Source organism: Salvelinus namaycush, unplaced genomic scaffold (assembly GCF_016432855.1).
Source record: "Salvelinus namaycush isolate Seneca unplaced genomic scaffold, SaNama_1.0 Scaffold2, whole genome shotgun sequence".
In the NCBI taxonomy this organism is placed as follows: Eukaryota; Metazoa; Chordata; class Actinopteri; order Salmoniformes; family Salmonidae; genus Salvelinus; species Salvelinus namaycush.
In genome coordinates this window covers 692,853-764,941 of record NW_024058785.1, presented here as the reverse complement: position 1 = coordinate 764,941, position 72,089 = coordinate 692,853, and the positions used below count along the sequence as shown (strand labels likewise).

Sequence of the window (72,089 nt, the reverse complement as noted above, 5' to 3'; positions counted from 1 at the left end):
GGCTCGGGTGTGTCCCAGGATAAATGCACCTCTTCCCCAGTCATTGAGGAGACTCTCTCCATGCAGACACAGACAGATTGTGGTTGTTTGGGCTCGGGTGTGTCCCAGGATAAATGCACCTCTTCCCCAGTCATTGAGGAGACTCTCCATGCAGACACAGACAGATTTAGGTTGTTTGGGCTCGGGTGTGTCCCAGGATAAATGCACCTCTTCTCCAGTCATTGAGGAGACTCTCTCCATGCAGACACAGACAGATTTTGGTTGTTTGGGCTCGGGTGTGTCCCAGGATAAATGCACCTCTTCCCCAGTCATTGAGGAGACTCTCTCCATGCAGACACAGACAGATTTTGGTTGTTTGGGCTCGGGTGTGTCCCAGGATAAATGCACCTCTTCCCCAGTCATTGAGGAGACTCTCTCCATGCAGACACAGACAGATTTAGGTTGTTTGGGCTCGGGTGTGTCCCAGGATAAATGCACCTCTTCCCCAGTCATTGAGGACTCTCTCCATGCAGACACAGACAGATTTTGGTTGTTTGGGCTCGGGTGTGTCCCAGGATAAATGCACCTCTTCCCCAGTCATTGAGGAGACTCTCTCCATGCAGACACAGACAGATTGTGGTTGTTTGGGCTCGGGTGTGTCCCAGGATAAATGCACCTCTTCCCCAGTCATTGAGTAGACTCTCTCCATGCAGACACAGACAGATTTAGGTTATTTGGGCTCGGGTGTGTCCCAGGATAAATGCACCTCTTCCCCAGTCATTGAGGAGACTCTCTCCATGCAGACACAGACAGATTTAGGTTGTTTGGGCTCGGGTGTGTCCCAGGATAAATGCACCTCTTCCCCAGTCATTGAGGAGACTCTCTCCATGCAGACACAGACAGATTTAGGTTGTTTGGGCTCGGGTGTGTCCCAGGATAAATGCACCTCTTCCCCAGTCATTGAGGAGACTCTCTCCATGCAGACACAGACAGATTTTGGTTGTTTGGGCTCGGGTGTGTCCCAGGATAAATGCACCTCTTCCCCAGTCATTGAGGAGACTCTCTCCATGCAGACACAGACAGATTGTGGTTGTTTGGGCTCGGGTGTGTCCCAGGATAAATGCACCTCTTCCCCAGTCATTGAGTAGACTCTCTCCATGCAGACACAGACAGATTTAGGTTGTTTGGGCTCGGGTGTGTCCCAGGATAAATGCACCTCTTCCCCAGTCATTGAGGAGACTCTCTCCATGCAGACACAGACAGATTTAGGTTGTTTGGGCTCGGGTGTGTCCCAGGATAAATGCACCTCTTCCCCAGTCATTGAGGAGACTCTCTCCATGCAGACACAGACAGATTTAGGTTGTTTGGGCTCGGGTGTGTCCCAGGATAAATGCACCTCTTCCCCAGTCATTGAGGAGACTCTCTCCATGCAGACACAGACAGATTTTGGTTGTTTGGCCTCGGGTGTGTCCCAGGATAAATGCACCTCTTCCCCAGTCATTGAGGAGACTCTCTCCATGCAGACACAGACAGATTTTGGTTGTTTGCGTTGGCACCTTTCAACACCCCTCATTATCACATGTAAACACGCGACCAATCACTTACACTACTAACTAAACACACACCAGTATTAAATGTATTTACTTTACTTCAGTTAATAAATATATTTTGTTATTCTTTATCTCCACGTTGTCTCACTTTTTGTCACGGTCTTCGAGCCGGTTCGTGACACAATGGTCAGCAAGCTGGAGCCCAACTAATAGAGACCAGTTAGAACCCAACTAACAAAACCCAACTAAAACAGGACTGCAGATCAAAAGAGACATACAGAATCATGGCAGGGAAAATCCCCATCATTCAAAATAGATAGATTGCATGATGGTGAAACAAAGCTTCCTGAAGCATTGACGCTTTCCAGCCAATTGTCTCAAAAATAGGTTCATTAGTCAAGGCTTTGAGCAACACAGAATTTAGAACAGATAAATTATTATAGATGACATCCCACACCGTAGCAGCATAGCCTTTATGTCATTATTATAGATGACGTCCCACACCGTAGCAGCATAGCCTTTATGTCATTATTATAGATGACGTCCCACACCGTAGCAGCATAGCCTTTATGTCATTATTATAGATGACATCCCACACCGTAGCAGCATAGCCTTTATGTCATTATTATAGATGACGTCCCACACCGTAGCAGCATAGCCTTTATGTCATTATTATAGATGACGTCCCACACCGTAGCAGCATAGCCTTTATGTCATTATTATAGATGACGTCCCACACCGTAGCAGCATAGCCTTTATGTCATTATTATAGATGACGTCCCACACCGTAGCAGCATAGCCTTTATGTCATTATTATAGATGACGTCCCACACCGTAGCAGCATAGCCTTTATGTCATTATTATAGATGACGTCCCACACCGTAGCACGTAGCAGCATAGCCTTTATGTCATTATTATGGATGACATCCCACACCGTAGCAGCATAGCCTTTATGTCATTATTATAGATGACGTCCCACACCGTAGCACGTAGCAGCATAGCCTTTATGTCATTATTATGGATGACATCCCACACCGTAGCAGCATAGCCTTTATGTCATTATTATAGATGACATCCCACACCGTAGCAGCATAGCCTTTATGTCATTATTATAGATGACATCCCACACCGTAGCATGTAGCAGCATAGCCTTTATGTCATTATTATAGATGACATCCCACACCGTAGCAGCATAGCCTTTATGTCATTATTATAGATGACATCCCACACCGTAGCAGCATAGCCTTTATGTCATTATTATAGATGACGTCCCACACCGTAGCAGCATAGCCTTTATGTCATTATTATAGATGACATCCCACACCGTAGCAGCATAGTCTTTATGTCATTATTATAGATGACATCCCACACCGTAGCACGTAGCAGCATAGCCTTTATGTCATTATTATAGATGACGCCCCACACCGTAGCAGCATAGCCTTTATGTCATTATTATAGATGACATCCCACACCGTAGCACGTAGCAGCATAGCCTTTAAGTCATTATTATAGATGACATCCCACACCGTAGCAGCATAGCCTTTATGTCATTATTATAGATGACATCCCACACCGTAGCAGCATAGCCTTTATGTCATTATTATAGATGACGTCCCACACCGTAGCAGCATAGCCTTTATGTCATTATTATATGACGTCCCACACCGTAGCACGTAGCAGCATAGCCTTTATGTCATTATTATAGATGACATCCCACACCGTAGCAGCATAGCCTTTATGTCATTATTATAGATGACGTCCCACACCGTAGCAGCATAGCCTTTATGTCATTATTATAGATGACATCACACACCGTAGCAGCATAGCCTTTATGTCATTATTATAGATGACATCCCACACTGTAGCAGCATAGCCTTTATGTCATTATTATGGATGACATCCCACACCGTAGCAGCATAGCCTTTATGTCATTATTATAGAAGACATCCCACACCGTAGCAGCATAGCCTTTATGTCATTATTATAGATGACATCCCACATCGTAGCAGCATAGCCTTTATGTCATTATTATAGATGACGTCCCACACCGTAGCAGCATAGCCTTTATGTCATTATTATAGATGACATCCCACACCGTAGCAGCATAGCCTTTATGTCGTTATTATAGATGACATCCCACACCGTAGCAGCATAGCCTTTATGTCATTATTATAGATGACATCCCACACCGTAGCAGCATAGCCTTTATGTCATTATTATGGATGACATCCCACACCGTAGCAGCATAGCCTTTATGTCATTATTATAGATGACGTCCCACACCGTAGCACGTAGCAGCATAGCCTTTATGTCATTATTATGGATGACATCCCACACCGTAGCAGCATAGCCTTTATGTCATTATTATAGATGACATCCCACACCGTAGCAGCATAGCCTTTATGTCATTATTATAGATGACGTCCCACACCGTAGCAGCGAAGGAGCATAGCCTTTATGTCATTATTATAGATGACATCCCACACGGTAGCAGCATAGCCTTTATGTCATTATTATAGAAGACATCCCACACCGTAGCAGCATAGCCTTTATGTCATTATTATAGATGACATCCCACATCGTAGCAGCATAGCCTTTATGTCATTATTATAGATGACGTCCCACACCGTAGCAGCATAGCCTTTATGTCATTATTATAGATGACATCCCACACCGTAGCAGCATAGCCTTTATGTCATTATTATAGATGACATCCCACACCGTAGCAGCATAGCCTTTATGTCATTATTATAGATGACATCCCACACTGTAGCAGCATAGCCTTTATGTCATTATTATAGATGACGTCCCACACCGTAGCAGCATAGCCTTTATGTCATTATTATAGATGACATCCCACACCGTAGCAGCATAGCCTTTATGTCATTATTATAGATGACATCCCACACCGTAGCAGCATAGCCTTTATGTCATTATTATAGATGACGTCCCACACCGTAGCAGCATAGCCTTTATGTCATTATTATAGATGACGTCCCACACCGTAGCAGCATAGCCTTTATGTCATTATTATAGATGACATCCCACACCGTAGCAGCATAGCCTTTATGTCATTATTATAGATGACATCCCACACCGTAGCAGCATAGCCTTTATGTCATTATTATAGATGACGTCCCACACCGTAGCAGCATAGCCTTTATGTCATTATTATAGATGACGTCCCACACCGTAGCAGCATAGCCTTTATGTCATTATAATAGATGACGTCCCACACCGTAGCAGCATAGCCTTTATGTCATTATTATAGATGACGTCCCACACCGTAGCAGCATAGCCTTTATGTCATTATTATAGATGACATCCCACACCTTAGCAGCATAGCCATTATGTCATTATTATAGATGACATCCCACACCGTAGCAGCATAGCCTTTATGTCATTATTATAGATGACGTCCCACACCGTAGCAGCATAGCCTTTATGTCATTATTATATGACGTCCCACACCGTAGCACGTAGCAGCATAGCCTTTTTGTCATTATTATAGATGACATGCCACACCGTAGCAGCATAGCCTTTATGTCATTATTATAGATGACGTCCCACACCGTAGCAGCATAGCCTTTATGTCATTATTATAGATGACATCCCACACCGTAGCAGCATAGTCTTTATGTCATTATTATAGATGACATCCCACACCGTAGCACGTAGCAGCATAGCCTTTATGTCATTATTATAGATGACGCCCCACACCGTAGCAGCATAGCCTTTATGTCATTATTATAGATGACATCCCACACCGTAGCACGTAGCAGCATAGCCTTTAAGTCATTATTATAGATGACATCCCACACCGTAGCAGCATAGCCTTTATGTCATTATTATAGATGACATCCCACACCGTAGCAGCATAGCCTGTATGTCATTATTATAGATGACATCCCACACCGTAGCAGCATAGCCTGTATGTCATTATTATAGATGACGTCCCACACCGTAGCAGCATAGCCTTTATGTCATTATTATAGATGACATCCCACACCGTAGCAGCATAGCCTTTATGTCATTATTATAGATTACGTCCCACACCTTAGCAGCATAGCCTTTATGTCATTATTATAGATGACGTCCCACACCGTAGCAGCATAGCCTTTATGTCATTATTATAGATGACATCACACACCGTAGCAGCATAGCCTTTATGTCATTATTATGGATGACATCCCACACCGTAGCAGCATAGCCTTTATGTCATTATTATAGAAGACATCCCACACCGTAGCAGCATAGCCTTTATGTCATTATTATAGATGACATCCCACATCGTAGCAGCATAGCCTTTATGTCATTATTATAGATGACATCCCACATCGTAGCAGCATAGCCTTTATGTCATTATTATAGATGACGTCCCACACCGTAGCAGCATAGCCTTTATGTCATTATTATAGATGACATCCCACACCGTAGCAGCATAGCCTTTATGTCATTATTATAGATGACATCCCACACCGTAGCACGTAGCAGCATAGCCTTTATGTCATTATTATAGATGACATCCCACACCGTAGCAGCATAGCCTTTATGTCATTATTATAGATGACATCCCACACACCGTAGCAGCATAGCCTTTATGTCATTATTATAGATGACATCCCACACCGTAGCAGCATAGCCTTTATGTCATTATTATAGATGACATCCCACACCGTAGCAGCATAGCCTTTATGTCATTATTATAGATGACATCCCACACCGTAGCAGCATAGCCTTTATGTCATTATTATAGATGACGTCCCACACCGTAGCAGCATAGCCTTTATGTCATTATTATAGATGACGTCCCACACCGTAGCAGCATAGCCTTTATGTCATTATTATAGATGACGTCCCACACCGTAGCAGCATAGCCTTTATGTCATTATTATAGATGACATCCCACACCTTAGCAGCATAGCCATTATGTCATTATTATAGATGACATCCCACACCGTAGCAGCATAGCCTTTATGTCATTATTATAGATGACGTCCCACACCGTAGCAGCATAGCCTTTATGTCATTATTATATGACGTCCCACACCGTAGCACGTAGCAGCATAGCCTTTTTGTCATTATTATAGATGACATGCCACACCGTAGCAGCATAGCCTTTATGTCATTATTATAGATGACGTCCCACACCGTAGCAGCATAGCCTTTATGTCATTATTATAGATGACATCCCACACCGTAGCACGTAGCAGCATAGCCTTTATGTCATTATTATAGATGACATGCCACACCGTAGCAGCATAGCCTTTATGTCATTATTATAGATGACATCCCACACCGTAGCACGTAGCAGCATAGCCTTTATGTCATTATTATAGATGACATCCCACACCGTAGCAGCATAGCCTTTATGTCAATATTATAGATGACATCCCACACCGTAGCAGCATAGTCTTTATGTCATTATTATAGATGATATCCCACACCGTAGCAGCATAGCCTTTACGTCATTATTATAGATGACATCCCACACCGTAGCAGCATAGTCTTTATGTCATTATTATAGATGACATCCCACACCGTAGCACGTAGCAGCATAGCCTTTATGTCATTATTATAGATGACGCCCCACACCGTAGCAGCATAGCCTTTACGTCATTATTATAGATGACATCCCACACCGTAGCACGTAGCAGCATAACCTTTATGTCATTATTATAGATGACGTCCCACACCGTAGCAGCATAGCCTTTATGTCATTATTATAGATGACGTCCCACACCGTAGCAGCATAGCCTTTATGTCATTATTATAGATGACGCCCCACACCGTAGCAGCATAGCCTTTATGTCATTATTATAGATGACATCCCACACCGTAGCAGCATAGCCTTTATGTCATTATTATAGATGACGCCCCACACCGTAGCAGCATAGCCTTTTTGTCATTATTATAGATGACGTCCCACACTGTAGCAGCATAGCCTTTATGTCATTATTATAGATGACGTCCCACACCGTAGCAGCATAGCCTTTATGTCATTATTATAGATGACATGCCACACCGTAGCAGCATAGCCTTTATGTCATTATTATAGATGACGTCCCACACCGTAGCAGCATAGCCTTTATGTCATTATTATAGATGACATCCCACACCTTAGCAGCATAGCCATTATGTCATTATTATAGATGACATCCCACACCGTAGCAGCATAGCCTTTATGTCATTATTATAGATGACGTCCCACACCGTAGCAGCATAGCCTTTATGTCATTATTATATGACGTCCCACACCGTAGCACGTAGCAGCATAGCCTTTTTGTCATTATTATAGATGACATGCCACACCGTAGCAGCATAGCCTTTATGTCATTATTATAGATGACATCCCACACCGTAGCAGCATAGCCTTTATGTCAATATTATAGATGACATCCCACACCGTAGCAGCATAGCCTTTATGTCATTATTATAGATGATGTCCCACACCGTAGCAGCGTAGCCTTCATGTCTTCTACTAAACCACTGGCCTTGATCGAGAGCATCAAGTCCATGCTGCATTGTGGGTAAATTGACTGGCTGACTTATTTATAAATAATAATGAGTAGTTATTTATGATGTATGGTGATTTGTAGATCAGTCAGTTGGCAGTCGCCTGCAGTGTTGAACCAGCCCAATACCAAACCAATCAGGTGGTTGTTCGATGAAATGAATCTCCAGACGCCATTGATGACTTGCTGCTGATAAAGTGATACAGGCATCAGCACACTGCTTTGAATGATTGTTTAGTGATTTGGACGCATGGCTCGTTGCTCCGGTATCAAAAGTAACATATCGAAAAGTTGACACAACATAAAGGAGCAAGCAGGTTGATTTCCTCTGTCATTTTGAGCCCACGGCAAGAAGGCACCAGAGCCCACCGTACTAACGGGTTCCCACTAGATAACACAACCACACAGTTAATGAAAAGCATGAGGTGAAGCTTGAGCTAGATATCAACCTATCGAGCTAGTGTGACCTTCCTGGTCTCTCAAGTCAGTGAGTCAACACAGGAAGGAGCAATGGATGGATAGTTCATTTATTTCCAAAGCTGCAATGATGGGACACACACAGTATGGATGAATGATCAGTAGTGACGGGATATAAATAGCACTCCCACAGCAATTCTACATTAATCTGCCCTATAATATACTAACAAAAAAACAATTGAAATGTCTATCAAAGTTATTGTGATCGTATAGTGGATTTAACAATTCCAACTAATTCCTAATTTACTATAGTAAATGAATCAATTGTTTCCATGTGTCTCATATTCACTACATCAGAATAAACTGTCATCCATTTTACTATCAAAATATATCAAATTAACCTGGAAAATGACTAAATGTCCCCTTCTGATGGCGAAGAAGTATAATACACCTAAACTAACAAAACCGGGCTGATAAACTGGCTGGTGTTCATGAGTTTATAAAACATATACTTTATACATTTGTCAAAAATGACCTGCATTGATGAGACACACAGTGTGGATGAATGATCAGTAGTCGACAGGGTAAAAATAGCACTCCTAAAGAAGATGCATTTTCCAGTTAGATACCAACTTGAAAGAGGGAACTTTCGCATAAAACCCACATGGAAAACTGAGATTTGGCAAATAACATATAAAGAGAGGCTTACTTGACACCAAACCAACAACAGTAGTTACTAAAACATAAATTGCTAATGTATGATTTAAAAGGTGGATTTTATGATGTAATGTCAACTTTATATATTTCTATCCCGGGACTATTCAATTTTGAACTCACCCACAGCAATTCTCCATAAATCTGCTGTGGATTACCCAGAATCCCGAAATAAATTAATACATATGTGATAATTCAAAAACATAACTGGTTGTGCTTATAGGGAACCAGATCGTGAACACAACTAAGTTACTAAGTCTTTAACCACACTGTATTGTTACACTGGTGAGTAAAAACTCATGCTTCCTACACTAACTTTTTGTCTGAACATTATAATATATATTTTACGTCACACTAGCGTCATTGTCTTAAAGTCGCACATCTCCATCGCAGTCAGAGGTTCAGACTGAGCGTTACCCACTCCAGTCAGCAGATGGCGGTGTGCGATTTTAAGGCAATGCTGTTAGTGTGACGTATAATCTAGTGGACGGAACGCAATGCTGTTAGTGTGACGTATAATCTAGTGGACGGAACGCTTCTTTCAGCAGCAGCAACAGTTATTCAGCCACCTCGGTAGCTAGCTAGACAAAATAGCCGAACCAATAAAGCTCTTTAGACGCTTTAGTGTATATTAGCCACTGTGTTTTAAACCCTCGTCTGTCGTCTAGTTAGTAAGTTATATTATTTCATTTCATATTTACGGTGTTGTTGTTATTATTCAGCTGGCGGGCTGGTTAAGTTAGCATTAGCCTAGCTAGCTAACATCTCCGACCATGAGTTCACTAAATTACTCTCTTCCTGGTGAAGAAGAGACGGTCTGCTGGACGGAGAAAGAAGCTCTCATCAAAGAGGAGGAGGAAGAGAAGGATGTTACAATACAAAAACAAGTAGAGGGTGAGGTTGTTACCCTGAAAGAAGAAGAGAAAGACGTTTCAGTGAAAGAAGAGGAAGACGTTACAGTGAAAGAAGAGGCGTTCAGAGTGAAAGAGGAGGAGGGTGTTACAGTAAAAGATGAGGAGGATTCAGTTTTTGAAGTGAAAGCGCAGGATGGGGAGAATACGGTCTCATCGGAAGAAGAGGAGGAAGAAACTGGATATCTGGACCCGATTTCCCAAACGCAATTTAAGGCATCCAGTGGTTCTAAAGATGAACTTAGCCATAAGATGGTTTTGAGAAACCGGGCCGTGATTACCACTGGTAAGTACTGTCTTAAATACAGAGGTACAAACTCTGCAGTTGTTGAACTGATGTTTAGTGTTAAAGGGGAAATCTGCAATTGCTACATCCATATTGTGATTTTTAAATTATTTATTTATAGCCATTGATTCTTGGAGAATATAACACATGCCTCATGAGCTTAGTTAAACTGTTGTACCCCATCAGAACCCCAAATAAGCTTTTTTTACTCCAATGTTTAGAAACAATGTATATCAACAGCCTCAACATGGTTAACTATAATGTTGATATCATGGATGGTCAGTCCTTTAATCCATAGGTCTGTCTATGAATTTGAGAGTAGTTAAATGTCTCCAGGCCCATCATCATCTTATTACCAAAACAGTGGTGGAATGTCTGCTTTGTTATTGTTTCAACTTCAGATTGGTTGATTGATGTGTGGCTTTTTTAAAGGGACAACCTAGTATTTAAACAGCAACAAAATGGCTGCCAAGAGACTTGGTTTGGTAAACAGCTGAGGGATGGGGCTGGAGAAATGTAACCACTCTCAAATTCATAGAGAAAGCTATTGTAGCAACCCTAACTCAACACCTAGCGAACTCGTCAAGAAGTTCAGACATCTTGGTGTAACAGTTATAAGGTGTTGGCTTGACAGTCGCTGGACCCAGGTTTGAGTCCAGCTCAGGGCAACCCCCTGAATTCACTACACTATGAATACAAGGACTGGCCATGCATGATGTCATAATGATAGTTTAACCAGATTTCTAGGCTATATATTATATTCTAGAATTCATCCATGATGTCATAGTGATAGTTTAACCAGGTTTCTAGGCTATATAGTATATTCTAGAATTGCCAGTGAAGATTTCCTGTGAAGGCAAATTATTAGAGCTGTTGATAAGTCATTGTATAATATTCAGCCAATTTTTTGTCATGCCTTTACATTAAAGGCAAGACATACCTAGAAGCAATTACATTCATGAATTGGTTTGAAACCTTTGTTTTAAACCCTTCTCAAAGTTGGTGCCTTGATGGATTTGTAAAAAATGGTTTATCATGAAACACTGTTTTTTAAATTTATTTAAATGTAACCCTTATTTCAGTTAAGTCAGTTAAGAACAAATTCTTATTTACAATGACTGCCTACACCGGACGATGCTGGGCCAATTGTGCGCCGCCCTATGGGACTCCCAATCACGGCCGGTTGTGATACAGTGTGGATTTGATCCAGGGTGTCTGTAGTGGAGCCTCAAGCACTGAGATGCAGTGTCCGCTGCGCCACTCGGGAGCCCCAAAATCATGTTCTAGTGCTGTCCCCAACTAAAATACATCTTGGTCAACCAAGAGTCATCTGTTCTTTCTACCAATCGCCCCATGTGTTTTTATAAAATCAAATATACGTACTGAACTTGTCTGATGCTTTAAGCATTCTGTTGGATCAAATAATTAAGACACACAAATGACGCGAAGTCATAACCAGAGGGAGCCGCTCGTCAACATAACCTGACCAGAGGGAGCCGGTCGTCAACACAACCCGACCAGAGGGAGCCGGTCGTCAACACAACCCGACCAGAGGGAGCCGGTCGTCAACACAACCTGACCAGAGGGAGCCGGTCGTCAACACAACCTGACCAGAGGGAGCCGGTCGTCAACACAACCTGACCAGAGGGAGCCGGTCGTCAACACAACCTGACCAGAGGGAGCCGGTCGTCAACACAACCTGACCAGAGGGAGCCGCTCGTCAACACAACCTGACTAGAGGGAGCCGGTCGTCAACATAACCCGACCAGAGGGAGCCGCTCGTCAACATAACCCGACCAGAGGGAGCCGCTCGTCAACATAACCCGACCAGAGGGAGCCGGTCGTCACCATAACCCGACCAGAGGGAGCCGCTCGTCAACATAACCCGACCAGAGGGAGCCGCTCGTCAACATAACCCGACCAGAGGGAGCCGGTCGTCAACATAACCTGACCAGAGGGAGCCGGTCGTCAACATAACCCGACCAGAGGGAGCCGGTCGTCAACATAACCCGACCAGAGGGAGCCGGTCGTCACTATAACCCGACCAGAGGGAGCCGGTCGTCAACACAACCCGACCAGAGGGAGCCGGTCGTCAACATAACCCGACCATAGGGAGCCGCTCGTCAACATAACCTGACCAGAGGGAGCCGGTCGTCAACACAACCCGACCAGAGGGAGCCCCCCTCCGCTGCTGGACTTCGTAAATTCTGCCGTTCTGCTCCTGAAGTTTTCAGTAATAGACTAATAGTCTACAGATAGATCGACTAATAGACTAGTAATAGACTACACCATCAGTCTGCAACCTTTTCCAGTTGGAGTGCCAATTTATCTGACCATTTCTGCGAATCTGTGTGCTAGTTATGATTTTCATATGCACATTTTCGTGGAACAGTTTCATTTAAATTATAATAGTATCTCAAAATTATTGTCTGTGATGAATCTACATTCTATCTAAATCTAAATGAAAATTATACAAATCTAAAAGTAACTTTTATTGCCATTGCCAACTATGTAAAAAAAATAGCCTACATAAAGCCAACAAATGAAAACATGGCATTCTGCAGGTAGAAAATATCCTGATAAAAATAAATATCCTAGAAATCACATTGGCTGCACATGGCCTGTCTACAACAAACTTGAAACATTGTATCAACTATCAACTGGGTCAGGAAACTCGGATAGCAAGCTTGCAACATTGTATAAAATATTCTAGGCCCTCAGTTTCCTGCTCCAGTGAGTTCTGGACAGTAATCAGTTATTTTATGACATTTCCACTGGATCAGAGCATTACATTTTTCCCTTTTCTGCTGATTGGTTATCGAAAGGGTGAGACCTGGATAAATTTTACGAAAATACTTTGAGGAACTATTGTCATTTACAATTGATTTTGATTAGACTTTGGTTACTTGCTGTTTGTAGGTGAAGAAAAAGTTACTTTGAGAAGCTCCACAACTCATTAGTGGTGCAGCGTTAACCTTTTCTCAATAGGGGGTGCTATTTGCACTTTGTAAAAAATTCGTTCCCAAATTAACCTGTTTGGGCTGCAGCCCGACACCGGTACACTTATGACAACATCCAGCTCAAGTGCAGGGCGCGAAATTCAAAATATATATTTTTTTAAATATTTAACTTTCACACATTAACAAGTCCAATGCAGCATATGAAAGGTACACATCTTGTGAATCAAGCCAACATGTCCGATTTTTAAAATGTTTTACAGGGAAGACACAATATGTAAATCTATTAGCTAACCACGTTAGCAAAAGACACCACTATTCTTACTCCATCAGTAGCTATCACAAATTCGACCAAATAAAGATATAAATAGCCACTAACCAAGAAACAACTTCATCAGATGACAGTCTGATAACATATTTATTGTATAGCATATGTTTTGTTCGAAAAATGTGCATATTTCAGGTATAAATCATAGTTTACATTTCAGCTACAATCAGAAATTGCACCGAAAGCAGCCATAATATTTACAGACACCAACGTCAAATACCTAATTACTCATCATAAAACATTTCTGAAAAATACATAGTGTACAGCAATTGAAAGACAGGCATCTTGTGATTCCAGACAATATTTCCGATTTATTAAATGTTTTACAGCGAAAACAAAATGTAGCGCTATATTAGCGTAGCCACAATAGCCAGAAACACTTGGGCGCCGACGACCAGTTCACATGCACGACAGATATTAGAAATAGCATCATAAAATGTTTCTTACTTTTGGTGATCTTCCATCAGAATGTTGAACAAGGTGTCCTTTGTCCAGAATAGTCGTTGTTTGGATTCAGAATGGCAACTTTCTCTCTCCATTTAGCAAGCGCGCTAGCCGGGTTGCACGGATCTCTCCATGTAAATAAACGGAAAAGAACGGAACACGGCAAAACTCCCGAATTCTTTTTACATCATCTGATGAAACTATATTGAAAAAACATACTTTACGATGATATGGTGACATGTATCAAATAAAATCAAAGCCGGAAATAATAGTCGCCTATAACGTCAGCAAAACAAAAGGCAATCCCACTGTCCAAATGGCGCAATTCAGAGTACCGGAAATGGGGTACACGTCATTCCAAGAGGATTTATTCCATCCCAGATCGAGATAATCACCTCATTTCTCTCTCACAGCCTTCTTGACACCCAGAGGAAGGTGTATGAAGTGTATGTAGACTCTTACATGTCATGCCCATGTATAGGCAGGAGGAGGAAGAGAGCATCGATTTCAGACTTTGAACTTCCGTCTCAGGAAAAGTGCTGCAGAATGAGTTCTGTTTCACTCAGAGAAATAATTCAAACGGTTTTAGAAACTAGAGAGTGTTTTCTATCCAATAGTAATAATAATATGCATATTGTACGAGCAAGAATTGAGTACGAGGCCGTTTGAAATGGACACATATTATCAGGCTACTCAATACTGCCCCTTGCAGCCATAACAGGTTAAACTGCCTCGTACTCAACTCAAAAGTACTCAAAACAGGTCAGAATACCAGCCTCCCAGTCTGCTCCAGCACAGTGTGCTCCAGCCCAGGTCAGAATACCAGTCTCCCAGTTGGTCTCTGTAATTATTCTGGCTGCTTCGGCGCTATTTCAGATTGCAGCTGCAATGTAGAACTGTGATTTATACCTGAAATATGCACATTTTTCTAACAAAACATATGCTATACAATAAATATGTTATCAGACTGTCATCTGATGAATTTGTTTCTTGGTTAGTGGCTATTTATATCTTTATTTGGTCGAAATTGTGATAGCTACCTATGCAGGAAAAAAATGGTGGGGAAAAAAAGTTGTGTCTTTTGCTATCGTGGATAGCTAATAGATTTACATATTGTGTCTTCCCTGTAAAACATTTTAAAAATCAGAAATGATGGCTGGATTCACAAGATGTGTATCTTTCATCTGGTGTCTTGGACTTGTGATTTAATGATATTTAGATGCTAGTATTTACTTGTGACGCAATGCTAGGCTATGCTAGTCAGCTTTTTTACTGATGGGGGTGCTCCCGGATCCGGGATGGTGTGCAACTAGAAGTTAAACTATCATTATGACATCATGGATGGCAAGTCCTTGTATTCATAGTGTAGTGAATTCAGGGGGTTGCCCTGAGCTGAACTCAAACCTGGGTCCAGCGACTGTCAAGCCAACACCTTATAACTGTTATGCCAAGATGTCTGAACTTCTTGACGAGGTCGCTAGGTGTTGGATTACGGTTGATACAACAGCTTTCTCTATGAATTTGAGAGTGGTTACATTTCTCCAGACCCCATCCCAGCCCCCATCCCTCAGCTGTTTACCAAACCAAGTCTCTGGGCAGCCATTTTGTTGCTGTTTAAATGCTAGGTTGTCCCTTTAAAAAGCCACACAAGAATCAATCAACCAATAACAAAGCTGTAATTCCACCACTGTTTTGCTAATAAGATGATGGATGCGGGTGGAGAAATGTAACTACTTTCAAATTCATAGACAGGCCTATGGATGCAAGGACTGACCATCCATGATATCAACATTATAGTGGTAACCATCTTGATGCTATAAAGTGTTGATTTACATTGTTTCTAAACATTGGAGTAAAAAAAGCTTATTTGGGGTTCTGATGGGGTACAACAGTTGAACTAAGCTCATGAGTCATGTGTTATATTCTTCAAGAATCAATGGCTATAAATAAATAATTTAAAAGTCACAATATGGATGTAGTAATTGCAGATTTCCCCTTTAACACCATACATCCTTCCAGTTCCCTGCTGCCAGTGACAGGAGCGAATTTCAAAAATCGCTGAAGCTGGAGACTTATTTCCCTCACCAACTTTAAACATCAGCTATCTGAGCAGCTAACCGATCGCTGCAGCTGTACATAGTCCATCTGTAAATAGTCCACCCAATCTACCTACCTCGTCCCCAAACTGTTTTTATTTACTTTTCTGCTCTTTTGCACACCAGTATCTCTACTTGCACATCATCATCTGCTCATTTATCCCTCCAGTGTTAATCTGCTAAATTGTAATTCTTCGCTACTATGGCCTATTTATTGCCAGTGTAACGGATGTGAAATGGCTAGCTAGTTAGCGGGTACGCGCTACTAGCGTTTCAATCAGTTACGTCACTTGCTCTGAAACCTAGAAGTAGTGTTGCCCCTTGCTCTGCAAGGGCCGCGGCCTTTGTGGAGCGATGGGTAACGATGCTTCGTGGGCGACCGTTGTTGATGTGTGCAGAGGATCCCTGGTTCGCGCCCGTGTCGGGGCGAGGGGACGGTCTAAAGTTATACTGTTACACCTACCTCCTCATGCCTTTTGCACACACTATATATAGACTTTCTTTTTTCTACTGTCATTGACTTGCTTATTGTGTTATTGGCTTGTTTATTGTATGTTATTCCATGTGTAACTCTGTGTTGTTGTCTGTCACACTGCTTTGCTTTATCACGGCCATGTCGCAGTTGTAAATGTGAACTTGTTCTCAACTGGCCTACCTGGTTAAACTATCATTATGACATCATGGTCACCTGGTTAAACTATCATTATGACATCATGGCCACCTGGTAAAACTATCATTATGACATCATGGTCACCTGGTTAAACTATCATTATGACATCATGGCCACCTGGTAAAACTATCATTATGACATCATGGTCACCTGGTTAAACTACCATTATGACATCATGGTCACCTGGTTAAACTATCATTATGACATCATGGTCACCTGGTTAAACTATCAGACTTTCAAAATATGCAACTAGAAGTTAAGACAATGAGAAATACTATCAGACATCCCCAAATGGGCACATTTATAGGCCTACATTTGTGTGCAGGCCAGGTAGACTAGTCCTACTACTATATGTGTAATCAGGTGTGCGTCCTTACTCAACATTGACAGGAGTGTTTCAAACAAAAGACAATGAATAAATTGACAAAACTGACACATCTTGTAGGGTCAGGTCTGGGTGGTCTGCCAGGGGACGTTTCATTTAGTATCCGTTTGAGTCGGCTGGGGAATGATTTCATTTCCCCATTGTATGTTGTACGGAAGTTGACCGACTGAAAGGGAGTGTAACTTTGATTATAATTACTCTTCCCTTAAGGAGGGAATCGAGGTTCAACACCTGTTTGGCCCTGCCCTTTCCTGGGTTGGTGAAGAGCGGCATTACATTTTAAGGAATAAATCCAAGCCTCACTCTCATCACCTGTGGACGGTGGTGCTTCCAGCGAGGCGTGGATTTAATAGTATGTTGTACCTAGTTTCCCTCCTTTAGGGAACAGTCGTTATAGTCATAACATGTGGATTTAATAGTATGTTGTACCTAGTTTCCCTCCTTCAGGGAACAGTAGTTATAGTCATAACATGTGGATTTAATAGTATGTTGTACCTAGTTTCCCTCCTTCAGGGAACAGTAGTTATAGTCATAACATGTGAATTTAATAGTATGTTGTACCTAGTTTCCCTCCTTCAGGGAACAGTAGTTATAGTCATAACATGTGGATTTAATAGTATGTTGTACCTAGTTTCCCTCCTTCAGGGAACAGTAGTTATAGTCATAACATGTGGATTTAATAGTATGTTGTACCTAGTTCCCCTCCTTCAGGGAACAGTAGTTATAGTCATAGCGTTACCCTTGTCATATGATGAACTTCAACTTAAATAAGGGATCTTGCTGTCGGACAGTTTTTTTGTATTCTGAAATGCACTCGAACGATATATAATTTAGTGGCTCCTTGTGTTACGCTGGGAAAACAGTTTTCATGGGCACAGAAATACTAAATAATTTCAGAGTTTGCTAAATCCAATGGTTTTTAACAGAGTCATCTTGTAATCCAAGATGGCGTAGCATTAAGACGTGTTTGTTGTAAATGGTTTGTTTTTTTTCTCGCTTTTTTTTGTATATATTGCAATATATTTAAATCTTTTTCCATTTTTAAATTAAATATACCTTCCGGCAACACGCCTCACCCATTATGATACGAATCTGCTATTTTTTTTCAAACCTTATAGCTAGAACCTCCATCAGCAGCTAGCCATCAGAAGCTAACCAGCTAATTAGCTACTAGTTATTTAGTCATTGTTAGCCACTGCTAGCAGCCTTTACCTTTTTAACTCAGACACCAGCCGCTTTTAGCCTGGAGGGTTTTAGCCTGGATAATACCTGCCAGTCTGCACAGCGCGATATCAACCCTGAGCATATCGGACTGTTTTTCTCCACTACATCACCGTATTCCTGCCGTAAGCTCTGGACCATTACACCGGATAATCGCAGCTAGCTAGCTGCCAACGAGTGGCCCAGACCCGAAGCTAGCCTTGAGCCAGGCCCATCTCCCGGCCTGCTCAGTGGACCCTATGATCACTCGGCTACACAGCTGATGCCTCCCAGACTCTTCACTAAGACGACTAGAAGCCACTACATCACCGGATTCCTGCCGTAAGTTCTGGACCTTTGCACCGGATTGGCTACAGTGGCTAACACCCTTGTCCCGAAGCTAGCACCAGTTAGCCTCGAGCCAGGTGCATCTCCCGGCTAGCAAACAAAATTACTCCAGCTATAATACCTCTTTTTCCAATTGGCCTGGACCCTTTGTCGACACGGAGCACCGCCGATCCATCACGACTGGTCTACCGACGCAATTCCGTCCGATGTGCCCTCAACCGGCCTTTGCCAGACGTCGGTGACACCCTTGTCCCGAAGCTAGCACCAGTTAGCCTCGAGCCAGGCGCATCTCCCGGCTAGCGTAGTAATGACTACCTAACGGCTTCCCTGGTTCATATATTGCTGTTCACTGGAACCTATAATCACTTGGCTACATAGCTGATGCCTGCTGGACTGTTCATTAATCACGGGTCTCCATTTTGTTTATTTTGTTTCTGTCGGCCCCAACCTCGAACTCAGGCCCTGTGTGTAGTTAACTGACCCTCTCTGCCCATTCATTGCCATTTTACCTGTTGTTGTCTTAGCTGATTAACTGTTGTCTTACCCGTTGTTGTCTTAGCTAGCTCTCACAATCAACACCTGTGATTGCTTTATGTCTCTCTCTAATGTAAATATGCCTTGAATACTGTTGTATTAGGGTAGTTATCATTGTTTTATTTTACTGCGGAGCCCCTAGTCCCACTCAACATGCCTCAGAGAACTCTTTTGTCCCAAATCCCACACATGTGGTGACCTCATCTAGCATAAATAGTGCCTCCAGAGATGCAACCTCTCTTATTGTCACTCAATGCCTAGGTTTACCTCCACTGTACCCGCACCCTACCATACCCCTGTCTGTACATTATGCCTTGAATCTATCCTACCACACCCAGAAATCTGCTCCTTTTATTCTCTGTTCACAACGCACTAGACGACCAGTTCTGATAGCCTTTAGCCGTACCCTCATCCTACTCCTCTGTTCCTCGGGTGATGTAGAGGTTACCCCAGGCCCTGTGTGTCCCCAGGCGCTCACCTGTTGATGTTCTGACTATCCCGGTTTCCGAGCTGGTCACATCAGCCACGCTCAAGGTACTAAACGATATCATAACCACCATCGATAAAAGACAGTACTGTGCAGCCGTCTTCATCGACCTGGCCAAGGCGTTCGACTCAACAGCCGGTAAGAACAACCGATCAATCAACAACCGATCGCTGCCCACACCAGCCCGACTAGCATCACTACTCTGGACGGTTCTGACTTAGAATATGTGGACAACTATAATCTCTCCTTCCAGACTAATATTTAGCTTCTCCAATCCAAAATTAAATCTAGAACCGGCTTCCTATTTCGCAAACAAAGCCTCCTTCACTCACGCTGCCAAACATACCCTCGTAAAACGGACTATCCTACCGATCCTTGACTTCGGCGATGTCATTTACAAAATAGCCTATAACACTCTACTCAGCAAACTGGATGTAGTCCTTCACAGTGCCATCTGTTTTGTCACCAATGCCCCATATACCACCCACCACTGTGAACTGTATGCTCTTGTCAGCTATCCCTCGCTACATATTCATTGCCAAACCCACTGGCTCCAGGTCATCTATAAGTCTTTGCTAGGTAAAGTCCCCCCTTATCTCAGCTCGCTGATCAGCATAGCAACACCTCCTTTGGCCACCTTTCCTTCCAGTTCTCTGCTGCCAATGACTGGAACGAATTGCAAAAATCGCTTAAGTTGGAGACTTATATCTCCCTCACTAACTTTAAGCATCAGCTATCTGAGCAGCTTACCGATCGCTGCAGCTGTACACAGCCCATCTGTAAATAGCCCATCCAATTGCCTACCTCATCCCCATGTTTTTATTTACTTTTTTTGCTCTTTTGCACACCAGTATTTCTACTTGCACATCATCTGCACATCTATCACTCCAGTGTTAATTTGCTAAATTGTAGTTACTTTGCTAATATGGCCTATTTATTGCCTTACCTCCTTACTCCATTTGCACACCACTGTATATAGATTTTTCTATTGTGTTATTGACTGTACGTTTGTTTATCCCACGTGTAAATCTGTGTTGTTTTTGTCGCACTGCTTTGCTTTATCTTGGCCAAGCCGCAGTTGTAAATGAGAACTTGTTCTCAACTGGCCTACCTGATTAAATAAAGGTGAAATAAGAAATAAAAAAATTAAATAATCTTAATCTTATTGACAACACCTAAATGGATACTGTCATTAATGTGGTTCTTCAATAATTACACATAAATCTTAATACTGTAGCTGTTTAGTTACAGTCACATGTTCAACTATCATCAGCTGATCCAGGAAATCATTTTCTGAATGACAGTCAAATGACAAACATCATGACATGCAACAACAACCAAAGTGCTTCTTCATTCATTACTCTGGTAAAGACAGTTATGCCGTGCTCCACGTTGGATCCAACATCCCTAACAAATTGTTTATAATGTTATTGTTTGCTTGATTTACTGTAGAGTCTCGTTAGTCTGTTTGCACACAGAGATACTTAGCTCGTAATGTGTAGAGAACTGTTCCTTGATGGATAGGCTATTGTACAACACACAGAGCTATTTTCCTTTATTTGTTGTTTGGTGAAGTTATGGGTCCTACAGTAGGTCTATGTTGTTAGGTGAAGTTATGGGTCCTACAGTAGGTCTACTTCTTCGTTCATTACAGGTATATTTGTTGTTAGGTGAAGTTATGGGCCAATTTGGCAAACCGTGTACAAACCCTCATTGTCAGGTTGATGGAAAAGACAAAGAGCATTTTACTGGTTGAAGTGTTTTTTAAATAGAAAGCGGTTGATTTGCGATGATGACACAAACATTATATTAAGCAGGACATTCAAACGAGCCTTACAATTATAATCCAAAGTAGTGTGAAATGTACTCATAAGCAACCTGGAAATGGAGGTTACTCCCCTGAGTTTTCCCCCTTTCACATTCAGAATACATTGTGAAAAACTAAAATATTTGCTCGCCATTTTTGCTCCTGGCAGATATACTACGTCCATAACTAGTGGTTTCCTCATTACCAGATATACTACATCCATAACTAGTGGTTTCCTCATTACCAGATACACTACATCCATAACTAGTGGTTTCCTCATTACCAGATACATTACATCCATAACTAGTGGTTTCCTCATTACCAGATACACTACATCCATAACTAGCGGTTTCCTCATTAGCATGGAGGAGTTTCTGCAATCAAATTGCCCTCGTTCCGCAATTTTAGCAACACAGAAAGGGGCCTGTATTGGAGGTCAAAGGTCGTCTGGCACACTGCTTAGAGTTTCAACAACATGAATAACTTATTTCTAGTCTACAATCTTAGATGTTACTACTAATGTGAAAACAAGACAAAATATGACTTCTTGCTCATTTTAAGACAATTGTCAAATAATTTTAACATTCATTACAGACATCAATTGTTGTACAACATCATGGCTACGCTGTTGGCATCACCTTTTACAATGGATTACCGCTGTTGTGGGCCTTTAATCATCTGTCTGACTTTGTTGTTCACACAGGAGAGAGACGGGACTATCGTGGATCCTCTGGGGAGCCTCAACAACCTCATGATGCTGTAGAGGCAGAGAAGAGTCTCTCCAGATCAGAACACCTCAATAAACACCAGCAGAGATCCACAGGGAAGAGAACTCACTGCTGCTCTGACTGTGGGAAAGGTTGCAAATCTTCATCAGAACTTAAAATACACCAGCGAGTACACACAGGAGAGAAACCTTATAGCTGTGATCAATGTGGGAAGAGTTTTACTACATCAAGCCATCTGACAGTACACCAGAGAACACACACAGGAGAAAAACCTTATAGCTGTGGTCAATGTGGAATGAGTTTTACTGCATCAAACCATCTGATTCAACACCAGAGAACACACACAGGAGAGAAACCTTATAGCTGTGGTCAATGTGGGATGAGTTTTACTGCATCTGGCTCTCTGACTCTACACCAGAGAACACACACAGGAGAGAAACCTTATAGCTGTGGTCAATGTGGGAAGAGTTTTACTACATCTGGCCACCTGACATCACACCAGAGGACACACACAGGAGAGAAACCTTATAGCTGTGGTCAATGTGGGAAGAGTTTTACTGCATCTGGCTCTCTGATTCGACACCAGAGAACACACACAGGAGAGAAACCTTATAGCTGTGGTCAATGTGGGAAGAGTTTTACTGCATCTGGCTCTCTGATTCGACACCAGAGAACACACACAGGAGAGAAACCTTATAGCTGTGGTCAATGTGGGAAGAGTTTTGGTTTATCTAGAGATCTGACAGTGCACCAGAGAATACACACAGGAGAGAAACCTTATAGCTGTGGTCAATGTGGGAAGAGTTTTACTACATCTGGCCACCTGACATCACACCAGAGGACACACACAGGAGAGAAACCTTATAGCTGTGGTCAATGTGGGAAGAGTTTTACTACATCTGGCCACCTGACATCACACCAGAGGACACACACAGGAGAGAAACCTTATAGCTGTGGTCAATGTGGGAAGAGTTTTGGTGTATCTAGAGATCTGACAGTGCACCAGAGAATACACACAGGAGAGAAACCTTATAGCTGTGGTCAATGTGGGAAGAGTTTTACTATATCTGGCCACCTGACATCACACCAGAGAACACACACAGGAGAGAAATCTTTTAGCTGTGGTCAATGTGGGAAGAGTTTTACTACATCTAGCAATCTGACTGTACACCAGAGAACACACACAGGAGAGAAACCTTATAGCTGTGGTCAATGTGGGAAGAGTTTTGGTGTATCTAGAGATCTGACAGTGCACCAGAGAATACACACAGGAGAGAACTTATAGCTGTGGTCAATGTGGGAAGAGTTTTACTACATCTGGCTCCCTGACATCACACCAGAGAACACACACAGGAGATAAACCTTATAGCTGTGGTCAATGTGGGAAGAGTTTTACTACATCTAGCAATCTGACTCTACACCAGAGAATACACACAGGAGAGAAACCTTTTAGCTGTGGTCAATGTGGGAAGAGTTTTGGTCGATCTGGCCACCTGACATCACACCAGAGAACACACACAGGAGAGAAATCTTATAGCTGTGGTCAATGTGGGAAGAGTTTTACTACATCTGGCCACCTGACATCACACCAGAGAACACACACAGGAGAGAAACCTTTTAGTTGTGATCAATGTGGGAAAAAATTTACTACATCTAGCAATCTGACTGTACACCAGAGAACACACACAGGAGAGAAACCTTATAGCTGTGTTCAGTGTGACAAACTACATACATGAAGGAGTTATTTTGTGATATCAATGAATTAATGTCACAATGTAGAATGTTTTAACATTGTAGTATGAGTATTTTAAGGAGTTTCACAATGTAGAACCCTAAACGTTTGCCACATTCAATTAATTTCAGCGTGATATGGATATTAGCCTTGGGAAAAATCCAGGCTCTGAATTGAAAGAGTACTATTTATGTGATTTAACAAAAAGTGACTAACACAAAAAGAGCTGTGTTACACCACGTTGGTGACCCACTTGAATCAAAATGCAACACTTCTAAATGTAGCGAGCTGTTTTCTACAAATTGTCCTCTAACCAGTGATGTACACATTATTCCTAGATTCTGTGTGGTTTTTGAGCTGTTAGTTTTAACAGGACGTGAAACCTCATCTCCCTCCTCTCGCACAATTGATTTCAACGTGATATCGATGAGTGATGACAAATAAGTGTTGCGTTCCTTTTTTCCTTCCTGTCTTTAAGTTTGAAGTTTAAGTTTAAGTCCCCTAATCGATATCAGTGATTTATACATTTTACTTTATGTTCTATATTATACATACAATACATATTAACAAACATTTGGTTTTGATATTTCATATTTACAATTCATGTAACATTTAGTAATCAATTATGTATACAATCAACTGACAATTTTCGGGTATAATTATATTGACGCTGTTGCCCTTCTTTTAGAATATCAGGGTTCATGTTCAGATGTGCCAACCCAAATGTACTAGAGCATGACATTGGGGACTGGGTCTTCCTGTCTTTAAGTTTGGTGTGGGTTTTTCTTTAGTTTTTCTCTTCTTGGGCAGATTTAGTGGGTCTCATGGTGGGTGTCTTTTATGTCCCAGTTGTTGTTACTAGTCAACTTTCAATGGACACCCCCATTGTGTCTTTCAGAGCCCCTCCTAAAAAACAAGCTTGTATTTTGGGTTGGATATTGCATCCAATTAATATTTTAATCAATGGTATTTCCTTAGAATGTTCATTAGTCTTTCAGTTGTTAGTCTTCTGTTTGTTGTGTACCAAATATATTTGTTTATTTTCATTTTTCCCCCCCCTGTGAAGCCATTGTGTTGCATCATGTCTGAAATGTGCTGTATAAATAAAGCTTGATTTGATTTCAACAAATGAGCCCAATGACCAATCAACAGACTCTTGGTCCCTCTTAGTATGAAAAACAGTATCACTTTTCCAGCCTGCTGAAGGCGTGGTGGAGTGGTAAACACCACCCCCGGCTCTACCAGGGGCTTGAGGTGGTCTCCCACAGCTCTGCTGGTGGAGTGGTAAACACCACCCCCGGCTCTACCAGGGGGCTTGAGGTGGTCTCCCACAGCTCTGATGGTGGACTGGTAAACACCACCCCCGGCTCTACCAGGGGCTTGAGGTGGTCTCCCACAGCTCTGCTGGTGGAGTGGTAAACACCACCCCCGGCTCTACCAGGGGCTTGAGGTGGTCTCCCACAGCTCTGCTGGTGGAGTGGTAAACACCACCCCCGGCTCTACCGGGGGCTTGAGGTGGTCTCCCACAGCTCTGATTATGTCATGTTCTGTGGCCTTGCTGTTCCATTTCTTGACTGCCCCTGCAACACAGAAACACATTTAGTCATATTATATAAAACACTCAAAGTAATGGATATGGAGCATCTATGGCCTCAGTTACACCTGGCACCTAAATGTGACTTCTGTCATCTGATCACTCCAAGGTGCATTAGGTTCAGATCTACCAGGATGGGCCTTTGACATAGTCTGGATGCAGTCAGCTCACCAAATATGCATAATTAATATAAAGAGATGTTGTGATTGAGTGGGGAAAGGTACATTCTACACAAATGACCTTCATAATAGCAAAGAACAAATGTGTGTGTCTGAGGGGGAATTAACTTTCATACAGCCAAAAGTGGTGAGAAATTACACCAATATCAGTGGAAAATTTGCACTAATGTAAATAAACATGGATTATGGAACATATTCCCTTTTGCTGACGTGATGAACCGCTAAGGGGACATTAATATTTACCATCTAAACCATGTGTGACCTCTCTCCTCTCTGGCTGTAGAAGTGTTCTTCCTAACCAGTCCCTCAACAGCTCTCTGACTGAGCTCCACCCTCACTGGGTCTTCAGAGGAGAGGAAGGCTGAGGAGGGATGGAAGGATGAATGGATCAGTCAGTCAATAAAGTGTAGAGCTGCTGTCTATGCTGTCTGACAAAATCACTATTTTAGTAGTTCAAGTAAATAAGGCTTTATGACTGCTGAATACCAACTATCAATCACTTAGATCATGTATTTTCAGGTAGAGATACATCCTTGGGAAGTCCCTAGCCTGTTGAAGTTGACATTTAAAATGGTTAAGGTTAGGGTTTAGGGTAGGGATGTCCCAAGGATCCCGGATAGCATTGACCATTGTGCATTCTTCTGTCTCTTTTACATAGCAGGTGATGGGTTCTGACTTCTGAACTTGAAAATATGAAATATCCTTATTATGTGAAATTGAATGAAACAATAATGTATGTTGATGCTAATATGATGTACAATATTCCATGATGTTTCTATATGATAACAATAGAGTAATATATTTAATAGGCCATATACTATTTTTTAACAGTTTCACTAATTAACTTATTCATTATGATTCAACATCAGTTCACCGTCTCACCTCATACTGTATTGGAGCAGCAGCAGCTGACTGCCCGGTTCAACATCAGTTCACCGTCTCACCTCATACTGTATTGGAGCAGCAGCAGCTGACTGCCCGGTTCAACATCAGTTCACCGTCTCACCTCATACTGTATTGGAGCAGCAGCAGCTGACTTGATCGTTGATGCTAATCATCATGTTTTGAATCTGAGAGTAAATAGAGCCGACTACAACTCTAAAAATGAAGGGTTCAACTGGAGTTGTTCTCAGATCCCCCTGGTCAATGAAAAACAGCCCCAAAAGGTTCTTCAAAGAACTTGTTAGAAGGTGGGTTCATCGAGGAACCTCCGTTGTTGCTGGACTTCTTCCGGGAACTTCGCAATTACAACTGAAAACGATGGTGACAAGTTTGGATGCGACAACAGTTAAAAAGGTTAAGTTGGGTTGATGTTTGGCTCTGAATATGTCTCGAAATAATTTATATAATAATATAACATACTAATAATGAATAACGAAGACAATGATGGTTTTCTGTGAATATCTTCCATTACGTTACTATAGTTAATTACCGTAAATATTAGGAAGCCGGGTTTGACCGTCGGCGTTGTATGAGCTACAGTACAGTACCGTTATCTAGCTAGCTAACGTTATGTCCTAACTAGGCAGAACTAGGTTTGGATTATTTCCCTCAACTATATTCTTTCCCATATATTGTATATCGTTTCCATAAAGCCAACATGGCTTTACACTCATTAACGTAAGTTTCCAATCTAGAGCAGTTCTCACTTTTGTGATAATGAACTAGCTAACGTTAACTAACTAACTAAGGACGGTGACCTGTCCAGACGAGATGTTACAACGAACTGAATCGTCAATGGAGGTCTTCCTCTTCTTATAGCCTAATACAGCATGCAATACTATTAACTCACAACGGGGCATAACGTTACAAGGACAATAATATCCCATTTTGGAAACGTTACATGGACAATACTATCCCATTTTGGAAACGTTACATGTACAATACTATCCCATTTTGGAAACGTTACATGTACAATACTATCCCATTTTGAAAACGTTGCATGGACAATACTATCCCATTTTGGAAACGTTACATTTACAATACTATCCCATTTTGGAAACGTTACATGTACAATACTATCCCATTTTGGAAACGTTGCATGGACAATACTATCCCATTTTGGAAACGTTACATTTACAATACTATCCCATTTTGGAAACGTTGCATGGACAATACTGTCCCATTTTGGAAACGTTACATGGACAATACTATCCCATTTTGGAAACGTTACATGGACAATACTATCCCATTTTGGAAATGTTACATGGACAATACAATCCCATTTTGGAAACGTTACATGGACAATACTATCCCATTTTGGAAACGTTACATGGACAATACTATCCCATTTTGGAAACGTTACATGGACAATACTATCCCATTTTGGAAACGTTACATGGACAATACTATCCCATTTTGGAAACGTTACATGAACGCTCCCTTGTGGAGAGAAATTAATATCTTAGATGGTAGCTGTAGATGGGATTCAAATGCATAATGGTATTAATACAGTGTCTAGACTACCTCTTTTGTATAAATGCCCTTCAGAATCCAAACACAGTATTGCCACGCAGCAAAATGTTGCGTATAATCTTTCAAGTCAGCCTGATAAAATATTGAACAATTTGTGAACAAAGATATCTTGAAATGTGATATTAGGCCTGTATGGCAGTACTGTTACTGTATGGCAGTACTGTTACTGTATGGCAGTACTGTATTGGCTAGTGCTTCTCCAAAATGTTCTTCTATTTTACATTACATTGTATGTCGATGCCATTTATCTTTCAATATGTATTTAATATATATGTTTTAATGCTTGTAAGACTATTCTTTGACACATTTTCTCTTCCTTTCTCTTCCTGAAATTCTTATAGGACAGAACATGGACACAATGCAATTGGGATGAAGAAGAAGGTACAGATCTGTTGTAGGACAGCTGCATTTGAAGTGTACATTTAACCTACATAGCAGTCAATACAAACTGACATTATTAGCATACAAATGTATGCAAATTATCTTTTCAGATCTTCTCAGAAATGAATCAAGTCCATGGAATGGATATAGACAAAAAGATAATTCAAGGACTATCAGAGGTAGAGAGGCGAGGCAGGGGTGAGGACATCATCCTGCTATTTTGACAGTCCCTGAAGGACAATACAGAAGAGGTATTTGCTCTTATTCCTTCCCTTTCTCTTATGTATTTTGTAATAAAATTAGCAAGTGTAGTAAGATCATTGCTTTACTTTACGAGGACTGGAGACCACAGCAGTGATTCTGCTCTTGCCCTACCTCTTCAATGAGGACCCGAGTGGCCTTTATGTCTGTGACAAGGTATGCCTATGCACCAATCATCTGTTTCTTCATAAACATAGGTGTGCATACTTATATAAAACTACAGCTGAACATTTATGTTCTTTGTTAATTGTATGTGTATTAATCTTTTCTTACTTTTGTTGACACAGATTTCACGGCTCTTCACTCCTTTACTGCACATCGGTGGAAATCCATTTCACCATGAGAGTGAAATCCCGCTGGCCTTTGATGGGGAGAACATCCACGCCCTCGAGGACGTCCCCATGGGACTTGGGGCTCTGCTACGGCTGTATTTTTTATTTTCTCTTAAATGTCAGATAAACACTTATGTTGTTAAGTTACTGTGTTCTGGGGAGAAGAGAAGTTGGGGTGAAGTTACCAGGGCCGGTCATAAAGATGGCAAACTTCCTAACATAACTAAGTGGATACGATATACACACTAAAGCTGAAAAATCTGTATTTAGCATCAAGTCTACAATATTGTTAGTTTACCTATGATTCATTTTTAATATATGTTGTTTTTATTGTACGTCATTATTTATATATATTATATGTCATGAAAAGCACTATACAAAGTAAATGTATTATTTATTATGGTCTGACATGTCTGCAGAAATGTTGCAATATTGTAATGTGTTTTGTTTGGTAAATTGTTCTGTAAATATTTATTCACATTTGTGGTGCCACTAAATAAACAATGAATTATTTATTAAACAAGTACAGGTTTAAAACAATTACAGGTGCACCTTACTATCTTATATTATATCATAAATGGTCTTAACTAGTAAACACAGATTCTAGTTTTCATCCAGTTCACACAGATAGCTGACTGGGCCCTGTTTACACCTCCACACAGGAATACACACTCAGAGCCTCCTGACTGGGCCCTGTTTACACCTCCACACAGGAATACACACTCAGAGCCTCCTGACTGGGCCCTGTTTACACCTCCACACAGGAATACACACTCAGAGCCTCCTGACTGGGCCCTGTTTACACCTCCACACAGGAATACACACTCAGAGCCTCCTGACTGGGCCCTGTCTACACCTCCACACAGGAATACACACTCAGAGCCTCCTGACTGGGCCCTGTTTACACCTCCACACAGGAATACACACTCAGAGCCTCCTGACTGGGCCCTGTTTACACCTCCACACAGGAATACACACTCAGAGCCTCCTGACTGGGCCCTGTCTACACCTCCACACAGGAATACACACTCAGAGCCTCCTGACTGGGCCCTGTTTACACCTCCACACAGGAATACACACTCAGAGCCTCCTGACTGGGCCCTGTTCACACCTCCACACAGGAATACACACTCAGAGCCTACAAGGCATTTCTAAAAACTCCACTTGTTTTGCTCACCTCATTCTTTTAAAAAAAAACTACGTTCGAGATGTGGTATCCACTCGGCTCGCTGCCTCTCAGATCAAAGGTGGGTCCATCTGCTCCATTCCCAAAGTGTGGTTTCCCTGAGATCCCAAGTGCACGATTTACCCAGGTCGTCAGAAGCGGTCACCAAGTGAAGATTCACATCCCCATCACCAAATGTGGTTGTTAATTTCTTTAATATCAAATGAGGAGAGAAACTTATCACACAAGTCAGAGTTATTCTTAAACTAAATTTTTATTCACTTATTAATATGGAAGCAGGTCAATACAGCGCACACATATAAAGTGAATCAATTGAGTGCTCTACGATAATGATGGCTGGTTGACGAATCACCCCCAGATGATTCATTGAGAGCCACGAGACAAAAGTACAAAGGTCTTTCATAGCCAAGATACACCCCTATCAACCTACATGACGAACAACAGATGTATAGAATGGGTCACAAGGTTAAGATTTGTATGAGAGATAGTTATAATTCTCAGCAGACAGTATCTGCTGTAAAAACAGTAGTCTTTGTGTAGAGACCAGGGTCTGGCCCTGGGGTCATCTCTCCCTGGTACCATATAGAACAGAAACATTAACTCATGCTCTGGAATGCAGTCTCCTTAGGTTTTATCACCCAAAAGACATTGTAAATCTCCTGTCAGTGTTTTCTCCCAGAGGCCCATCCTCAGTAGAACACAGACACAATAGTTCTAAGAACCCTCTATTCTGTTGCATAAAACAACCATTTGATCCAATAAAAGTATTATAACATAATGTTGCAGTTTTGCTCTCAGTGTCCACTGAAAGTTGACTAGTAACAACAACTGGGACATAAAAGACACCCACCATGAGACCCACTAAATCTGCCCAAGAAGAGGCAAATAAAAGAAAAACCCACAACAAACTTAAAGACAGAAGGCAAACCAAAAAGGTGGAGCAACTAAAGGTGTTGACTCTCCACATCTATCAAGACAACTGGAGCACTGGGCCAGACACTCTTAAATAGAACCTGGACCAGCTCAGGTGAAACACCTTCCCACTAATGAGATGGACAAGCCAGCACAGGTGTAACACATACTGACTAACGAGGTGACACCAATCAGTGCGTCCTACGTGCTAACAAGCTATACGAGCTAAAGTCCAACCTCAAAACATAAATGGAAAAACCAAAGCCTGTAACACCTTCCCCCTTAAGACAACAAATACATCCTATATTTTTGTTGGACAAGTTTGCTCACCACCAACAGAAAACAACTTCCATTTCACATTATAATCAACTACAATGCTTCACCAATATAAACATGGTGTCTACTGGCTGTCAACAATTAAAAACAAGAAAAAACACATTTCTAAATAATAATATACAATCTTATTATTTTTTAAATCCTTTTTCTTTCAATAGAATCCTCTTTCAGTATCTTTTCTCAGTTTTCTTTCTATAGAATCCTAGAACTCAATAGCTTCTAGAACTCTCGTCTTCCTAAAACTCACTAACTTCTAGAACTCTCGTCTTCCTAAAACTCACCAGCTTCTAGAACTCTCGTCCCCTTGGAACGAGCCCAAACAAAACTCATCTCCAATACGGAAAACCGTGCAGTCAAAATAAAATGTGATCCATGGCAACGCACTGGCTAAACGCAAAACACAAATCTTTTTGACTGCCCATTCTTGAGACACTCGGCAACCAAGTTGTCTTTACCACGGACGTGTCTGATTTCAAGAGGAAACTCCTGCAATATCAGTAGTAACTTTCCACCTCACTGCGGAGCTTCTCTCTCTTTTCAGGGATCACTAGATAGGCATGTTGTTGGATCGGGGCCCAGTCCCCAATGTCATGCTCTAGTACATTTGGGTTGGCACATCTGAGAATGAACCCTGCTATTCTAAAAGAAGGGCAACAATGTCAATATATTTATACCCGAAAATTGTCAGTTGATTGCATAAATAATTATGATTACTAAAAGTTACATGAATTGTAAAAATGAATGATCAAAACCAAATGGACACTCCTTTGATAATATGTATTGTCAATAATTCACTTAATGGTAAGGCATGGTATAATAAAAAATGTTTAAAAAAATATTTGATTGCAGCCTTATTTTCAACGTCTTTTCAATTACATTTTGCTAGGTGGGATAGCCTCAATGTCAAAACACAGTTTTAACGTGTCCAAATCAATAACCAATATGCAGAAACAGTTTGGGATAAATTGAAAACCTAAACATAACATGTGCTATTTACACAAACATCTGCCACAATAGTCATATTTCTTGTATTTTTTTAAACAAGCTCCTTATAAACTGCACAAGCACCAGAAACGCTGTTGTTTTGACAAGTAGCAATAAATCACTGATATCAATTAGGGAGGAAATCAGGTTGTACGTGATGTTGGTATGCATTTAAATGTAGGGGTCGCTAAACAAAGGAACGCAACACTTGTTTGTCATAACTAATCGATATCATGCTAAAATCATTTATGTGACAGGAGGGAGATGAGGTTGCACGTCCTGTTAAAACTAGCAGCTCAAAAACCACACTGAATCTGGGAATAATGTGTACTTACTAAATCTCATAAATAGTACTCTTTCAATTCAGAGCCTGGATTTCCCCCCTGAGGCTAATATCCATATCATGTTGAAATCAATAGAACAGGGGACAAACGTTTAGGGTTCTACATTGTGACATCATTAAAATACTCCTTCTACAATGTTAAAACATTCTACATTGTGACATTAATTCATTGATATCATGAAACAACTCCTTCATGTATTTTCTGATGTTTAGTCAGAGATCTTTTATCAGATTACCTCTGGTCACAGCTATACATTGGCTCGCCTGTGTGTGTTCTTTTGTGCACTGTCAGATAGCTAGATTGAATAAAACTCTTCCCACATTGATCACAGCTATAAGGTTTCTCTCCTGTGTGTATTCTCTGGTGCACTGTCAGATAGCCAGATTGACAAAAACTCTTCCCACATTGACCACAGCTATAAGGTTTCTCTCCTGTGTGGGTTCTCTGGTGCACTGTCAGAGAGCTAGATGCAGCAAAACTCTTCCCACATTGATAACAGTTATAAGGTTTATATCCTGTGTGTATTCTCTGGTGCACTGTCAGATAGCCAGAAGTAGCAAAACTCTTCCCACATTGATCACAGCTATAATATTTCTCTCCTGTGTGTGTTCTCTGGTGCACTGTCAGATAGCCAGATGTAGTAAAACTCTTCCCACATTGATCACAGCTATAAGGTTTCTCTCCTGTGTGTGTTCTCTGGTGTTTAGTCAGACTGCTAGATTTAGTAAACCTCTTCCCACATTGATCACAGCTATAAGGTTTCTCTCCTGTGTGTGTTCTCTGGTGCACTGTCAGATCACTAGATGCAGCAAAACTCTTCCCACATTGATAACAGCTATAAGGTTTATCTCCTGTGTGTGTTCTCTGGTGCACTGTCCGATAGCCAGAAGTAGAAAAACTCTTCCCACATTGATAACAGCTATAAGGTTTCTCTCCTGTGTGGATTCTCTGATGAATTTTAATGCCTGATGAGGAGGTGAATCTCTTCCCACAGTCAGAGCAGCAGTGAGATTTCTTCCCTGTGGATCTCCGCTGGTGTTTCTTGACGTGTTCTGATCTGGAGAGACTCTTCTCTGCCTCTTCAGCATCATGAGGTTGTTGAGGCTCCCCAGAGGATCCACGATAGTCCCGTCTATCTCCTGTGTGAACAACAAAGTCAAATGGTTCAAGGCCCACAACAGTGGAAATCCACTGTAAAAGGTGATGCCAACAGCGTAGCCATGATGTTGTACAACAATTGATGTCTGTAATGAATGTTAAAATTATTTGACAATTGTCTTAAAATGAGCAAGAATAGTCATATTTTAGTAGTAACATCGATGATTGTAGGCTAGAAATAAGTTATTCATGTTGTTGACACTAAACACTGTGCCAGACGACTTTTGGTCTCTAATATAGGCCCCTTTCTGAGTTTAATACAATTGCGGCACGAGGGCGATGCACATGCAATTTGGTTGTAGAAACTCCTCCCTGCTAATAAGGAAACCGACAGTTATGGATGTAGTATATCTGATTAGAGAAAAAATGGTGAGCAAAGATTTTAGTTTTTCACAGTGTATTCTGAATGTGAATGGGGGAAAACTCAGGGGAGTAACCTCCATTTCCAGGTTGCTTATGAGTGCATTTCACACTACTTTGGATTATAATTGTAAGGCTCGTTTGAATGTCCTGTGTAATATAATGTTTGCTACAGTATTAAGAAATATGTTTAATTATTGAAGAATCGCGTTAATGACAGTATCTATTTGGGTGTTGTCAATAAAGTTATGATTGTTTAAATGTATTTGTAATTACATTTTTTCCCCACCTTTATTTAACCAGGTGGCCAGTTGAGAACAAGTTCTCATTCACAACTGCGACCTGGCCAAGAAAAAACAAAGCAGTGCGACAAAAAAACAACACAGTTACACATGGGATAAACAAAAGTACAGTCAATAACACAATAGAAAAATCTATATACAGTGTGATGGAGTAAGGAGGTAAGGCAATAAACAGGCCATGCTATGGGTGGGTGTTGCTATGGTGACCAGTGAGCTGAGTTAAGGCGGAGCTTTACCTAGCAAAGACTTATAGATGACCTGGAGCCAGTGGGTTTAGCGATGAATATGTAGCAAGGACCAGCCAACGAGAGCATACAGGTCGCAGCGGTGGGTGGTATATGGGGCTTTGGTGACAAAACGGATGGCACTGTGATAGACTGCATCCAGTTTGCTGAGTAGAGTGTTGGAGGCTATTTTGTAAATGACATCACTGAAGTCAAGAATCGGCAGGATAGTCAGTTTTACGAGGGTATGTTTGGCAGCGTGAGTGTAGGAGGCTTTGTTGCGAAATAGGAAGCAGATTCTAGATTTAATTTGGGATTGGAGATGTTTAATGTGAGTCTGGAAGGAGAGTTTACAGTCTAACCAGACACCCAGGTAATTGTAGTTGTCCACATATTCTAAGTCAGAACCGTCCAGAGTAGTGATGCTAGTCGGGCGGATGAGGGCAGCGATCGGTTGAAGAGCATTTAGTTTTACTAGCGTTTAAGAGCAGTTGGAGGCCACGGAAGGAGAGTTGTATGACATTGAAGCTCATTTGGAGGTTTGTTAACACAGTGTCCAAAGAAGGGCCAGATGTATACAGAATGGTGTTGTCTGCGTCGAGGTGGATCAGAGAATCACCCGCAGCAAGAGCAACATCATTGATATATACAGAGAAAAGAGTCGGCCAGAGAATTGAACCCTGTGGTTCCCCATAGAGACTGCCAGAGGTCTGGACAACAGGCCCTCCGATTTGACACACTGAACTCTATCTGAGAAGTAGTTGGTGAAGCAGACGAGGCAGTCATTTGAGAAACCAAGGCTGTTGAGTCTGCCGATAAGAATGTGGTGATTGACAGAGTCGAAAGCCTTGCCTTAACCTTTATAACTAGACACCTCATGGTGAGCTACAGGTAGGAATCAGCAATGAATCCCAATAATGAGACACCTCTGGGGAGGGGTGTCAGCAATTTTTTTTTTTATATATACAGTGGGGAGAACAAGTATTTGATAACCTGCTATATCGGCCGTGTTTCCTACTTACAAAGCATGTAGAGGTCTGTATTTTTATCATAGGTACACTTCAACCGTGAGTGACGGAATCTAAAACAAAAATCCAGAAAATCACGTTGTATGATTAAGTAATTAATTTGCATTTTATTGCATGACATAAGTATTTGATCACCTACCAACCAGTAAGAATTCCGGCTCTCACAGACCTGTTAGTTTTTCTTTAAGAAGCCCTCCTGTTCTCCACTCATTACCTGTATTAACTGCACCTGTTTGAACTTGTTACCTGTATAAAAGACACCTGTCCACACACTCAATCAAACAGACTCCAACCTCTCCACAATGGCCAGGACCAGAGAGCTGTGTAAGGACATCAGTGATAAAATTGTAGACCTGCACAAGGCTGGGATGGGCTACAGGACAATAGGCAAGCAGCTTGGTGAGAAGGCAACAACTGTTGGCGCAATTATTAGAAAATGGAAGAAGTTCAAGATGACGGTCAATCACCCTCTGTCTGGGGCTCCATGCAAGATCTCACCTCGTGGGGCATCAATGATCATGAGGAAGGTGAGGGATCAGCCCAGAACTACACAGCAGGACCTGGTCAATGACCTGAAGAGAGCTGGGATCACAGTCACAAAGAAAACCATTAATAACACACTACGCAGTCATGGATTAAAATCCTGCAGCGCACGCAATGTCCCCCTGCTCAAGCCAGCGCATGTCCAGGCCCGTCTGAAGTTTGCCAATGACCATCTGGATGATCCAGAGGAGGAATGGGAGAAGGTCATGTGGTCTGATGAGACAAAAATAGAGCTTTTTGGTCTAAACTCCACTCGCCATGTTTGGAGGAAGAAGAAGGATGAGTACAACCCCAAGAACACCATCCCAACCGTGAAGCATGGAGGTGGAAACATCATTCTTTGGGGATGCTTTTCTGCAAAGGGGACAGGACGACTGCACCGTATTGAGGGGAGGATGGATGGAGCCATGTATCGCGAGATCTTGGCCAACAACCTCCTTCCCTCAGTAAGAGCATTGAAGATGGGTCATGGCTGGGTCTTCCAGCATGACAACGACCCGAAACACACAGCCAGGGCAATTAAGGAGTGGCTCCGTTAGAAGCATCTCAAGGTCCTGGAGTGGCCTAGCCAGTCTCCAGACCTGAACCCAATATAAAATCTTTGGAGGGAGCTGAGAGTCCATATTGCACAGCGACAGCCCCAAAACCTGAAGGATCTGGAGAAGGTCTGTATGGAGGAGGAGTGGGCCAAAATCCCTGCTGCAGTGTGTGCAAACCTGGACAAGAACTACACCAAACGTATGATCTCTGTAATTGCAAACAAAGGTTTCTCTACCAAATATTAAGTTCTGCTTTTCTGATGTATCAAATACTTATGTCATGCAATAAAATGCAAATTAATTACTTAAAAAGTAGGAAAACCTGCAAAATCGTCAGTGTATCAAATACTTCTTCTCCCCACTGTATAGTGTTTTATGACAAACCGTTTTTTACAAATCCGTCAAGACACCAACTTAGACTTTACAGTGAAATGCTTTACTTACAAGCCCTTAACCAACAGTGCAGTTCAAGAAGAAGAAAATGTTTACCAAGTAGACTAAAATAAAAAGTAATAATAAAAAGTAACACAATGAGAATAACAATAACGAGGCTATATACAGGGGGCACCGGTACCGAGTCAGTGTGGAGGCTATATACAGGGGGGCACCGGTACCGAGTCAGTGTGGAGGTTATATACAGGGGGGCACCGGTACCGAGTCAGTGTGGAGGTTATATACAGGGGGCACCGGTACTGAGTCAGTGTGGAGGCTATATACAGGGGGCACCGGTACCAAGTCAGTGTGGAGGCTATATACAGGGGGCACCGGTACCAAGTCAGTGTGGAGGCTATATACAGGGGGCACCGGTACTGAGCCAGTGTGGAGGCTATATACAGGGGGCACCGGTACTGAGCCAGTGTGGAGGCTAAATACAGGGGGCACCAGTACTGAGTCAGTGTGGAGGCTATATACAGGGGGCACCGGTACCGAGTCAGTGTGGAGGCTATATACAGGGGGGCACCGGTACCGAGTCAGTGTGGAGGCTATATACAGGGGGCACCGGTACCGAGTCAGTGTGGAGGCTATATACAGGGGGCACCGGTACCGAGTCAGTGTGCGGGGGTACAGGCTAGTTGAGGTAATCTGTACATGAAGGTGGGGGCATAGTGACTATGCATAGGTAACAAACAACCAGCGAGTAGCAGCAGTGCACAAAATGGAGGGGGGTGGGGGGTCAATGTAAATTGTCTGGTGGCGATTTCATGAATTGTTCAGCATTCTTATGGCTTGGGGGTAGAAGCTGTTGAGGAGGCTTTTGGTTCTAGACTTGGCGCTGCGGTACCACTTGCCGTGCAGTAGCAGAGAAAACAGTTTATAACTTGAGTGACTGGAGTCTCTGACAATTTTGTGGGCTTTCCTCTGACACCGCCTATTATATAGGTCCTGGATGGCAGGAAGCTTGGCCACAGTGATGTACTGGGCTGTTCGCACTACCCTCTGTAGCGCCGAGCAGTTGCCATACCAGGTGGTGATGCAACCGGTCAGGATGCTCTCGATGGTGCAGCTGTATTACCTTTTGAGGATCTGGGGACCCATGCCAAATCTTTTCAGTCTCCTGAGGGGGAAAAGGTTTTGTTGTGCCCTCTTCATGACTGTCTTGGTATATACCCACATGGGTGATTGAAAGATGAACTGAGGTCCACACTCCAGTCCAGTTGATGGTGGTAATGCACCTTAAAGTTGGTTTCCAACCGCCATATAAAGTCCAAAGAAGAAAAAGAAGCCTGAAAGAAGGAGAAATGACGAGAAACGAATTTGGTTTACCTTTTGGGGCATCGCGACTGGTTACCTATTTTGATGTGATATGAAAGTATTATTTGAAATTATTTTGATGTGATATTTAAGTATTATGTGAAATTATTTTGATGTGATATTTAGGTATTGTGTGAACTTATGTTGAAGAATTGTGTGAACTTATGTTGATGTGATATGAAAGTACAGTGATTTATGTTTCTAGAAACGTATCACGATTGAGAATCGATTCACATTTAGATGGAATATTTGACCTGCCAGAGCCAGTCTACCTGTGAAAATAACATACAGTCCTTGGACCTTGAGGAGTAAAGGGGGCAGCAATCAGCAGTAGAAACAATAACAACGAACCATGATATCAACATTATAGTTTTAACCATGTTTTGAGGATATACAGTGTTTGTTTACATTTACTGACAAACATTGGAGTAAAAAAAGCTTATATTTTGGGTTCTGATGGGGTACGACAGTTGAACTAACCTCATGAGGCATTTATAAGTGAATTCTTAAAAAAACAATGGGTACATATCATTAATGTATAAGTCCCCAAATGGATGTAACAACTGCTGATTGCCCCTTTAAGACTACATATTGGGCTAATCTAATAGGAGATATTGAGGACTACAGTATTTCAGGCATTGTCAATGGATGCATTTGATCAATTGTTAACGTTTTGTTGATGGTCCACTCTTGATGTTCTACACGTTACAGTGTAGCTCCAGCCATTCCTACAGAACAACATTAAAGTGTAGAACCCCTTTACTGCATATTAGTTCAATGACTGCAGAGACGGTACTTACTGGGGTTAAACAGATCTCCAACCTCCTCTTCTTCCTCCAATGTGACAGTAATCTCCCCCTCCTCCTCTTTCACACCAAAAACAGCCTCCTCTTCCTCCTCTTTCACGACAATGTTCAGACCCTCTTTCTCCGTCCAGCAGACTTCCTCTTCTTTAGCAGGAGGGGAGAAGCTTACTGACCTCATGTTCGGGGAGGTTAGCTAGCTAGCTATCATTAGCGACTAGGCTAGTGCTATTTTTAACCAGCCAGCTACTATAGCTGACTAATACAAAATAACGTAATATTCAATTAAATAGGTTAACAAGTTGATACGACAGAAGTGTGGCGAAAACACAGTAGGTAATATACACCGAAAGCGTCTAAATAGCTTGAATCTTTCGGCTATGTTGGCTAGCAAGCTACCGAGGTGGTTGACGAGCTGTTTATGAAGAACCGTCCACTAGATTATACGTCACGCTGGCAGCGTCGCCTGAAAGACGCACATCGCCGTCTGCTGACTGGAGGGGAAACGCAGTTGAGGATCATATTTTATTTTCAGACAAAGATTATTTTAGATGGATTTAATTAAATAATACTATTATATTGAGACATACAAAGACAGGAATGTGTTGATTGATTAGTGCGAATAAAAAATGGTTACTACAGCACATTTAAGGCAGTTTCATTAAGTCATACTAAATCTAAATAAGTAGCTAGCTACTGTAGGTCTATACTGCTCCTACATGGTGTAACAATACATCATGTATATAATGAACAGACTAGGTCTATACTGCTCCTGTATGGTGTAACAATACATCATGTAGATGTATATAATGAACAGACTAGGTCTATACTGCTCCTACATGGTGTAACATTACATCATATAGATGTATATAATGAACAGACTAGGTCTATACTGCTCCTACATGGTGTAACAATACATCATGTAGATGTACATAATGAACAGACTAGGTCTATACTGCTCCTACGTGGTGTAACAATACATCATGTAGATGTATATAATGAACAGACTAGGTCTATACTGCTCCTACATGGTGTAACAATACATCATATAGATGTATATAATGAACAGACTAGGTCTATACTGCTCCTACGTGGTGTAACAATACATCATGTAGATGTATATAATGAACAGACTAGGTCTATACTGCTCCTACATGGTGTAACAATACATCATGTAGATGTATATAATGAACAGACTAGGTCTATACTGCTCCTACATGGTGTAACAATACATCATGTAGATGTATATAATGAACAGACTAGGTCTAAACTGCTCCTACATTATTATGTGTTATTTATTTCTCCTTTATTTAACCATATGGCCATGATGTCATAATGATAGTTTAACCAGGTGACCATGATGTCATAATGATAGTTTAACCAGGTCGGCCAGTTGAGAACAAGTTCTCATTTACAACTGCAACCTGGCCAAGATAAAACAAAGCAGTTCGACACATACAACAACACAGAGTTACACATGGAGTAAAACAAACATACAGTCAATAATACAGTAGAAAAATAAGTCTATATACAATGTGAGCAAGTGAGGTGAGATAAGGGAGGTGAAGGCAAAAAAAGGCCATGGTGGCGAGGTAAATACAATATAGCAAGTAAAACACTGGAATGGTAGATCTGCAGTGGAAGAATGTGCAAAGTAGAGATAGAAATAATGGGGTGCAAAGGAGCAACATAAATAAATAAATACAGTAGGGAAAGAGGTAGTTGTTTGGGCTAAATTATAGATGGGCTATGTACAGGTGCAGTAATCTGTGAGCTGCTCTGACAGCTGGTGCTTAAAGCTAGTGAGGGAGATAAGTGTTTCCAGTTTCAGAGATTTTTGTAGCTCGTTCGTATTAATGCAGATATTATGGACATTTTATTTAAAACATGTAATTAAACTATAATTGTAGCTCCTTTAATTTAGACCCAAAATGTATTTGCTATGTGGGCTATGGCCCGGCTATTAAAAGAAACAGGCGACTATTTGAGACCCAGCCTCAGGAATGTTTGGTCACATGGAATCAAGTGGTCACTAGATGTCTACGGTGCCAAAGAGAATTATAGTTGGGGGTGTTGGGAGTGTCCAGTGTGTTGATATAACGGTAATAATGTCAAAATTCCACTTTTAACAACCATCAGAATTGGTTAAAAAAAGTTATGCCTGAGTGGCACAGCAGTCTAAGGTACTGTATCACAGTGTTAGAGGTGTCACTATAGACCCGAGTGGTGCAGCGATCTAAGGTACTAGATCACAGTGTTAGAGGTGTCACTATAGACCCGAGTGGTGCAGCGATCTAAGGTACTGTATCGCAGTGTTAGAGGTGTCACTATAGACCCGAGTGGCACAGCGATCTAAGGTACTAGATCACAGTGTTAGAGGTGTCACTATAGACCCGAGTGGTGCAGCGATCTAAGGTACTGTATCGCAGTGTTAGAGGCGTCACTATAGACCCGAGTGGTGCAGCAATCTATGGTACTGCATGGCAGTGCTAGAGGCGTCACTAGAGGCGTCCCCCGGGTTCGATCCCGGGCTGTACCACAACCTGCCGTGATCGGGAGTTCCATAGGGCGGCACACAATTGGCCAAGCGTCGCCCGGTGTTTCCTCCTACACATTGGTGCAGCTGGCTTCCGGGTTAAGCGGGCGGGTGTTAAAAAGCGCGGTTTGACGGGTCATGTTTCAGAGGACGCATGACTCGACCTTTGCCTCCTGAGCCCATTGGGGAGTTGCAGCGATGAGACAAGATCCACATTGGGGAGTTGCAGCGATGAGACAAGATCCACATTGGGGAGTTGCAGCGATGAGACAAGATCCACATTGGGGAGTTGCAGCGATGAGACAAGATCCACATTGGGGAGTTGCAGCGATGAGACAAGATCCACATTGGGGAGTTGCAGCGATGAGACAAGATCGAAATTGGGGAGAAAAAACGGGGGTAAAATGATAAAAAATGACAACAAACAAAGGTTGCATCCCAACGTGGCAATAAACAGTAGGCAAAGTGACCATGTCAGGACAAAATGAACTCAAACGTTTTACCATTTTACCCACCATTTGCACCAACGTCACTGAGCACCATCACTATCTTTCCTTCATGGATCTCCTGCATGTTTACATATCTGGCATTACTCATCTCATATGTATATACTGTATTCTATCCTATTCTACTGTATCTTAGTCTATGCATTACTCATCTCATATGTATATACTGTATTCTATCCTATTCTACTGTATCGAAGTCTATGCATTACTCATCTCATATGTATATACTGTATTCTATCCTATTCTACTGTATCTTAGTCTATGCATTACTCATCTCATATGTATATACTGTATTCTATCCTATTCTACTGTATCTTAGTCTATGCCCCTCTGACATCACTCGTCCATATTTTTATATATTCTTATTCCTTTACTTAGATTTGTGTGTATTAGGTATTTGTTGTGAGCTAGGAACACAAGCATTGAGTTAGATATTACTGCACTGTTGGAGCTAGAAACACAAGCATTAATTTAGATATTACTGCACTGTTGGAGCTAGGAACACAAGCATTTAGTTAGATACTACTGCACTGTTGGAGCTAGAAACACAAGCATTTAGTTAGATATTACTGCACTGTTGGAGCTAGAAACACAAGCATTAAGTTAGATTTTACTGCACTGTTGGAGCTATGAACACAAGCATTTAGTTAGATATTACTGCACTGTCAGAACTAGAAACACAAGCATTAAGTTAGATACTACAGCACTGTTGGAGCTAGGAACACAAACATTTAGTTAGATATTACTGTTGGAAACACCCCATCTCTTTACATTACTTATGCATATTCAGTGGCCTGACTGCATCCAGACTAAGTCAAAGGCCCATCCTGGTAGATCTGAACCTAATGCAGCTTGGAGTGATCAGATGACAGAAGTCACATTTAGGTGCCAGGTGTAACTGAGGCTGTAGATGCTCCATATCCATTGCTTTGAGTGTTTTATATAATATGACTAAATATGTTAATTTCTGTGTTGCAGGGGCAGTCAAGAAATGGAACGGCAAGGCCACAGAACATGACATAAGCAGAGCTGTGGGAGACCACCTCAAGCCCCTGGTAGAGCCGGGGGTAGTGTTTACCACTCCACCACAGCTTCAGCAGGCTGGAAAAGTGATACTGTTTTTCATACTAAGATGGACCATCAGTCTGTTGATTGGTCAGTCATTGGGTTAATTTGTTTTGCAATATGTTCAAATCAAATCAAGCTTTATTTATACAGCACATTTCAGACATGCAACACAATGGCTTCTCAGGAAAAAACAATGAAAATAAACAGGAATATTTAGTACACAAACATAAGAGGATAAAAAACAATAATACCAACTTAAAGACTAATGAGCATCCTAAGGAAATGCCATTGATTAAAATATTAAAATATCCAATCCAAAAATATAAGCTTGTTTTTTAGGATGGGCTCTTAAAGTCACTATGGGGTGTCCAATGAAAGTTGACTAGTAACAACAACTGGGACCTCAAAGACACCCACTAAATCTGCCCAAGAAGAGGCAAACAAAAGAAAAACCCACAACAAACTTAAAGACAGAAAGTGGAGCAACTAAAGGTGTTGACTCTCCACATCTATCAACACAACTGGAGCACTGGGCCAGACACTCTTAAATAGAACCTGGACCAGCTCAGGTGAAACACCTTCCCACTAACGAGATGGACAAGCCAGCACAGGTGTAACACATACTGACTAACGAGGTGACACCAATCAGTGCATCCTATGTACTAACGAGCTATACGTGCTGAAATCCAATCTCAAAACATAAATGGAAAAACCAAAGACTAACACCTTCCCCTTAAGACAACAAATATATCCTATATTTTTGTTGGACAACAGAAAACAATTTCCATTTCACATTATTAACTACAATGCTTCACCAATACAATATAAACATGGTGTCTACTGGCTGCTTATCAACAATTAAAAACAAGAAAAAATATATAATTTTTTCCCACTAGCTTCTAGAACTCTCGTCCCCTTGGAACGAGCCCAAACAAAACTCATCTCCAATACGGAAAAACGTGCAGTCAAAATAAATTATGATCCATGGCAACGCACTGGCTAAAAGCAAAACACAAAACTTTTTTTTAACTGCCGGCCCTTGAGACAATCAGCAACCAAGTTGTCCTCACCACGGACATGTCTAATTTCAAAAGGAAACTCCTGCAATATCCGTAGTAACTTTCCACCTCACTGAGGAGCTTCTCTCTCTTTTCAGGGTTCACTCGATAGGCATGTTGTTGGATCAGGGCCCAGTCCCCAATGTCATGCTCTAGTACATTTGGTTTGTAAGATCTGAGAATTAACCCTGGAATGAACCCTGATATTCTAAAAGCAGGGCAACAATGTCAATATAATTGTACCAAAAAATTGTCAGTTAGTTGCATAAATAATTATCATTACTAAATGTTACATGAATTGGAAATATTAAATATTTGGTTGCATTGTCTTATTTTCAAAGGTTTTTCAATGACATTTTGCTAGGTGGGATATCCCCAATGTTAAAACACAGTTTTAACGTGTCCAAATCAATAACCAATATGCAGAAACAGTTTGGGATATATTGAAAACCTAAACATAACATGTGCTATTTACACAAACATCTGCCACAATAATCATATTACTTGTATTTTTTAAACAAGCTCCTTATAAACTGCACAAGCACCAGAAACGCTGTTGTTTTGACAAGTAGCAATAAATCACTGATATCGATTAGGGTGGAAATCAGGTTGTACCTGCTGTTGAAACTAACACAACAAAAAAAAAAACATGGAAATGGGAGATATATTTTACCTCACAGGTTAGAGGACAACCTGCAGAAGACAGTCAGCTACATTTGGGAGTGATGCATTTAAATATAGGGGTCGCTAAACAAAGGAACGCAACACTTATTTGTCATAACTCATCGATATCATGTCAAAATAATTTGTGTGACAGGATGGAGATGAGGTTGCACATCCTGTTAAAACTAACAGCTCAAAAACCACACAGAATATGGGAATAATGTGTACATCCCTGATTAGAGGACAATTTGTAGAAAATAGATCGCTACATTTTGAAGTGTTGCATGTTGATTCAAGTGGGTCACCAACGTGGTAAGTGTAACATAGCTCTTTTTGTGTTAGTCACTTTTTGTTAAATCTCATCTCTCAAAGTTACATTTGGGGATGTCTGATAGTATCTCTGTATTAACGCAATGTAGGTTTATAAATATGCCCATTTGGGGATTTCTCATTGTCTTAACGCTGCACCACTAATGAGTTGTGGAGCTTCTCAAATACATGTTTTCTTCACCTCAAACAGCAAGTAAACAAAGTCTGATCAAAATCAATTGCGAATGACAATAGTTCCTCAAAGTATTTTCGTTAAATATTTTCAGCTCTCGCCCTTTCGATAACCACTCAGCATAAAAGGGAAAAATGTAATGCTCTGATCCAGTGGAAATGTCATAAAACACCTGATTACTTGTTATCCTTTGCACAAATAGCCAACAGCTGTGGCTGTCCCGAACTCACTGGCGCGGGAAACTGAGGGCCCAGAATATTTTATACAATGTTACATGCTTGCTATCACAAGTTTAAGCCAACCCAGTTGATAGTTGATACAAATGTTTCAAGTTCGTTGTAGACAGGTCATGTGCAGCCAATGTGATTTATAGGATATTTATTTTTATTAGGATATTTTCAGCATGCAGAATGCAATGTTTTTATTTGTTGGCTTTAAGTATTTTTTTTTTTTACTTAGCTATGTCAATAAAAATGTTTCTTTATAATTTTCATTTAAATAGAATATAGATTAACCACAGAGAATGATGTTGAGATACAAAGACTATTATAAATTAAATGAAACTGTTCCAATAAAATGTGAATATGAAAATCACAACTGGCACCAGATCAGTAGAAATGGTCAGATAACTTGGCACCAACTGGAAAAGGTTGCTGACTGCTGGTGTAGCCTATTACCAGAAACTATAGGAGCATAACGACTGCTGGTGTAGCCTATTACCAGAAACTATAGGAGCATAACGACTGCTGGTGTAGCCTATTACCAGAAACTATAGGAGCATAACGACTGCTGGTGTAGCCTATTACCAGAAACTATAGGAGCATAACGACTGCTGGTGTAGTTTATTACCAGAAACTATAGGAGCATAACATCAGAATTTACGAAGGCCAGCAGCAGCGGGAGGAGTAGGCTAAAGAAGACGTTTTTCTGATGGTTAGGCTATCTTGTTTCAGAGGGGTGTCATCAACAGCCCATAATGACAAAGTGAAAACAGGTAAAAAACAGAAATACCTTATTTACTTAACCTGTTGAGCCTATGGGGGCGCCATTTCGACATAGTACAAATTCGTTCCCAAATTAAACTGCCTCGTACAATATGCATACTATTATTACTATTGGATAGAAAACACTCTCTAGTTTCTAAAACTGTTTGAATTACTTCTCTGAGTGAAACAGAACTCATTCTGCAGCACATTTCCTATCAGGGAGTGAGATTTCAGAAATCGAGGTCCCTGTTCTGAGATCAGTTTCTAAGTCCCCATGCAAGCTATGGGGCTACATGCACTGCATACGCCTTCCTCTAGATGTCAGTAAGCGGGGAGAATTTGAATGGAGTCGATTGCGCAATCTGGGACCTTATATAGGACCGTGGAACGGAAGGACCGTCCTTTTCAACAGTGCGCTTGACGCATGAAGACATCACAATGGCGTCCTGCAAACGCTTTCGTTTTAGTAGTTCTATATCTCCGGTCATGTTTTTATTCGTTATAGGTGTTAAAGACATAAGGTAGTTAATTTAAACCGACTTATAGCAGTTTGTAGCAGTTTATTGCGATTTTCCTGGATTTCTTTGTGACGCGCTTTAACTAGTTGGACTCCTCTCCAGTGGGTGGCTAACGTTAGCGGCTAATTCGACATGACAAGAGGACATCTTTCAGCCAAAAGATGATTTTTCTAAAGAAAGGACACCTTGCCCAAGATTCTGATGGAAGCTCAGCTAATAGTAAGCAGTCTTTATGCTGTTAATTCGTACTTATGTTGACAAATGTCAAATAATAATACCGCCATGAATTATGGTGCGGTCTCGCTTTAGCGCACGCGGTAAGCTTGAAGTAACGTTAATTTTAAAAATTTAACCCAGCGATTGCATTAAGAACTAATTTGTCTTTCAATTGCTGTCCAACCTGTATTTTTTTAGTCAAGTTTATGAATAGTTTTCGATAAGAATAGGTGTCTTTCCAAGATGGCGCCGGACAGATTGCTTGACGTTATGGACACTATTTTCATTGTATAAGCACGATTTGTGCCGCTAAATATGCACATTTTCGAACAAACTCTATATGCATTGTGTAATATGATGTTATAGGACTGTCATCTGAAGAATTCTGAGAAGGTTAGTGAAAAAATTAATTTATACGTTATTGCTATTAGTTTATTGTCACGTTCCTGACCTATTTCTGTTAGTTTGTCATATGTGTTAGTTGGTCAGGACGTGAGTTTGGGTGGGCATTCTATGTTTTCTGTTTCTATGTTGGTTTATTGGGTTGCCTGGTATGGCTCTTAATTAGAGGCAGGTGTTTGGCGTTCCTCTAATTAAGAGTCATATTTAGGTAGGCGTTTTCACAGTGTTCGTTGTGGGTGGTTGTCTCCTGTGTCAGTGTTTGTCGCACCATACGGGACTGTTTCGGTTTGTTTGTTCATCGTCATTTATGTGTAGGCTTTTTTCCCTGTTCGTGCGTTCTCGTGTGTTATGTGAGTTCGTCGTTCAGGTCTGTCTGCATCGTTTATTTGTTTTGTTTGTTTATGCAAGTTTAGTTTGTTTTTCCGTCGTGTTCAATAAATCATGTCATTTCACTACGCTGCGCCTTGGTTCGATCACTACTCCTCCTCTTCTGATGAAGAGGAGGAGGAAAGCCGTTACATTTATACGTTATTGCTATGTTTGGCTTGAATCAATGCTGTTGTGATGATTGCTATTGTGCTAAGCTAATATAACGCTATATTGTGTTTTCGCTGTAAAACACTTAGAATATCTGAAATATTGTCTGGATTCACAAGATCTGTGTCTTTCATTTGCTGTACGCTGTGTATTTTTCAGAAATGTTTTATGATGAGTATTTAGTTATTCCACATTGGTCTCTATAATTGCTCTGGCTGCTTCGGTGCTATTTTTGACGGTAGCTGTGATGGTAGCTGCAATGTGATTTATACCTCAAATATGCAATTTTTTCGAACAAAACATAGATTTATTGTGTAACATGTTATAAGACTGTCATCTGATGAAGTTGTTTGTTGGTTAGTTTGGTTGGTTCTTGGTTAGTTAGGTTGGCTTTGTGCATGCTACCTGTGCTGTGAAAAATGTCTGTCCTTCTTTGTATTTGGTGGTGAGCTAACATAAATATACGTGCTGTTTTCGCTGTAAAACATTAAAATCGGACATGTTGACTGGATTCACAAGATGTGTATCTTTCATTTGCTGTATTGGACTTGTTAATGTGTGAAAGTTAAATATTTCTAAAAAATATTTTTTGAATTTCGCGCTCTGCCTTTTCAGTGGAATGTGGGAGGAGTTCCGCTAGCGGAACGCCTGGGCTAGACAGGTTAATTATTCAGACCCTTTGCTATCAGACTTTTTATTTGTTGGCTTTATGTCGGCTATTTTTTACATAGTTGGCAGTAAAAGTTACTTTTAGATTTGTATAATTTTCATTTAGATTTAGGTGGAATGTAGATTAATCACAGACAATGATTTTGAGAAACTTATCAATGAAATTAAACTGTTTCAGTAAAATGTGCAAATGAAAATCATAACCGGCACGCAGATCGGTAGAAATGGTCAGATACATTTGGAGTGCAAATGTAGGTTGCCGACTGCTTGTGTAGCCGATTACCAGCAACGTCAGAATGTATGAAGGCCAGCAGGAGTTGGTTCAGGAAGAGTTTATTCTCTTCTGGTTGGGCGATATTGATGTAATGGCATGAAAATAAATTGGCTGAATATTATACAATGACTTATCAACAGCTCTAACAATTTGACCCTACAGGAAATCTTCACTGGCAATTCTGGATGAATTCTAGAATATACTATATAGCCTAGAAACCTGGTTAAACTATCATTATGACACCATGGATGAATTCTAGAATATACTATATATCCTAGAAACCTGGTTAAACTATCACTATGACATCATGGATGAATTCTGGAATGTACTACATAGCCTAGAAACCTGGTTAAACTATCATTATGACATCATGGATGAATTCTAGAATATACTATATATCCTAGAAACCTGGTTAAACTATCATTATGACATCATGGATGGCCAGTCCTTGTACTCATAGTGTAGTGAATACAGGGGGTCGCCCTGAGCTGAACTCAAACCTGGGTCCAGTGACTCTCAAGTTAACACCTTATAACTGTTACACCAAGATGTCTGAACTTCTTGACGAGGTCCCTAGGTTTTGGGTTAAGGTTGATACAATAGCTTTCTCTATGAATTTGAGAGTGGTTACACTTCTCCTTCCCTCAACTGTTTACCAAACCAGGTCTCTGGGCAGCCATTTTGTTTCTGTTTAAATCCTAGGTTGTCCCTTTAAAAAAGCCACACAACAAACAACCAATCTGCAGTTGAAACAATAACAAAGCTGTAATTCTACTACTGTTTTGCTAATAAGATGATGATGGGGTTGGAGAAATGTAACTACTCTCAAATTCATAGACAGACCAATGGATGCAAGGACTGACCATCCATGATATCAACATTATAGTTTTAACCATGTTGAGGCTATACAATTTTGATTTAAATTGTTTCTAAACATTGGAGTGAAAAAAGCTTATTTGGGGTTCTGATGGGGCAAACAGTTGAACTAAGCTCATGAGGCATGTGTTATATTCTTCAATAATCAATGGCTATAAATAAATAATTTAAAAGTCCAAATATGGATGTAGCAATTGCAGATTTCCCATTTAACACCAAACATCAGTTCAACAACTGCAGAGTTTGTGCCTCTGTTTTTAAGACAGTACTTACGAGTGTTAATCAGGGAACGGTTTCTCAAAACCATCTTACGGCTAAGTTCACCGTTAGAACCATCGGACACCTTAAGATGCGTTTGGGAAACCGGGACCAGATATCCAGTTTCCTTCTCTTCTTCCTCCTCCTTTTTCGATGTAACAGTCATCCCTTCCTCCTCCTCTTTCACTCCATAAACTGCATCCTCCTCTCCTTTTACTGTAACATCCTCCTCCTCTTTCACTCTGAACGCTTCTTCCTCTTCTTTCACAGTAACGGCCTCATCCTCTACTTCTTGTTTTACTGTGAAATCCTCCTCTCCTTTAGCACGGGAGTAGCTTAGTGACCGCATGGTCGGGGATGTTAGCTAGCTAGGCTAATGCTAACTTAACCAGCCCGCTAACGGAATAATAACAACACCGTAAATATGAAATTAAAACGGATAACTAACTAGACGACAGAAGATGGTTTAAAACACAGTGGCTAATAATTACGAAAGCGTCTAAAGAGCTTTATTGGTTCGGCTATTTTGTCTAGCAAGCTACCGAGGTGGCTGACTGTCTGTTGCTGCTGTTGAAAGAAGCGTTCCGTCCACTAGATTATACGTCACAGTAGCAGCATTGCCTTAAAGTCGCAGACCGCAATCTGCTGAATGGAGTGGGTAACCCAGTTGAGTAAAATGTCAATTTAATTTTCAGACAAAAAAGTTAAAGGATAGGAATCAGGGACGTCGCTAGAACTAAAATATGAATTAACCCCCCCTAAATAAATCAATATCAGTCAATATATTTTTTCTGTGATTTCTTTTTTTTTGTCGACCGTTCCATCGCATCTTAAACTTCTTACAGGGCCGGCACTAAGGACCGTGGGAGGCTGCTGCTGCACGAGTGACTGTTACGCTTCGAACACACCGACTGCGTCATTGCGTTTCGATACACCAGGATAAATCGATAAATGCATACTGATAAATCGAACGTATGCATCAAATTGTATGAGTGGACTTGACAGAAAGTAGCAAAATATGAATGTAGATTTTTTTTTTGCACACATTCAGTAAAAATTTGGGATTACATAAAAACAGTTTGATTGCATAATTTCTTTAAATGTTTTATTTATTTATTTGCCAAGTATATTATTTATTTGATGACATCCTCAAATTAATTGTGAGAGCCTATAATATAATTTCCCTCCAAAATGCAGTTTTGGAGCGAAATGCAATAATAAATAGTCAAGATAGGCAGAGTAGGCTCTTTCAACAATGAGACCAACGTTGAGGAAGGTGGTCTTGATCGCGCTGTTGGGCCGGGACCAGCCCCGCCGAAAGCGCAGGTCTGTGTGGGTTCAGAGATGGTTAAAGTCCCGAAAGCAGGCAGGGGAGTTCCACCGTCTAATTCAAGAGCTTTGACTGTTTGGAGAGGAATTCCGATGTTACTTTCGTCTGGACCGAAGCCAGTTCGATCACCTACTCCAGATGGTTGGAGCCAGGATCGCCCAGATGGATACCAACTACCGGGAGTCCATCAGCCCAGTTGAACGCCTGGCGATTTGTCTCCGGTAAGCTACATTCTAGTACATTTTTAAAGCCTTTGATACCATAATTGATTGATATTTGATACATTGTTTTTATGTGCAACCTAGCTAGCTAAAGGGCTGTAGTTAATAGTCCCTATTTGACATCAGATGTACTTTTACAGAATGTTCATTGGGACTATAACTTTTCCCAAAGTTGGTTTATAATCCTTTTTTAATTATGCAATGTTACCAAATGAAAAGAAAGGTGCCTTCTGCCCTGATGAAGGCATTGTTAATGATGGTTGATGAGTATTACAATATAATTAGTATAGCATAATAAACAGTAATGAGGTAGCTATATGAGTAGATATAATATGTGGGTGGAATTCAAGTTATACACAATATTTATCATTATATTTTAGATTCTTGGCGACAGGGGACTCCTACAGGACCATAGGATTCAGCTCCCGAGTTGGTCCACGGTAGCAGGCATTGTCCCCTCTGTGGCACAAGCCATTTGGGACTGTCTGGTTGGTGAATACATGCCTGTCCCCAAGGAGGAAGACTGGAGGGCCATCGCTGCCGAGTTCCTGGAGAGGTGGAATTTCCCCAACTGTCTTGGCTCCATTGACGGGAAACATGTAGTAATCCAGGCTCCACCGTGCTCAGGTTCGCAATTCTACAACTACAAGGGTACATATTCAGTTGTACTCTTGGCTGTAGTAGATGCCATCTACTGTTTCCGTGTTGTCGTTGTTGGTGCTTACGGCAAGGGAAGTGATGGCGGGACCCTCCGGGACTCTGCCTTTGGCCAGGCACTTCAGGATGGCACCCTGGATATTCCACCACCTGCATCACTCCCTGGGGCTGAAGACCTGGGACCTGTTCCCCACATCTTCGTCGGCGATGAGGCCTTCCCTTTAAGACCCAACCTCATGAGGACCTACGCTGGACGCCAGCTGCCATTGCCAAAGCCTGTGAGGATCTTTAACAAACGACTGTCCAGGGCAAGGTTAGTTGTTGAATGCGCCTTTGGGATTCTGGCAGCCCGGTGGAGAATGTATCGGAGAGTGCTTGGTCTCAGCCCCTCAAATGTCGATGCCTGCGTGAAGGCCACATGTGTTCTCCACAACTACCTGCGGAGGTCATTCCAGGAGCCGCTCCGGATGGAGATGGGCACGCCAAATGGTCACCTTCCTGATGTCACCAGGGCAGGTGCCAACAACGCCCCCAGACAGGCACTCCAGGTGAGGGAGAAGCTGACCACCTACTTCTCATCGCCAGCAGGTGAAGTCCCATGGCAGTATGCCGTGGAGTGAAACGGCTCTTTTAAGAGCCCCATAACACAAAGGTTATTTTAAGAACCATCCACCGCTGTCCATAAAATTGCATTTTTCCCCCAGATTACTTTATGTATCATTGTCTCTCTTCATTTGGAAGCTATATTTAAGTGACATTTGGGAGTAAAGACCACACCTTAATAACCCCTTCCCTCTCCCATTAACGTCAGTATTATACACACCTGGCATGGTACATCAGGTGAGCGGGAGCACTAATTAAGGTTATACGACATACAGTTAGTATGATAACAAAGGGAAAGGGTAACCTAGGGTCCATACAAATAGTACAGTTTACCACCATGTTCACTGGCCTGACAAAATACAGGTGGGAAAAAAACAAATTAGGAAGAGAATGTGTTTTTACTTTCATCTTGTCTTAGATCTGCAAAGGTGTAGGGAAGAAATAAGCAGATTAAGTCTAAATTAGAAATATAACAACTGACTATGAAAACATTATAATTTAATAAGTATTCAAGTACAGGAAAGAACATGACAGGTATGTGTGTTGTAAAAATGTTTTAAAAAATTGAACTATTGAAAGAGGTGTGTATGTGCGTGTAAAAAATAAATAAAATGAATGTGTAGCCTGTAATCTGTAAGAGAACAACAAGAGCATGTATTTTTGGCACAACTGCAGACCATTAAAGGGACTACTCATAAAGCCTAGACGTAGTAGGGGAACTTCAGACATGGCCATAAAGAGAGAGAGGGCAGGGCACTGGAGATCTGAGGTATGAAGAGGTGTGTGTGTGTCTCTGAAAAAAAGGAAATAATATGTAGCCACAACACAGCTAAACAAACAAATGGCCCCTGGATGTCATGGACCAGTTGACGGAACATAACTTCACAAAAAGTTTCAACACCCTGGTTTTCAAGTGGTTTTAAAGGAAATAAATATATTGACCTTTAGTCTCGTAAGAGACCAAGAGCATCTGTGAAAACTCCGTATGAGTTTCAATTCAGAAATCTATGTTACACTAATAATGAATGCTATCCTAAGAATTTATAAACAAATTACTTTATGAATTGACTGAATTTAAACAGAACTGACGTGTGAAAAGAAAGGTACAATGAGGGAGGTCAAAACAGCAACCAGACAACTCCTCTTCCTGTCCTTCCTGTGAGCTGCTCGGCTAAATTGACTCCATTTCTGAAAGGGAAGAGAAAAACAACACATACAAGCTTAACATAATATGACACCATAAAAGGTGAGATTTATGTTAACTAAATACTGCTTGTATAGTGTAGTTAGTGGCATAAATATAGGAACAGTGTGGTAAAGTTGGTAATACTTGCTGTTTACTCATGGAATTTGTATTTCAGATCAAAAGATGAATATGACAGGCAAATATTTAGACAGCAACCTGTTTTGGGATATTTTCTAACCCAGAAACAACAGCTATACATTTGCCTCATATTAATGCTTTGATCTGAAATACCAATTAACCTACATGAGTATACTGTAAAAATGACCTACTTTACTTCACTGTCGCACACTTATGACACTACCTGTGATGTGGAGGGAAAAAAACGTACCATTGAACTCGGCTTGGAAAAGCAGCTGATACATTTTAACCTTGACTGCTGCTTTTCTTTGCTGAGGCAGCCTCTTCAGTGTTGGCACCAGGCTCATGGCAAAGAGGGTCTCTTCATCCTCCTTCCTGTGAGCATCAGGTTGGGCTGCATCCCTCTCGACGGCTTGGAGGAGCCTCTGCTGAAATGAGTTGAGTGGATCTGGGGGCTGGTACCTCCGATGACGCCTGGTGTGACGTTGTTCCTCTTCGTTTCTCTCTCCGTTTCTCTCCACGGCCACATCCTGTTCAACGAGGTCCTCAGTGGTCACTTCCGTGAGGTTCATAATAATCTCAGGTGGTCCTAGATCCAGAGGTGCTTCCTCCATTTCATCATCTTCCATGGCTGCACCGGTGGTGGTCATACTCGTGGATGATGTTGTAGAGGGTCTCACTACACCGGTGGAGGTGATGGTCGCACTTGTAGGTGACGTTGAGGGTCTTGATGCACCGGTGGCGACAACACTTGTGGATGACGTAAGGGGTCTGGCTGTAAAATTGCCACTCGTTGCCCTAGGCACAATAAATGGATCGAGAAAAGACAGAATGTGGCAGAAGCGCCAAGGCTGCTGGCCTGAAGCTGCTGACCCAGACCTCTTCTTCTCTTTCTCTGCCCTTCTCTCTCTCTGATACCTGTCCCTGAGTCCTCTCCACTTCCTCCTACAGTCTTCTTCTACATAGACATGAACATGATAAGCCAAACCATTACCTAGCATAACTATAGTTATTAGATAGCTATCATGGACGTCACCTACTGTACACATAGACACACACGGTTATTTGACCAAATTATCAGGGGTACAGTAGTATCTACCATTTCCATTACTATTTATCTAGCATTCACACTCTTTCAAACATGACAATTTGGTAAAGTTATCAGTGGTAGTAACTAGCATAATTTATTTGACTATTTCTTTCACACACACCTCATTGGCTAGGTTAGCAAGCTAGGTTAGCTAGCTAGCTAACGCTAACTAGCCACATCTAGTACAAGCTCACTACTAAACTGACCTGGCAATCCTACTATCGTGGACACTTGTCTCCAAGCAGCATTTTTTGTGTTTATGTCCCTGTAGCTGTCAGCAGTTGTGTCAAAAAGACACGGTTTTGAGGATACTGCGAAAATGATTCTCTCCTCCATGTGTCCAACCGCATGCCCCCATTTGCAAAAGGTACCTGCATCAGTATAGTTGCCTAGCTGCGCAAAATGTTATGCAGCAGTGATGCAATGACGCAGTCGGTGTGTTCGAAGCGTTAGACTTTCTTCAACATAGATGGCGGACAGAAATACTAGGAGAGAGTGGTAACCCTACACAGAACTGAAGTGGATCAAAGATGGCGGACAGAGATACTAGGAGAGAGGGGAACCCCTACACAGAACTGAATCAAAGATGGCGGACAGAAATACTAGGATGGAAGCAAATGTAAGGGATTATAACGTCATAACTAATCATGCAAAAACATGTACAGTTGACAGGAATGTTAGTTCATGTAGAGACAAACGATTATACATTTTTTAAATCATAGTTCATTTACGAAAATCGTGATTTAGCCAGCTAGCTGACTAGCTAACATTAGCCAGCTAGCTGGCTAGCTTTATGGGTGTTGTGACATGAGTATGAAATTGTAATTCTGGTTGTTTTAGGGACTCATGAAACAACCAGCAAACCAGACTGTCGTTTTGGGAAACAGTGGATGTATAGAATCTAGCTAGCTGAAGATTTTACTGCAAATTGAATGTACAATTTTGTAAGCTTGTCTTGCTGATATTTGCCATGCAGATAGATGAAATAACGTAGCTAACTATGTTCTTGCTTATTGTGCAGTGGATGATTAAAATCCCTGTATGCCCATGGATGTGTAGCTAGCTATTTAGCCGATCTGTGTATGGATCCAAACGTTTGGTATACCTATTAGTTAAGAACCTAGCTATGAACCTCAGCTATCATAGCCAGTTGTATCAACTTCAAAACAGCCTGAATGACATTAATGAAGCCTATGGATTGAGTAGAATATAATATCATGTTGTGCCAAGGATGCAAGTCGTATATACATGTAGTTATTACCATGCATGAGATCCCCACATTGTAGCCTGTACATTTAATATATTCACTGATCATGTACTCTACCTTGGCAAATAAAGGTGCAGTTTAGGTATGAATGTCTTTGAGATTATTTTTCAGTCATATCCAATACCAGGAGTATCAAATTCCAGTCTTTGAATGACGCTGTCTGCATGTATGTATTACAATTATACACTTCAACAGTGTTTACCAATCTTGGTCCTGGGACATCAATGGTTACACATTGTAACTAATAAACTAGAAACAGGATTTAACTAGTTAATTCATATATACAGAAATATAATGTTAAAAAACAGAACACTACACTTCCTATGCATCATGTAAATACTCCAACACCGGTTCATCTCAACATCTAATGCCCTTCATCTGCATTGATCTGATAAACACAGGATAGGTGGAGTATTTCATCACATTACACTTCATTTCAACCAGTAGAGAATGTGAAACGCTTTATTGAAAAGCTCATTATCCAAGTTTCAATCTGTCCTTCAATGCACATCTGTTGTGCATTATAAAAACAGAGGAAGAAAGAGGAGGTGGAGAGAGAGGTGTAAAAGACAGAAAGGGAAAGAGGTAAGCACATAGGAGCAGGGAAGGCAGCACATGATTAATGAATCACAGTGCTACCTAAATATTCTCTCAGCTCATCACAATTACATAACAGTGTCTCTAGTCGGCCTAAAGGTGATCTTAAAAGAGGGTGAGGTGGCGATGATGGGACTGGGGGTTGGCATCCTCTCACATCAAAACATATCTGCAGACGAGAGACAGATGGAGAGAGAGAGCATGTTTAAGCCTTGTGTTTTTATTTTTTATTCTAACATCATCAATCAGGAGGTGAAATGCAAAACTGACCTGGGATCATTAACTCTGGGACTACTGCATCTGTCTGTATTTCAATGTAAAGCATCTCTTTAATAATACTTCCTGTATAATATAAACTGACCTGGGATCATTAACTCTGGGGCTACTGCATCCATCTGTATTTCAATGTAAAGCATCTCTTTAATAATACTTCCTGTATAATATAAACTGACCTGGGATCATTAACTCTGGGACTACTGCATCTATCTGTATTTCAATGTAAAGCATCTCTTTAATAATACTTCCTGTATAATATAAACTGACCTGGGATCATTAACTCTGGGACTACTGCATCTCTGTCTGTATTTCAATGTAAAGCATCTCTTTAATAATACTTCCTGTATAGTATAAACTGACCTGGGATCATTAACTCTGGGACTACTGCATCTGTCTGTATTTCAATGTAAAGCATCTCTTTAATAATACTTCCTGTTGTCCTGACCAAATGACCTCTCACCTCTGACCATGCTGTGCCCTCTATGTAGCCAGTTCAGATGCAGGAGGGGTTCACCGACACAGCTGATATAACCTAGAGGATTTAGGGAGAAGGGGAGAGAGGGATGAAGTGAAGGAGAGAGACTGTTATTGAGAAAATAAGGTAGTTAAAGCCACAGTGTTCAATAGGAATCTGTGTGTGGCGTCACCTGGTGTCCACACCACACTAAGTGGCTGCAGAGTACTTTATGCTGAAAAACATGAAAGGACCCACAAGGACTAACAATTATAGCGTAATTATAGAAATAATGAAGTGTCTTACTATTCTCCATGGTTGGCCCTCTTGCCTATTCTTTGAAGGTGGAAGGTGGAAGGAGCCACAGTTATACACCTGAACCTGCTTACTGCACAACACAATCCATCAATCAGATTGATACCTGAGTGTGTAGGTGTGGGTTATAGGGTGTCTAAATGTTCTACATTTTTTCAATATTAGTGATTTAAAATAGCCTGATTTGTTTTTGCACAGACATCACACCCTTACCTAAACAGCACCCTCACCTGAGAAGTAGAAATCAAAGGGAGAGAAACTGTGAATTGAATAACTGCAGTTGACATAGCTAAGTAAATGGAAGAATACTCTTATTGCAATGTGAATGGCAAAGCCTTTGGTTGTGCATAGTGTAGTCTATGGTGTTGCTAGGGAACAGCACCCTCTTTGAAGAGTCTTTGGTTGTGCATAGTGTAGTCTATGGTGTTGCTAGGGAACAGCAACCTCTTTGAAGAGCCTTTGGTTGTGCATAGTGTAGTCTATGGTGTTGCCAGGGAACAGCACCCTCTTTGAAGAAGGAGGAGGTGAAGATCTCCTGCACAAGGATTGCCTCTCTTGCTGCGTTGTTGGACCCCATCCTTGAAACATCCTGCAGAGCAGCAGACTCCTCCTCTGGGACACGGCGGCGAGCTGCAGATCCCCTCCTGGTCCTCGTGTCCATCCTCATGAAGTTACGCAGGACACAGGTAGCCTTCAGACACCTGAATTCCTCCAGGAGGCAGTCCCAGATGACCCTGGTCACCCAACATTGCAGTGCCCTACACGGCAACTGTAGGCAATCGTTTTGAAGGAATCTCCTGTTACAAGGTATCTGTAGGAATATGGAAGACAATGTAATTATTAGACTGTTACATCACCAGGTCATTGTGGATTACTAAAGTATAATATCCCTGATAACAAATCATGATAACATTGGATTGATAGATCCATGGGCACACATATGTACATGTGTACATGTGACAATAACAGGATCATATCAAGGATGGCATCACAAATGAATACATAAATACCACTTGAAGCTTGATGATGAGTTGATCATTTGAATCAGCTGTGCAGTGCTGAGGCAAAAACAACAATGTGCCTCTTTGAGTCCCCAGGACTGAGAACCACTGCTCTTCATTGGGACCTCTTCATATGTAGACTGGCTTTCATAGCGCTCTTAATCTGAGGACAGAAAACCTCACAAGAAACACACTTCATTATAGTCAAATTACACCACACTGAATATTATGTTACTATTATCTCCGTCCTCACTTCTAGGGACAGGAACTACACAAAAGTACCTGCCCTATCCAGAATAGCCTCCTCTCTCACTGACAGTTGGGGCTGCTATCCTTTCACCCTCCTACATGGCTGTTAGCTAGCTACCTACAAATGCATTTGGAGTTTGTTTTTTACAGTGATAAATAGATAGCTAGCTAATATGAAGTTAAGTAGCTGGTGATTGTTTTATTCACTTAGCTATCTATCTATACAGAATGTGAAGTTGGCTAGATAGCTAGCTATCTATCTATACAGAATGTGAAGTTGGTTAGATAGCTAGCTAGCCAACTAGCTAGCTCATTTAGCAGCTCATTTGAGTTAGCCTGCACTGTAGCTAGTTAGCTAATAATACATCGTTGTTTTTACATTTTCCAAATCTATTTCCTTACTTGAATAGGTTCTCCCAGCCATGTGGACAACTGGAAACAGGGCAGCAAAGTTTGTCACCAAAGCATTTTAGAGGATATTACTATTGAACTATGTACCCATTTAATAACCAGACCTTCATACAAACTTGCTCTGCTGAATTCTTGACGGAGTCACAACGGGCGGCCTAAGCGGCATCTAGTCCATCTGCTGACTGGACGCAGTTCAGTAAAATGTAGATTTTATTTTCAGACAACAAGTTAAAGTGTAGGAAGCATGAGTTTTTACTCACCATTGTAACAACACAGTGTGGTTAAAGACTTAGTAACTGAGTTCTAGTCACGATCTGGTTACCTATAAGTACAAACAGTTATGTTTTTTGTTTTAAATTTACAAAATTAAAATTACAAATTTACATTTTAAATGTTTTCTTTACTCAAGTATTACAATTGTTTTTTTTAGGGGTGTAGGGTGGAAGCTGTCTCGGCGTAAGAGGGAATTCCTGTCCGTCGGCTTCCTGTATAGGTCTGTGCTAAATCTACACCCCTCCCTCTTAATCATAATGTCCAGATAACTTGTTTCATGCGCATCAAAGGTGAGGGTGAATTTCGGACGTTCACTGCTTGTATTGATGAAGGAGTGGAATCGATGAAGTTCCTCTGCTGTCCCCTGGAATAGAAGGAACACGTCATCAATGAAGACTTTTACAGAGCCTGATGAGGTGCTAGAATGGATTGTTAGGGCTGACAATCACATTCTTCTCTAACAATCCCACACACAGATACGCATAATTAGATGCTATTTTTTAAACTTCGATGACCATAATGACCTGAGCGCCTACTTGTCTTGTCTGTGTTTCTTTTACACCTGCTACGTAAAAGAGACCAAAGAATGTGTAACAGTATAACTTCCGTCCCTCTCCTCGCCCCTACCTGGGCTCGAACCAGGGACTCTGCACACATCAACAACTGCCTCCCACGAAACATCGTTACCATCGCTATTAGCGCGCACCCCGCTAACTAGCTAGCAATTTCACATCGGTTACAAATGCACAATGGTCAATGCAATCTGGGATCCTTGGGACATCCCTACCCTGAACCCTAACCTTAACCCCTAACCTAACCATTTTAAATGTCAACTTCAAAGGGCTAGGGACGTCCCAAGGATGTATCTCTACCTGAAAATACATGATCTCAGTGATTGATAGTTGGTATTCAGCAGTCATAAAGCCTTATTTACTTTAATGAACTACTAAAATAGTGATTTTGTCAGACAGCATAGACAGCAGCTCTACATTTTATTGACTGACTGATCCATTCATCCTTCCATCCCTCCTCAGCCTTCCTCTCCTCTGAAGACCCAGTGAGGGTGGAGCTCAGTCAGAGAGCTGTTGAGGGACTGGTTAGGAAGAACACTTCTACAGCCAGAGAGGTGAGAGGTCACACATGGTTTAGATGGTAAATATTTATGCCCCCTTAGTGGTTCATCACGTCAGCAAAAGGCAATATGTTCCATCATCTATGTTTATTTACATTAGTGCAAATTGTCCACTGATATTGGTGTAATTTCTCACCCCTTTTGGCTGTATGAAAGTTAATTTCCCCTCAGGTACACACATTTGTTCTTTGCTATTATGAAGGTCATTTGTGTAGAATGTACTTTTCCCCACTCATTCACCCCACCTCTTTACGTTGCTTATTTATATTCAGTGGCCTGACTGCATCCAGACTATGTCAAAGGCCCATCCTGGTAGATCTGAACCTAATGAGGCTTGGAGTGATCGGATGACAGAAGTCACATTTAGGTGCCAGGTGTAACTGAGGCCATAGATGCTCCATATCCATTATTTTTAATGTTTTATATAATATGTCTAAATGTATTTATTTCTGTGTTGCAGGGGCAGTCAAGAAATGGAACGGCAAGGCCACAGAACATGACATAAGCAGAGCTGTGGGAGACCACCTCAAGCCCCTGGTAGAGCCGGGGGTGGTGTTTACCAGTCCACCATCAGAGCTGTGGGAGACCACCTCAAGCCCCTGGTAGAGCCGGGGGTGGTGTTTACCACTCCACCAGCAGAGCTGTGGGAGACCACCTCAAGCCCCTGGTAGAGCCGGGGGTGGTGCTTACCACTCCACCACGCCTTCAGCAGGCTGGAAAAGTGATACTGTTTTTCATACTAAGAGGGACCAAGAGTCTGTTGATTGGTCATTGGGTTCATTTGTTGAAATCAAATCCAGCTTTATTTGTACAGCACATTTCAGACATTGATACAATACAATGGCTTCTCAGGAAAAAAACTATGAAAATAAACAGAAATATTTAGTGCACAACAAACAGAAGACTAACTGAAAGACTAATAAACCCTAAGGAAATGTAACACCCTCCCCTCTAAGACAACAAATATCCTCTATTTTAGTTGGACAAGTTTGCTCACCACCAACAGAAAACAACTTCCATTTCTCATTATAATCAACTACAATGCTTCACCTTCTACAATATAAACATGGTGTCTACTGGCTGTCAACAATTAAAAACAAGAAAAAACACATATTTAGAAATAATAATATAGAATCATCTCCTTTCTCCCTTTTCTTCCTATAGAACTCACTAGCTTCTAGAACTCTAGGTCTCCCTTTTCTTCCTATAGAACTCACTAGCTTCTAGAACTCTAGGTCTCCCTTTTCTTCCTATAGAACTCACTAGCTTCTAGAACTCTAGGTCTCCCTTTTCTTCCTATAGAACTCACTAGCTTCTAGAACCCTAGGTCTCCCTTTTCTTCCTATAGAACTCACTAGCTTCTAGAACTCTAGGTCTCCCTTTTCTTCCTATAGAACTCACTAGCTTCTAGAACTCTAGGTCTCCCTTTTCTTCCTATAGAACTCACTAGCTTCTAGAACTCTAGGTCTCCCTTTTCTTCCTATAGAACTCACTAGCTTCTAGAACCCTAGGTCTCCCTTTTCTTCCTATAGAACTCACTAGCTTCTAGAACTCTAGGTCTCCCTTTTCTTCCTATAGAACTCACTAGCTTCTAGAACTCTAGGTCTCCCTTTTCTTCCTATAGAACTCACTAGCTTCTAGAACTCTAGGTCTCCCTTTTCTTCCTATAGAACTCACTAGCTTCTAGAACTCTAGGAACGAGCCCAAACAAAACTCATCTCCAATCTCCAAACGTGCAGTCAAAATAAACTATGATCCATGACAATGCACTGGCTAAACGCAAAACATTTTGACTGCCCCCCTTGAGACAATCAGCAACCAGGTTGTTCTCACCACGGACATGTCTGATTTCAAGAGGAAACTCCTGCAATATCCCTAGTAACTTTCCACCTCACTGCAGAACTTCTCTTTCTTTTCAGAGTTCACTCGATAGGCATATTGTTGGATCGGGGCCCAGTCCCCAATGTCATGCTCTAGTACATTTGGGTTGGCACATCTGAGAATGAACCCTGATATTCTAAAAGAAGGGCAACAATGTCAATATTATTGTCCCCAAAAATGGTTAGTTGATCGTATAATTAATTATGATTACTAAATGTAAATATGAAAAACAAATGTTCACCCCTTTGTTAATATGTATTGGCAATAATTCACTTAATGGTGAGGCATGGAATAATAAAACATGTATCTTTTGTCAGGCTGAATGTTTGAAATATGAGGTGATTTGAGTCATGCTTCTTCAGTAGTGGAATAAAGACAATTAGCATTTGAATGTTGTCAAGAAATACTGGAGTGATGTAGGATTGTTAATAAAATTGATTATAGACCAATTTATTATACTGCGTCCATGTGTTTAGGCTGCAAGTACGTTGAAAAAACAACATCTTCTCAACTTTCACTTCAACTAAAACCGAACGTATATTGGACGTCGGGCATTGTCTTCTTCTCAACGTCTTTTCAATTACATTTTGCTTGGTGGGATAGCCCAATGTCAAAACACAGTTTTAATGTGTCCAAATCAATAACCAATATGCAGAAACAGTTTGGGATATATTTAGCTATATAAACACAAACATCTGCCACAATAATACATTTTACTTGTATTTTTTAAACAAGCATCTTATGTACTGCACAAGAACCAGAAACGCTGTTGTTTTGGCAGCAATAAATCTGTGAAATCAATTAGGGGGGAAATCAGGTTGTACCTAACACAACTAAAAAAACACATGGAAATGGGAGATATCTTTCACCTCACTGGTTAGAGGACAACCTGCAGAAGACAGTCAGCTACATTTGGGAGTGATGCATTTAAATGTAGGGGTCGCTAAACAAATAAGCGCAACACTTATTTGTCATCACTCATCAATATCACGTTGAAATCAATTGTGCCGAGAGGAGGGAGATGAGGTTGCACGTCCTGTTAAAACTAACAGCTCAAAAACCACACGGAATCTGGGAGTAATGTGTACATCCCTGGTTAGAGGACAATTTGTAGAAAACATCTAGCTACATTTTTATTCAAGTGTAACTTGTGATTAAAGTGGGCCACCAACACGGTAAGTGTAAGACAGCACTTTTTTGTTACTCACTTTTTGTTAAATCAAATAAATAGTACTCTTTCAATTCAGAGCCTGGATTTTCCCCCTGAGGCTAATATCCATATCATGTTGAAATCAATAGAACAGGGGACAAACGTTTAGGGTTCTACATTGTGACATCATTAAAATACTCCTACTACAATGTTAAAACATTCTACATTGTGACATCATTAAAATACTCCTACTACAATGTTAAAACATTCTACATTGTGACATCATTTCATTGATATCATGAAACAAATCCTTCATGCATGTACTTTCTGATGTGTAATCAAAGAACATTTATCATAGTATCTCTTGTCACATTGGGAACAGCTAAAAGGTTTCTCTCCTGTGTGTGTTCTCTGGTGTAGTGTCAGATTGCTAGATGTAGCAAAACTCTTCCCACATTCATCACAGCTATAAGGTTTCTCTCCTGTGTGTGTTCTCTGGTGTGATATCAGGCTGGTTGACTGAGTAAAACTCTTCCCACATTGAGAACAGCTATAAGGTTTCTCTCCTGTGTGTATTCTCTGGTGTGATATCAGGTTGCTTAGCTGAGTAAAACTCTTCCCACATTGAGTACAGCTATATGGTTTCTCTCCTGTATGTATTCTCTGATGTACAGTCAGAAGGCCAGATGAAACAACTCTATTCCCACATTGATCACAGCTATAAGGTTTCTCTCCTGTGTGTGTTCTCTGGTGTATCATCAGATTGTTAAATGTAGTAAAACTCTTCCCACATTGATCACAGCTATATGATTTCTCTCCTGTGTGTGTTCTCTGGTGTGATTTTAATTGTCCTGAGAAAACAAAACTCTTCCCACAGTCAGAGCAGCGGTGAGTTTTCTTTCCTTTGTATCTCTGCTGGTGTTTCTTGAGGTGTCCTGATCTGCAGAGACTCTTCTCTGCCTCGTCAGCGTCATGATGTTGTTGAGGCTCCCCAGAGGATCCACGATAGTCACATCTCTCTCCTGTGTGAACGACAAAGTCAGACAGATGTTTAAAGGCCCACAACAGCAGAAATCCCCTGTAAAAGGTCATGCCAAGAGTGTAGCCATGAAGTGCAAGATCGGGAGTGCTACCCAAGGAAACTCACTTTAAGTTCTGTGTATATTCACTAATTCACCACCGTGGGGGAAAACTCTGGGGAGTTCTCATAGGCTGACAGCAAAAATAGCCTCCATTTCCAGGTTGCTTATGAGTGCATTTCACTCTACTTATGGATTATAATTGTAAGGCTTGTTTGAATCTTAATATATTTGTGTTACTGTTGCAAATCAACTGCTTTATTCTTCAACACTTCAACCAGTAAAATGCTCTTTGGCTTCGCCATCAGCCTGACAATGAGGGTTTGTACACTAAGTGTATGCCAACTGGCCCATAACTTCACCTAACAATAACATAGACACGTCGTGGTAATCTGTCTGGCCCTGCGGCCTTGTGAATGTTGACCTGTTTTAAGGTCTTACTCACATCGGCTGCGGAGAGCGTGATCACACAGTCGTCTGGAACAGCTGGTGCTCACGTGCATGTTTCAGTGTTATTTGCCTCGAAGCGAGCATGGAAGTACTTTTGCTCGTCTCGTAGAGCGTCGGAGCCGGTATAGTACGGTTCGATCTTAGTCCCTTATTGATGCTTTGCCTGTTTGATGGTTCGTCGGAGGGCATAGAGGGATTTCTTATATGGTTCTGGGTTAGAGTCCCGCTCCTTGAAAGCGTCAGCTCTAGCCTTTAGCTCAGTGCGGATGTTGCCTGTAATCCATGGCTTCTGGTTCGGGTATGTAAGTACAGACACTGTGGGGACGTCATCGATGCACTTTTTGATTAAGCCAATGACTGATGTGGTAAACTCCTCAATGCCACCGGAAGAATCCCGGAACATATTCCAGTCTGTGCTGCAAAACACTCCAGTAGCTTAGCAATGGCTTTTTATTGACCGAGTCACTGGTGCTTCCTGCTTTCATTCTTGCTTGTAAACAGGGATTAGGAAGATAGAATTATGGTCAGATTTGCCAAATGGAGGGCGAGGGAGAGCTCTGTGTGTAGAGAAAAGGTGGTCTTGAGTTGTTTTCCCTCTGGTTGCACATTTAACATGCTGATAGAAGTGATAGAAGTGAGATAAAACAGATTTAAGTTTCCCTGCATTAAAGTCCTCGGCCACTAGGAGCGTCGCTTCTGGATGAGCGTTTTCTTGTTTGCGTACGGCTCATTGAGTGTGGTCTTAGTGCCAGCATCGGTCTGTGGTGGTATGTAGACAGCTACGAAAAATACAGATAAACTCTCTCTGTAGATAGTGTGGTCTACAGCAGGTTGTATCTCTCTAGGTCATGCCAGTAGGCTGCAGAAGGTTGTATCTCTCTAGGTCATGCCAGTAGGCTACAGTAGGTTGTATCTCTCTAGGTCATGCCAGTAGGTTACAGTAGGTTGTATCTCTCTAGGTCATGCCAGTAGGTTACATTAGGTTGTATCTCTCTAGGTCATGCCAGTAGGTTACAGTAGGTTGTATCTCTCTAGGTCATGCCAGTAGGTTACAGTAGGTTGTAACTCTCTAGGTCATGCCAGTAGGTTACAGTAGGTTGTATCTCTCTAGGTCATGCCAGTAGGTTACATTAGGTTGTAACTCTCTAGGTCATGCCAGTGGGCTACAGTAGGTTGTATCCAAGTGGAAACAATTATCAACCCAATGTGGAAAGTGTCGAATTTGGTCAACAACAAAATGAAAGGCTTTTTTGCTACGTGAGGTTTACTTGATCCAACAGAAGTTTCGTAATGCTTAAGTTGTTATGTGGACACGTGACATACCGACAACTTTGATAAAAACACTATAGGACTTGTCTCCAGATCGCTATGCATATTCATGCTAGTAGCTTAGCATCTCTCTCCATTGAATACAGGCGGTGCATATTCATGCTAATAGCTTAGCATCTCTCTCCATTGAATACAGGTGGTTGACGACAACAACCCTCATAGAATATAAACAATAGATTACAATAATAAGATTAATCCACCAATCCAAAGAAAGGATAGGCGGGAGCTAGACAACCCGCAGTGCCGCTTTGTGGATAACGACTCCCCTTGTTAGGGCGGAAAGACATCTTGTCAGTATATCCATAATCTTTGGTGTAGCCAACCCAACTCTCACATGGCACTATTGGGGGGCATTAAGTATCCAAAGTTAAAAACACATTTAAGGCGGTACTTACTGGTGTTAATCAGATCTCCTATCTCCTCCTCTTCATCTTTCAATGTGACAGTATTCTCCCCTTCCTTCTTCACTCCAAAAACTGCATCCTCTTCTTTTACTGTAACATCATCCTCCTCTTTCACTCTGAACGCGTCTTCCTCTTCTTTCACTGAAACGTCTTTCTCTTCTTCTTTCACTGTAACAGCCTCATCCTCTACTTCTTGTTGTACTGTGACATCCTCTTCTTCCTTCTCCTCTTTCACGACAATGTTCAGCCCCAGAGCTTCTTTCTCCGTCCAGCAGACCTCTTTTTTAACAAGAGGGGAGAAGCTTACTGACCTCATGGTCGGGGATGTTAGCTAGCTAGCTATCATTAGCGACTAGGCTAGTGCTAACTTAACCAGCCAGCTACTATAGCTGACTAATACAAAATAACGTAATATTAAATTAAATAGGTTAACAAGTAGATACGACAGAAGTGTGTCTAAAACACAGTAGGTAATATACACGAAAGCGTATAAATAGCTTGAATCTTTAGGCTATGTTGGCTAGCAAGCTACCGGGGTGGTTGACGAGCTGTTTATGAAGAACCGTCCACTAGATTATACGTCACGCTGGCAGCGTCGCCTGAAAGACGCACATCGCCGTCTACTGACTGGAGTGGGAAACGCAGTTGAGGATCATATTTTATTTTCAGACAAAGATTATTTTAAATGGATTTAATTAAATAATACCATTATATTGAGACATACAAAGACAGGAATGTGTTGATCGATTAGTACGAATAAAAAATGTTTACCACATATTTAAAGCAGTTTCATTAAGTTATATTACATCTAAATAATTAGCAAGCTACTGTAGGTCTATACTGCTCCTACATGGTGTAACAATACATCATGTAGATGTATATAATGAACAGACTAGGTCTATACTGCTCCTACATGGTGTAACAATACATCATGTAGATGTATATAATGAACAGACTAGGTCTATACTGCTCCTACATGGTGTAACAATACATCATGTAGATGTATATAATGAACAGACTAAGTCTATACTGCTCCTACATGGTGTAACAATACATCATGTAGATGTATATAATGAACATACTAGGTCCATACTGCTCCTACATGGTGTAACAATACATCATGTAGATGTATATAATGAACAGACTAGGTCTATACTGCTACTACATGGTGTAACAATACATCATATAGATGTATATAATGAACAGACTAGGTCTATACTGCTCCTACATGGTGTAACAATACATCATGTAGATGTATATAATGAACAGACGAGGTCTATACTGCTCCTACATGGTGTAACAATACATCATGTAGATGTATATAATGAACAGACGAGGTCTATACTGCTCCTACATGGTGTAACAATACATCATATAGATGTATATAATGAACAGACTAGGTCTATACTGCTCCTACACGGTGTAACAATACATCATGTAGATGTATATAATGAACAGACTAGGTCTATACTGCTGCTACATGGTGTAACAATACATCATGTAGATGTATATAATGAACAGACTAGGTCCATACTGCTCCTACATGGTGTAACAATACATCATATAGATGTATATAATGAACAGACTAGGTCTATACTGCTGCTACATGGTGTAACAATACATCATGTAGATGTATATAATGAACAGACTAGGTCTATACTGCTCCTACATGGTGTAACAATACATCATGTAGATGTATATAATGAACAGACTAGGTCTATACTGCTCCTACATGGTGTAACAATACATCATGTAGATGTATATAATGAACAGACTAGGTCTATACTGCTCCTACGTGGTGTAACAATACATCATGTAGATGTATATAATGAACAGACTAGGTCTATACTGCTCCTACGTGGTGTAACAATACATCATGTAGATGTATATAATGAACATACTAGGTCTATACTGCTCCTACGTGGTGTAACAATACATCATGTAGATGTATATAATGAACAGACTAGGTCTATACTGCTGCTACATTTTTGTATTGTTATGTGTTATTTATTTCCCCTTTATTTAACCAGGTCGGCCAGTTGAGAACAAGTTCTCATTTACAACTGCGACCTGGCCAAGATAAAACAAAGCAGTTCGACACATACAACAACACAGAGTTACACATGGAGTAAAACAAACATACAGTCAATAATACAGTAGAAAAATAAGTCTATATACAATGTGAGCAAGTGAGGTGAGATAAGGGAGGTGAAGGCAAAAAAAAGGCCATGGTGGCGAAGTAAATACAATATAGCAAGTAAAACACTGGAATGGTAGATTTGCAGTGGTAGAATGTGCAAAGTAGAGATAGAAATAATGGGGTGCAAAGGAGCTAAATAAATAAATACAGTAGGGAAAGAGGTAGTTGTTTGGACAAAATCATAGATGGGCTATATATGTTAATGTTAAATGTTAAATGTAATAGCTAGTTGGCTAAATAGCTAACGTTAGCTGGTTGGCTACGCTGGTTAGGCTAATAGCTAGTTGGCTAAATAGCTCATGTTAGCTGGTTGGCTACGCTGGTTAGGCTAATAGCTAGTTGGCTAAATAGCTAACGTTAGCTTGTTGGCTACGCTGGTTAGGCTAATAGCTAGTTGGCTAAATAGCTAATGTTAGCTGGTTGGCTACGCTGGTTAGGCTAATAGCTAGTTGGCTAAATAGCTAACGTTAGCTGGCCGGCTAAGATTACTGCATATAGCTAACGTTAGCTGGCCGGCTAAGATAACTGCATATAGCTAACGTTAGCTGGCTGGCTAAGATAACTGCATATAGCTCATGTTAGCTGGCCGGCTAAGATAACTGCATATAGCTAATGTTAGCTAGCCAGCTAAGATAACTGCATATAGCTAACTTTAGCTGGCCGTCTAAGATAATTGCATATAGCTAATGTTAGCTGGCCGGCTAAGATAACTGCATATAGCTCATGTTAGCTGGCCGGCTAGGATAACTGCATATAGCTAACGTTAGCTGGCCGGCTAAGATAACTGCATATAGCTCATGTTAGCTGGCTGGTTAAGATAACAGCATATAGCTAACGTTAGCTGGCTGGCTAAGATAACTGCATATAGCTAATGTTGGCTGGCTAAGATAACTGCATATAGTTAACGTTAGCTAGCTGGCTAAGATAACTGCATTTAGCTAATGTTAGCTGGCCGGCTAAGATAACTGCATATAGCTAACGTTAGCTGGCTGGCTAAGATAACTGCATATAGCTAATGTTAGCTGGCCGGCTAAGATAACTGCATATAGCTAACGTTAGCTGGCTGGCTAAGATAACTGCATATAGCTAATGTTGGCTGGCTAAGATAACTGCATATAGTTAACGTTAGCTAGCTGGCTAAGATAACTGCATTTAGCTAATGTTAGCTGGCCGGCTAAGATAACTGCATATAGCTAACGTTAGCTGGCTGGCTAAGATAACTGCATATAGCTAATGTTAGCTGGCCGGCTAAGATAACTGCATATAGCTAATGTTAGCTGGCTGGCTAAGATAACTGCATATAGCTAATAACTTGTGAACGCTGCGTGTAACACATCCGGTGTCAGGATAATTAAAAAGCAAGGTCTGCTAACTTTCTTTAATTATGTTTAATTACCGCAAACAATGAATGGCAAATGCAATTTTCGTATATACGGGTTCGCTGTATCACCACGCAGGGTTAACAGGGAACTGGCAGGAAGTACGTAAACAGCTGTTCTTATACCGTGATGATGTAGTTCCAACGAGTCTGTTGGCCTATCACAGT

The 72,089-nt window shown here is 41.2% G+C and overlaps 1 protein-coding gene across 1 annotated transcript; it reads right to left on the bottom strand.

Annotated features, from left to right (window-relative positions):
* Positions 1–54,832: 54,832 nt before the first annotated feature.
* Positions 54,833–56,005, bottom strand: LOC120037968. The gene is made up of 2 exons (XM_038983906.1): positions 55,236–56,005; positions 54,833–54,849 (listed from the first exon to the last, which is right to left on the bottom strand). The coding sequence occupies exons 1-2, from the start codon at positions 55,984–55,986 to the stop codon at positions 54,833–54,835; spliced, it is 768 nt and encodes a 255-aa protein (XP_038839834.1). The 5' UTR covers positions 55,987–56,005.
* Positions 56,006–72,089: the final 16,084 nt, after the last annotated feature.

Excerpts from the sequence above, each read along its gene's own strand:
- LOC120037968 (XM_038983906.1), bottom strand. The coding sequence starts at position 55,986 with ATGCTAGGTAATGGTTTGGCTTATCATGTTCATGTCTATGTAGAAGAA.